The sequence below is a fragment of the Triturus cristatus genome, chromosome 5_1 (genome assembly GCF_964204655.1).
Source record: "Triturus cristatus chromosome 5_1, aTriCri1.1, whole genome shotgun sequence".
NCBI lineage: Eukaryota > Metazoa > Chordata > Amphibia > Caudata > Salamandridae > Triturus > Triturus cristatus.
This window is the reverse complement of record NC_140587.1, coordinates 96257586-96329674: the sequence shown is the minus strand read 5'-3', so window position 1 is coordinate 96329674 and position 72089 is coordinate 96257586. Positions and strand designations below refer to the sequence as shown.

Here is a 72089-nt window from a genome sequence, read left to right as displayed (position 1 = left end):
TCGATTCTCTGTTTACATTGTTGCACTTCTCCTCCATGCCTAAAACAAAAGGCCTTAGTTCTAACTAACAAAGGCGGCTTCTTCCACCTGCAACTGAAAACGTGAGAACAGAACATCCTTGCATACACATGAAATTCGCTGACTACCTCTAAATGCGAGAGATTACCAGGGACATTACATTTCCAGGCCTGCACAATTCGGCCAACATAAGAATAAACGAATAGGCCTTTCACAGCATAATGTGAACATTTTCTCTTTAGGCCTTTACACATTTAATTACACACATGTTAATAGCGCCTTACTTGAAAACATCTACATTTATTACATGTTAAGCATAACTCATTATTTCTTTGTGCAATCTTCATCTTGGTGCACATTTAAATCCAAATGCATTACATTACACATAAGCTTTTCGTTAGACAATTACAGTATACTAAAGGTTACAGTCTCAAATATAAACGTCATTTCATTTCTCTTCTCTATGGCACAAAATACTTTTCTACCATTTCACTTGCACATTTCATTATTACAGCACAATTCTAATGATTACATATTAATACAACACAAGAATATATGTGGGTGCGGACTATCCGTGATTATGATGCACCCCTACAATTTTAGAACACCATCACGCTCTAGTAGAGGCATTACGGGGCACTCTCGAGACAGGCGACAGGACTTGGGCGCCTGGGGGAAGCTCATTGCTGTTGCCCCGCCGAGTCTACATAGTACCACATGGCACTGACCGAATAAAGACTGTGTGGCTTGATCCTTCTCCCAGCAGGGAGCACAGCACCAGTGTGGATAATGCCAGGAACCCTGCATAGACGGCGACGGAAGTGCTGGGTTTCTAACCCAGGGGAAATGCCTGACATCCTCCCGTTGACATGGAGGTGGCCAGGCCTGCTCAGATGGCTCTTTATGAGGTCTGGGCCTGCTGGTGCAAGGGAGGCAGCTTAAAGATCCCAGAAAGGGAAAGTGGCTGGTAGAGATGGATGTGGGTCTCCAACAACCCCAGAGAGGTACAAGGATGGCAGAGATGTGGCTGTGGTGCTCGTGGTGGAGCAGGTAAAGCAAAAATCTGCATTCCTTCTCTATTTGCATGAAAAATACCAATTACGTAATCATTCTAAATATTAAGTTGTATTAACCATTTGGAGTGTTATTATTATTAACCAACCTTTGCACTTTGATAAACACAAGATACATGTGGGACTAAAATGCTAATTGCATGGCTAATAATTCTAAATATTAACTGTGGTACGCAAACTAACCGTAGGATGTGTTGAAGTAGAGAATTGCATGATTTATGTTGCTTTTGTGATGGTTTGTGCTCCTAGTGTTGTGGAATGGTGAGTATTATTGCTTAAGTGTTGCTATAAGCTAGGCAAATACTAATATATATTGGGATTAGTGTGGGTTTAAACATTAGAATCCTCATTTCCGTATATTAATTACTTTTATGTTTATCTTTGCTTGAGTTGGCATTCGGGCCTACTAGGCCGCAGTACTTAAAATGGAGTTCGGAAGTGTCCACCATCCTTTGAGAACGATGCCTACTGCGCAGACTCGGATGGCTCTGAAGATCTCCAGGCGACCTCTAACAACAAGACGATGTGTTCCTTGTCAAGGATAGGATCGTGGAGGATTGCCAGGACCCAGCTAGTGTGAATGACTGAAAAGACAATAGCGACCTGTACCCGGAGGTCTACATGTTGTTACTTCGGAACTTTTCACCTGAGAACTGTACAAAAGAATACAATTTGGGAGATGACATGTTCAATTTCATGGGAACTAAGAAAACGTGGGAATATAAGACCCTATTACAAAATTCAGGGGAATTAGCCAATCAGAACACTTCTACTTCAAAAATTGTTGCACATTTTTCTAGAAGTAAGGGAAAAAAGAGTATATAAAGGGGAATTTAAAAGAGGGAAAAAAAGTCTGTACCATTTTTCCCATTGGTGACTGCTGGTGTGGAGAATCGATTTGCTAGCGCGATCGCCTGGTCCTTTAGCAAAACTTTGGGACTATGTCGTGCTGAGAGAGATTTCCCTGGACTTATTTGGGTTCCTATTTAAGTCTAACGGACTGATTCCATCTAAAGGGATTTGAGTTATGCTGTGGGTTGACGGGTTCTTCTGGAAATGGTCACCAGTATCAAAGCTTAGGTAAATATAATTGCGATGTACATTTGTGTCTAAGATATTCATTGCGATTCTGATTGGATTAAAAACCTGACTATGCTAATGAAAACTTATTAATTAGATAAACTAAGCATTGATTAATAAAATTAGTCCGTGATTCTGTATTAAGGTACTGATAAACCAAAAGGTTCCGAAACTTTAAATGTGTTTTAGCTGGTTCTAAATCACTATCAACCAGTCCAACTAATTGGTCCATCGACCAAGTGGTGGAATGCCTTGATGTTAAAGTTAGGATTCTATAGGTACTGATGTATATAATGTATATAATGTAAAGCATTTTCCTCCGATAGGTAACAAGGTACCCCACATGTCCAGCGCTTCTTTCCTCCTGTGTGCAGATTCGAGTGAGACGTATGAGTGTTGGTGTTATGGGCCCCACCAATGACTGCGTGTATGAATGAGTAAGTATGATGATGGGTCTGTGACATAGGGAGGATATGAAAATTTGCCCTTTCAGCTGGAGCAGTTTTTCTGGTAGTAGAGAATTGTTTTATTGCATTGGTTTCGTGATTGATTATTGAAGATTGATTATTGATTTATATACTAACATTCTATGTTGAGTCGCGTCGCGTCGCATTTTATGTTGTTTTGAAGACTTCCGGGATGTAGGAAGTTGGATGCCCTGTAGGTATAAGGGGAAAACGTGTGGCAAGTGAAGTCGCTCAGTGTATTGTCTGGTTGCCCTGTAGGTACACGGGGAAATGTGTGGCAAGTGAAGTCGCACAACGCATTGTTTGGTTTTGATTTGTTAACATCTTCGTGTGTTATCGTTAGGGACATCTCTGTGTGAATGTGCGTGAGTGCAACAGCAACAGGTTCTCTCGTGAAACTCTGGTCTTAATTCTCAGGAGCAGTGTAGTCTCCACATGTGTTTTATCCCCAGAGAAACAGTTAGCCTTTTTGCTTGTTAGAAGGGTAAGGTAGAGGAAAGTGCTACTTTATCGGCGAAACAGAATAATTCTGTGTTAGGGTAGAGGTATGCGCGGCCTACTGAAAATACAGAATTCTTGTATAAATGAACAAAACTATCTCTATGGTTTAGCGAAACAGGCAATGGTGGTGTTTTATGTTGTTACTAACAGTTTTAACTCAAGAAAACGTAAAGAAAAGTTTGCCGATAAAGTTTGTAAAGGAGGGGTCAGCAGGAGTAGCGAGAAAAGCTGACGTCATAAAGACCGCGCTGGGATTGGCCAGCTGTAGAGAGACGAAGCTTTCACAGATTGGTGCGTTGGTGTGAGACATGCTAGGAGTGGAGAGTTTCAATGGGACCTAGACGCACAGGATTGGTGTGTTAGTGTGAGTCGTGCTGGGATTGGAAAGCATCAGTGTGACGTAGACGCACAGGATTGGTGCATTAGTGTGAGTCGCGCTGGGATTGGAGAGCATACGGAATACTCGCAAGAGAAGTGATTTGAGAAGTCTAGTGATTCAGAACTAGGGAAAATGATGTATTACGATCCACCTGAGAAGGAGAAAAAGTCATGATTTGGGAAAATTAAAAGTCTATTTAAAAAGGATAAGCCAATTGTGACTAGGCAAGGACAGATACTTCCTCCAGTGAAATCGCCTGCATCCTTTATGGTAGCAAAATATGGGTACCATACATGTATTTGGTTAGATAATTGGGCAAAGTATACAAAAGAAAATGGAGTTCTAGCGTTTCCAGAAAGTGGTTCATTTAGTTTAGCTGTATTAAGAAACTTAAGAGAAAGAATGATGAGGTTGGAACCGAAACCTAGACCTACTCAGTTCGAAGCTTTGACGGAGTTGGGAAAGAGGGTGTATGAATGAGTAAGTGTGATGATAGGTCTATGACGCAGGGAGGATATGAAAATTTGCCCTTTCCGCTGGAGCAGTTTTTCTGGTAGCAGAACAAGAGCATGCAAGTTGGGAAAGAAGCTGCGAGTCAGTGTGATTACTGCTAGTCAGTATGGATTTGGAGTGGTGCATGACTTTGGGCAGATTTGGTCCCAAAGAGGGTTCTTGACATCAAGTGGAACTCCTATAAGGAATGCGGAAGTGGTTGGTAAGTTGCTTGAGGCGATACAGCTGCCTAAGCAAATCAAGGTTGTAAAATGCGCAGCCCATTTCAAGGGTACTGACTATGTGTCAGCGGGTAACGAATTTGCAAATGACATAGAGCAGTATTGTGCGCGAAACCAGAACTTAGTAAATCGGAATCGGGAAAAGGAAATGAACTCATGTCCCTTACTTTTTAGTAACACTGTGAGTACCTGGGAGGAAGTGAGACAATTACAGGAAGAGGCAGGAGAAGAGGAAAGGAAACAGTTGATAAAATCTGGATGTGCACCACGTGAGATAGACAAAGTCTGGGTTTATCTTGATGGAAGACCAGTAATTCCTGATAGCATGATCTCTACCATGGCACGGATGTACCATGGACAAGCACATGTAGGTAGGGTTGCCATGATCAGACTTTTCAAACAAGCCTGGTATAATGCAAAATTCCGGCTTATAGCTGAGAGCCTTTGTCAAAGATGCCTTATATGTCAGCAATACAATCCAGGAAGGAAAACAGTGATGAGTTTGGGAACCATAGGCCGGGAGGGAGGTCCTTTCACCAGAATGCAGATTGATTTCATTGGAATGCCCCCATATAATCGGCTAAGGTATGTTCTAGTAGTTTTTTGTCTGTTTTCATGCTGGGTGGAGGCGTACCTGACCAGAAGGAGTGACGGGATTACAGTAGCGAAAATCCTATTGAGAGAATTCATTACTAGGTTTGGTTTTCCAGTGACGATTGAATCAGATAGAGGAAAGCATTTTCAGAATGAAGTAATAAAATTGATTAGTGAAGCATTGAATGTACAACAGAAACTACATTGTGCCTATCGTCCAGAGGCTTCTGGAGTAGTGGAACAGATGAATGGCACCATTAAAAACAGATTGGGAAAAATTTGTTTGGCCACAGGTCTAAAATGGCCTGATGTCTTGCCTCTAGTGCTCATGACTATTAGATTGATTCCTGATAGGAATGCTGGCCTGAGCCCCCATTAAATTGTTATGGGTAGAGCCATGAGACACGTTTTCATTCCTGTCAACAAACTTCTGCCTATATCTGATGACTTCATGTTGGATTATTGTACGGGAATGGCCGATTCCGCTCATTCTGTGTTTCATCAGGTTGGATCGGATGCAACCACCCTTGAAAAGAAGCCAGCTCACGATTTGAGTCCTGGAGACTGGGTGCGGATCAAAGTGCATAGAAGGAGAAATTGTCTGGTCCCACGTTGGGGAAAACCACGTCCAGTGATTCTGACCACGACGACTGCTGTGAAATGTGCCAGGGTAAAGAGTTGGATTCATGCTAGTCACAGTCTCCGAATCCCTAGTCCCATAAACAGACCTGAGGAAGAGTATTTGGGAGAGTCTGATACCAGTTCAGAGTCAGAATCAGAAGAAACAAGAACAAAACAGACTCCAAGAAGGGGAGAATTGGAGCCGAGTCAAGTTGCGGAGCCAGAGAATTTACCATTAAGGAGACGACTGGAAATTTCCGATACTAGCTCCGAATCAGATACTGAACAGGTGGGAATACAAGAAAAGGTAAAAGGAAACATTGAGGAAACTGACAAGGAAATTCTTGATAAAGAAGCCCCACATGCATGCACGAGAGAAATTCCACTTGAGGTCATAGAAATAGAAGGTGAGGAATTAGATACAGAGAGTGAGGGTAAGATTGTTGCGGAAGACCCCCGAGGAGGTGTAGGGACAACACACATCCAGGTAGAAGAAGTGACAGTTAGTCAGCAGGAAGATTGCGTGGAAGAAACACGAGGAGGGAAAACTGTAGATAGGGAACCTGAGGTCTCAAAGGTAAAATCCAAAGAAGGCAAGGGTCACACAGGTACAGAATCTGAAGAGAGTGAAGGAGAAGACCAAGGACGAGTTTTGAGGAAGAGAGCTTGGAAAACTGAACGAGGTGAGAAGGGAAATAGGTTGAAACGACCGTTGAAAGAGGAAATCTGGCCAAATAAAATAAAAAGATTGAGATACCGACTGACGAGAGTAAAATCATCTAAAGCTGAACAAGTGAAGAAAGTGTCTAGTCAAGAAAAATCAGAAGACACTGATCAGACACATTTGAAGAAATAAAAGAGAATCAAGAAACCCAACCAGAAGTACAAGTCACCGGAATGGACGTATGTGGCACTTCCTGATATACAAGAGGAAGCAGACAGCCAAGAAAGTCTAGAAGTGACTGTATCGGAAGTGGTTGAAGAAGAAGAAGATTCGGAAATCCTGAGAGTTATCTTATCTGATATCAGAGAAGAGACGGATGATCAGGAAATTCTGAACGACAACTGTGAAATCAAGGGCAAAGACGATCAAATGCCAGATTGAAGTAACAAAGAAAAGATGCAAAGAGATTCAAATACCGGATGAGACACATAACCGAAAGAACCAAGTAGGTGCCTAGAACCTTGGGTTTAGACAAAAATCTTGTTGTGAATAAAAGAGGCTAAGGCAAAAGACACTGATCATTTCCGAAATTGCAAACACAGAAGGTAGAAAACCTACATGTGGGTTTCTCCGCAGATGGTGCAAGGTGTGTTGTTGTTGTACAGGATTACTAATGCTTCTATGGATCGTATTAGCAATAATAATTTTGTTTAGAGTAACATTCGAAAGAATAGAGAACCACGCTGAGAATAAGACTAATAGAGGAGAGGTTTATGACCCTCATGCGACTAAACTGGTAGATAGAACTGACTTACATAAGGATAGGTCTATAACTGATTTTTCTAATAATGTTTTTTCGAAATTACTATATCAATATGTAAAAACTATGGACGTTAGAGATTGCTATGTTTGTATGCAGTTACCTGCGTCGGTGTCAGAGGGTGTTCCCTATCACCACCTTCCTGTGACATATGGAATAACATGTAGTGTATTAGCAAGTCTGTTCTATAAAACAGGGAAATTAGAATATTATTATTCTGATGTAGATAATGTTTTCGCACAGGTGCCTGTAGTTCCCGCACTAAATAAGGTGATTCCTGGGAAAACTTTATGTGAATTTTTCTTAGAAACTAGAGAATTAACTTTAGAAGAAGTGTTTAAGAACAATCTTACTTGTGGTCTAAGAAAGGAAGAGAAGACCTTCTTGGACATGGTAGAAGAGAGGAGAATTAAAATGCAAAGAAAGGTACCTGGGGAAAAGAGGGAGACAACAGTTTGGGATGTTGAGAAAGAAAACCATTTAAAGGGGGAAACGAATCCCGCAATGGCTTTGGATTGGCCTCAGAGAGGGAAATTGTACATTAGAAGAAATAAAACTGTTTATGATAATTATTTTGTAGGTGCAAGTGAATGCCATGATATATATAGAATCATGGGAGGATGGGGATTTAAAGGAGGAAAAGATGCGGTATTCCCTGGAATATATTTCATCTGTGGAAACAGGGCTTATCAGTTACTGGACCATTGGTGTGATACATGCTACCTAGGCCTGGTCTTCTCGTAGAAGGAGGGAAAGTTGGTCAGAAATTGTAGGGGATATCTTTGGAGTACTGATACCAGCCGTTGGAATATCTCTGAATGCACATAAAATTAGGAAATTGTCGACAGTAGTGGATCGCTTATCGACAAGCACTGCTGGAGGGTTCTTACTAGTAAATACCTAAATGGTTGCTATGAGAGCCATGATAATGCAAAAACGACTTGCCCTTGATACTATTTTGGCAAAAGAGGGAGGAGTCTGTGGAATGCTGAAGGTCTAACACTGTTGAACTTACATTCCTGACGAGAGCCAAAATTTAAAGAAATATATTAAGAATATAACTGATTTGCATGAGGAAATTGTTCCATTGGAGGTTGAAAGTGTTTGGGAAAGGCTTGGTAAAGGATTTTCTACTATAAAAAGTTTATTAACCAAATTAGGTAGTTCATTTGTAGGTAACATTCTGATGCCAGTAACTTGTGTGGTAATACTAATATTGATTTTGAGACTAGGATGTGTATGCATGAAAAGAAGAAAATTACTAAATAAAATAAATAGCGAAGTTACAAGAAGACGAGAAAAGGAGATGAGAGAAAGAGAAGTAGGAGATATAGAATTAGAAGATTGGAAAGAAAGTATGTATAAGAAAACAAGAGAGGATGAAATGGGGGAAACCATGATGTAACAAAATTAAGTTAGAGAACTGAGAAATAATTTCCACAAAAATAACATGAAATTTAGTGGGATTTGTGGTGATATTAAAAATCACCAAAGGGGGGATTGGTGGAGCAGGTAAAGCAAACATTTGTATATCATCTCTATTTGCATGAAAAATACTAATTACGTAATCATTCTAAATATTAACTTGTATTAACCGTTTGGAGTGTTATTATTATTAACCAACCTTTGCACTTTGATAAACACAAGATACATGTGGGACTAAAATGCAAATTGCATGGCTAATAATTCTAAATATTAACTGTGGTACTCAAACTAACCGCAGGATGGGTTGAAGTAGAGAATTGCATGATTTATGTTGCTTTTGTGATGGTTTGTGCTCCTAGTGTTGCGAAATGGTGAGTATTATTGCTTAAGTGTTGCTATAAGCTAGGCAAATACTAATATATGTTGGGATTAGTGTGGGTTTGAACATTAGAATCCTCATTTCCATATATTAATTACTTTTATGTTTATCTTTGCTTAAATTGGCATTCGGGCCTACTAGGCTGCAGTACTTAAAATGGAGTTCGGAAGTGGCCACCGTCCTTTGAGCGCGATGCCTACTGCGCAGACTCGGATGGCTCAGAAGATCTTCAGGCAACCTCTAACAAGACGATGTGTTCCTTGTCAAGGATAGGAACGTGGAGGATTGCCAGGACCCAGCTAGTGTGAATGACTGAAAAGACAATAGCGACCTGTACCCGGAGGTCTGCATGTTGTTACTTCGGAACTTTTCACCTGAGAACTCTACAAAAGAATACAATTTGGGAGACGACATGTTCAATTTCATGTGAACTAAGAAAACGTGGGAATATAAGACCCTATTACAAAATTCAGAACACTTCTACTTCAAAAATTGTTGCACATTGTTCTAGAAGTAAGGGGGAAAAGAGTATATAAAGGGGAATTTAGAAGAGGGAAAAAAAAGTCCGTACCATTTTTCCCGTTGGTGACTGCTGGTGTGGAGAATTGATTTGCTTGCACGATAGCCTGGTCCTTTAGCAAAACTTTGGGACTATGTCGTGCTGAGAGAGATTTCCCTGGACTTATTTGGGTTCTTATTTAAGTCTAACAGACCGATTCCATCTGAAGGGATTTGAGTTATGCTGTGGGTTGACGGGTTCTTCTGGAAATGGTCACCAGTATCAAAGCTTAGATAAATTTATTTGCTATGTACATTTGTGTTTAAGATATTCATTGTGATTCTGATTTGATTAAAAACCTGACTATGCTAATGAAAACTAATTAATTAGATAAACTAAGCATTGATTAATAAAATTAGTCTGTGATTCTTAATTAAGGTACTGATTAACCGAAAGGTTCAGAAACTTTAAATGTGTTTTAGCTGGTTCTAAATCACCATCAACCAGTCCAACTAATTGGTCCATCGACCAAGTGGTGGAGTGCCTTGATGTTAAAGTTAGGATTCTATAGGTACTGGTATATATAATGTATATAATGTAAAGAATTTTCCTCCGATAGGTAACAAGGTAGCCCACATGTCCAGCGCTTCTTTCCTCCTGTGTGCAGATTCGAGTGAGACGTATGAGTGTTGGTGTTATGGGTCCCACCAATGAATGCATGTATGAATGAGTAAGTGTGATGATGGGTCTGTGACGCAGGGAGGATATGAAAATTTGCCCTTTCTGCTGGAGCACTTGTGCGTCCAGAAAGGGGTGTGGTGACCTGCCTTGGGCCGGTTCGTCTTCCCGGCTGGGCTTGCAGGGAGGGAGGTGGAGGGGGATTTGAGTAGCTGATGCCCAGAAAGCAGAGTGTTCCCAGTTCTCGTCTGGGGAGTGGCAGACTTTGCGTGTGGCGGCCCCGGTGTGGCCTGTTGCAAACAAGAAAGTCTTGGACTCACTATGAGACATTGGGCCTTTGGTGATCGCATTGTTATGACGCCTGCCGATCAGAATCTCAAGGTGTCGGATGCAGGGAAAACGATGGGACTTTAATCAACTGCAGTGTTGTGTGGATGGGCGAATGGGCTGTGGATCTGCCCCTGAGGATTCAGGACCAATAATGGTTCGACCCAAAGCTGTGAAACAGGCACACAATAGAGACACCTTCAGCCAAATAGAGGAAAAGGAAAGTCCAATGCAGGAAGCCATTTACCAGAGCCTAGAGACTCACAGAGCTGTGATTTTTGCTGCCATGCAGGGTACTAAGACGGCGCTGAATTTCAAGATTGATAGAGTAGCCTTAGATGTGGGTATTCTCAGGGCAGATCACTATCCTGAAGCAAAGTTGGATGATGGATAAGGGCACTGCTGGTGCAATAACACAAGACAGTGGGGTCCCCCGAAAGGACAGAGGGGCTGAGCATGGAAATGTTTCTTGGGTAAGAGCCTGCTGAACAGATTGAAACGTCCGGGAGTCAGCTGTATTGCGTTGGAAGGACCAGTTGCTGGCTTAATAACACCCAATGAGGAATACGACTTCAATTCCCTAAAGTTAAACAAAAAGTGGTTCCCTGAGCAATGACAAGATGTATATGTCTCTATATGCAATTACATTTCCAATCATAAGTCCATGAAAAATTGATAACATCCAGTGTAAATCCAAAGTCTTTATTTTCAGATTCTGCAGTTTCTCTGGAAGACTTGTTTACACACAAATTCTGTTCTTAGATAGTACAGCCAACACGTGTTTCGTCTATGGTAAGATTTCCAAAAGACTTCCTCAGTGCTTGAACAGCATATACAACATAAGCACTCCTTTATTCATAAATGTCACCATAAAATCATAATCCAAGTATAGTGCATCTTATTCTCATAATTCAAGTTCAGTATTAGCAGTCTTTCAAACGACCAGTTTGCAGCAAATTTCTCCTTATCTAATATCTCCTCCAATGTCGAAGCAAAGACTTTCAGCGCGTACTGCCGAAAAGTATATATGGCGTGTTCCCTAAAGCTGTCTTCGCCATAAACAGAAAATGGCATATGTATGAAATTCGACACATAAGAAGTAAAAAAAAAATAATTCCAAGCAGAGCAGCGCTCCCTCATATGAGGATCCAGTCTCCCTTCCTGGGTTTCCATATTTTGTGAACCCTGGAGACCTTGTATAACTACACAAGGCTAAAAAAATAAAAGAGACAAGTTCTAAAAACTAAACCCCAAACCCAACCGCCATATCATGAGATATCGTATTAGATGGTGCTGAAGAAGGTGGAGTCTTCTACGCACTATCCACTGAAACGATCGTAGACTGGACTATTCCAGATTCCGACCCACAACATTACAACGACAGAGAAAATAGTCACTTCCCCGTTGTTTTAGATAATGATTAAACCTCATGGTTGAAATAAGGAAAAAAATGGCTGAAATGAGGGAATGAATGTGAGTATGAAGAATGAGTGTTGTCTGTGTGGGGTTTAAATATTGTTATAAACTTGTGGCCTATATAAAAAGAGTATACACATGGGAACAGTTCCTTGTGTCACAAAGATCGAGTATTAGAGACTCTATATATGAAACAAATGTATTGGTATTAGTGATTGTATTATATTGTATAGCACTGTACATAATTGCACAATTTTGTATTTACTGTTTCTGTTTATTGGTATATTTTTTCTATCAAGTAAAGTTCAGTATAAAAAAAATATAAAAATATAAAATAAATGACATTGTTGATAATCATAAAAGAAATAAAACAAAATTGCACACAGGACAACAATGATTTAATTTTTATAGATTTATGTATTACTTGGCCAGCTTAGGGAGCCACTTTTGGCTACATAAGGAGGAATACAGGTCAGGTAGCACAATTTATTGTGATCCAGATGCAGCTGTTTCTAAAAAAGTGAGTCAGAGATAGGCTGTACGACTGCAGCCTGTAGGGCATCAGACACTTGATTTACAGCCCAATTGCCCCTACGGGTGGGCCTTTAAAAAATATTGGTCTTTTGCTTTGCTCACTGTCAGTTTCCTTCCTGCATAGATGCCAACATTCTGGTAGAGGAAAGTGGGATATTTTAAAGACATAAATCGGGAGAATGTATTTCTCCCATTTACTTCTATTGTGGCCTGCATCGGGTCTATTGGTGTGTATGGAACTTGCAAGTGTGCTGCTTCAGAATAAGGTATCAAAAATTCAAATATATGTTTTTTCCATAACCTGTCAGGAGCACAGAAGAATCACTATGGCAGGTAGAGATAGCAGGATAAAAGTAGTGTGCACTTGCTTGCAGGAGCAGGTTACTGACAGTGCATAATCTGAGTCACACAAGACCAGCCCCTGCCATTTGAAGCCTGCAGGAATTAGCAGGCGGGAGACTAGCCATGAAATTGGTAGTCTCCCATCTGAAATGGGAGGGTTGGCATGTATGTTCCTTCCAAGGCTTGCAGGAGTCGGATTTCAATCACAGTGCTTCACTTCAATTGTCTTTCTTTTGAATTGATGTGTTCCATCTGTTACTTGGCCTTTCACTTGCCTGGTAGGATTCCATCCTCCAAAACACTAGCCTACCAATCCCGTACGATTTACAGCCCCTTTTTTACTCACATGCATAGTGTTATTTGAGGTTTATGAAACAACTGAAAATATAGTATAAATGAGAAACAATTTTCAATTCCATTAAGGACGCAGATGCACGGATTATGAATCCTCTAATCTGCTTTATTTACCATGGCAGACATGTAAGACATACATGGAAAAATAAGGGTTGCAGTAGTTTATAGACTACAGTACCCAGAATTGAAAGAGAAAAAAACTACAAGTTCCATGAAACACATTCACCAATCACAATGCTGGCATCCATTTAAACCGTTGTAGGCTTATGTAATCAACCTCTTCTTGCTTCAAGGTAACTGTAGTATCCTGTGTTGCTATGCCATGACATACTGAGGGTTCTGACATTTCCGTGGTAATGGAATGTACATGTTTGAACTCTAGTGTGTTATTCTGATCCATTCCCTGGAAGCTGTTTTGATGAGTGGTAATAAACATCATCCTTCTACCCTCAAGCTGTATTGGTGGTCACTTCAATTGGCGACGCAATTGGGATTTTACCGCTCATCACAATACCCATGTGTGCAAAATCTCTTCATCTAAGATTTGGCTCTGTGAATAATTTTTTTTTACTAAAGAATCGACGTTGGATTACAATCTTTTTGGGAACCATTGAAAAGATCTGACGATCCTTTTGCTGCCGATGGGACACTCGGTCTCGGCTATCACGATCATTATTCAAAATCGGTGACAATTACTCACTTCAGTGCGGAACGGGAAGAATCAGTTCACAGCGTCAACCGGCGTTTTTACTCAGTATTAACATATTCGGGAACTGGGTCTTACCATCGGTATCGAGATCGGTATCTGACCTGCATTTGCTGGGGTTTTGTTGGTGAATCGATGCAGGAACTGTGCCAGATCTGAGGAAGCCGTTGGTCATCACTCATCGATGCCGGATGAGCAAATGATGACGTGGTAAGCGTCTGGGTGATGACGTTGGCACGCTCTTCACGTCGATCGAGAGTTCTTCCTGTTTTGTCAGTCAACTTGCGAGGTCAAGACGTTCTGGTCTGCGGTAACGCTTTTCAATAGCCAGGTGTTCCGAACATTGATATAACCAGCGAGTTATTCACAACGAAGGCTACAATTAGACGTTGGTCACTGATCAAGGTACTGTTGTATGGTTCTACAAGTTGTTCTTCATCCAGCCATTTGAACAAAGAGTGTCTATGTTCCAGCAAACACAGTAATAACGTTGGAGCGCCATCTGGTGGATATTTGTATAAACGCAAAAAAAAGACTCACTCAGTGTATTGGGTACATGGTGACATTTAATATTGTTGTTTACTTTGCAGGGGTGATTTCATCAAATACTTCTACATTAGAGCAAATTTTACAATGAATAAGAGTTATACATAAAAGAAAAGAAAATAATAAGAGAGTAGTAGTTGGGAAAAGGAGAATATTTGTTGTTCAATTTATAATTGTGTAGCTTGTTCTATTTGCATCTTTTAACTATGCAGAACGTACAAGCACCTTCTCCCTTCCTACAGCTTCCAGGAGACCCACCAGTGGAGTGGAAAGTGTGGTATAGGGCATTCACTAAATATCTAGGAGCCATTGGTGGTCTTAGGTTCAGTGCTGAACGCAAGAGGTTCATCCTTGAACACAACCTAGGTTTTGAGGGTCAGGCTGTGTTAGAGCATTTACCATTACCTGTAGTAGCTGAAGGTGATGAACCATTGAATGATTTTGATCAAGCAATATCAATGTTAGAAAAACAATTTGATGTTGAGAAGAGTCTGGTAGTAGCTAGGCACAAGTTTTTTACGAGGGAACAACAAGCTTCGGAAAGCATTGTGTCATATGTAGCTTCATTACGTATATTGGCTTCTGAATGTGAGTTTGAAAATTTTACGTCTCAACTTATCAGGGACCAAATTGTTGTACGATGTAGAGATAAAAAAGTTCAACAGAAGTTATTAACTTTAAAAAATCCTTCTCTTGAAGAAACAATCTCTATAGTCAAGAGCATTGAGTTATCCCATACTTCTTCCAATGAGCTTAGATCAGACAAACCAATGATTGGTGTTGTGAATGAAGGGAAAAATGCGGCTGAGAAGAATAGTGTGTCTGAGAAAAATAGTAATGAAACCAAAGGGAAATTGCTTACAGTTAAACAGGATAAGAAACAATTTTATGTTCAAAGGAAAAATGTTTGTCCCAAATGTGGATTTTCTTCGCATTTCCCCAATTCACGGGTTTGTCCTGCCAGGAATGCTTCTTGTAGAAACTGTGGTAAGCAAGGTTATTTTGCAAAAGTGTGCACCGCCAGGAGGAATATTAATGTCGTGTGGGAGGAGAATGACAAAGTGGAAAGTGACACGGAAGTTGTAAGTTCTATGAGTGATTTAATGTTAGTGGTCAAAGATGATTGTGAGGAGTGTGCAGATCCCATTGTTGATATTACAGTTGATGGGAAAAATTTGAAATTACGTGCTGATTCAGGAGCACGTATGACGATGATTACGGAAGAGTTGTTTGGATCCGTGTGGGGTGATAAGCACCTTGAACCTCCTGACAGAAGTCCTGTATCATATGAAGGAAGGAAGATTCAACTAAAGGTTTTTTTTTTAAAGTACTTTAGTCTTCAAAGAAAGATCTATAACTGGGAAGATTTATGTAGCCATAAAAGGGTTAAACATCTTAGGGTGGTACCATCAGGGTTTATTCGGGATGACCCTTAGACCTGGCACAAAGGAACCAGTCTCCATTGTTAATGAATTTACAGGGGATGATGAACCTTTTAATTGGGGAAGAAAATTTCCAAATGTTTTTTGTGACACACTAGGTTTAATTAATGGTTTTAAACACCTCATCAAAGTAAAAGAGGGAGCTATTCCAGTTAAACATAAATTGCGAAACATACCCTTGAGTGTTAGGGAGGATTTAACGAAAGAGTTGGAGAAGATGTGTGAATCAGGCGTGATTGAGCCCATCGAGTCATCTCTTTGGTTAAGTCCATTGGTGGTCACAAGGAAAAAAAATGGGAATCTCAGAGTTTGTATTGATTTGCGCTGTCTTAATAAAAATATATGGGTAGACTCACACCCTCTACCCCGTATTGATGATATAGTAGCTAAGTTCCAAGGTTTCAAATGGTTCTCGAAGATAGACCTATCTTCGGCTTATCACCAGGTTGAACTGGATGTATCGTCTAAACATTTGACAGCTTTTGTTTCTCCATCTGGGACCTTCCAGTTCAGGAGGATGCCTTTTGGGTTAGCTTCGGCGGCTTCCGTGTTCCAGCGCATTATGGAAAAAGTCCTGGCGGGAGTTAATAACACTGTTGTTTTCCAAGATGACATACTAGTGGCAGGAGTTTGCAGATCATCACATGATAAAAGCTTGCAAGAAGTCTTAAATAGATTACAAGAAAAGGGGATAGTAGGCAATTTGAGCAAATGTGTTTTTTGTGTGGAGTCCATTGATTATCTAGGACACTGCATATCTGGAAAGGGGATTCTGCCTAGAGTAGGTCTGATAGAGTCCATTGTCAAGGTTCCCTCTCCAAAAACCAGAGAGCAGGTTTCCCCTTATTTTAGGGATGTGGGAGTTTTATTCTAAATTCATTTCCAATTTTTCAGCCAGAACTGCTCACTTCCGTGAACTTTTGAAGAGAGGAACTGTTTTTGTATGGGATCAAATTAAGAGGGAACTTGGTTCTTGCAAAATTTTGACTCCATTTGATCCTTCTTTAGAATCTATTGTATCGGTGGATGCAAGTCTTGATGGTCTCGGTGGTATGTTGACTCAAATGGATGGTAATGTTGAACATACGGTTGGTTTCATCTCTCGATCACTACGTCCCAGTGAAAAAAACTACTCTGTTATCGAGAGAGAGCTGTTGGCTTGTTGCTGGGCAATTAAGAGGTTTAAAAGTTTTCTCTGGGGTAGATCGTTCAAGCTTTTGACGGACCACAAACCTCTTATTCCTATTCTCAATGGTGTTGTAGTGAAAGACCATACTCCCAGGATCACTAGATTGAGTTCCAAACTTCTTCAATATAATTTTGCGGTTGAACACATTCCTGGAGGAAAAAACATAAGACCTGATCTACTCTCTAGACTACCGTTACCGGAGGTGAGGAGTGATGTTACTGGAGATGAAGATGAGGGATGTTTAATTGCAAGTATTGATGTGTGTCAAGAGGGATGTTTCAAGGAGGAAGAGTGGTTTGATGCTATGCACTCCGATTCTGTTCTCAAAGAAGTGAGAAAATGTATTATTAAAGGTTGGCCAAAAGAAAAACATCTGGATAGTGAACTGCAACCTTTTTCAAAAGTGGCTGATGAATTGTCTCTAGAATGGGGGGAGATGATTTTACGTGGTGATAGATTTGTACCTCCTGCAAGTTTGAGAGATCGTATAATTATGGCCGGACATGAAGGTCATCTGGGGCAAACATGCACCAAACGTAGAATTCGGTCAATTTACTGGTGGCCTTCAATGGATCGCCATATAGAGGACATGGTAGAGAGGTGTTTTACTTGTTGTGCTAGTGACAAGGTAATCAAAACTGTTATTCCTCCCAAAGTGAAAGGTGATTTACCATCTGGGCCTTGGATGAAATTGTCGCTGGATATTATTGGGCCGTTTAATGCTTTGCCCAACAAATATAAGTTTGCTTTGGTCATTGCAGATTACTACAGCAAATGGTGGGAGGTTTGTTTTATGACTGATCCCAATACGAATGAAGTTATTAAGTTTTTAGAAAGCCTTTTTGCAAGAGAAGGTTTTCCAAAGGAGTTAGTGTCAGACAATGGAGTACAGTTTGTCTCCAAAGAAATGTCCAGTTTTGTAAATCAATCGGGTATCAACCATCGGCGAATGGCTCTTTACCACCCACAAGGGAATGGTTTCATTGAGCGCATGAATCGCATATTGATGGATTGTGTGCAATGGGCGATTTCCGGAAACATTGATATTAAAGGAGAGGTTCAGAGTATGCTGTGGGCTCATCGCACTACACCGGGCACTGAGTTTGGGAAAAGTCCTTTTGAGCTATTGAGAGGGAGAGTTGCTACGTTCAGTATGTGTCCAGCTTGGATGAGGCAGTGGGGACTATTGTCAAGGTCGTTGTTGTCATCTTCTCAGGAAAGAGTTGAGAGAGAGACACATCCTCTTGAAAGTGTTGTAGGAGAGACACATCTTCTTGCACATAAAAACACTGTTGTAAAAGAACACACTGCATACCATTCAGGACAAAGTGGTCACAAAGAAGGATGGTCTCACAAAATCAAGGCGGGAGATTGGGTTAAAATAAAGAATCCTCATAATGTTCCCAAAGGTCTCTCAAGATACAGTCAACCGATGTGTGTTGATTCAGTTTCACGGTATGCTGTGAGAGTCAATGGGAAGAATTGGTGGAATGTTTCCAGGATTTATAGAATACCGGATAAAGTTGTACATCAAAGGGGTTTGAAAATCAATTCCGCTGGTCCTTCTATGGGTTTGAAAATGAATCCCGCTAGTCCTTCTATTAAACCCCCTCTTGAGAGTGTGGAGGTTGATTTGAGTAGGAAAAGCAATGGTATATCTCAAGATATGTCTACTTCCGTAGTGAGAAAGAGTAGTCGTAGGAGATTTATTCCCAAACGGATGGATTTATGAAGTGCATTAGGTGGTATAAGTTAATTGTAGTGTTGTTATCAATAGTTATCTATTTTTTCCTCTTATCTATTTTCTTTATTTTTGGTCTGCTTATTAGTGTATTTTTTATTTTGTTTAGTTGTTTTTCTTTTTCTTTTTTGCTCATTCAATCCTAATGTTTCTGTGAGAAAGGGGGATAGTGTAGTATTCTGTGTTGCTATGCCATGACATACTGAGGGTTCTGACATTTCCGTGGTAATGGAATGTACATGTTTGAACTCTAGTGTGTTATTCTGATCCATTCCCTGGAAGCTGTTTTGATGAGTGGTAATAAACATCATCCTTCTACCCTCAAGCTGTATTGGTGGTCACTTCAGTAACCTTCCATACTATGAACCAGCTGAGGAAGTTACTCTTGCTTTTGCTCTAAAACTGAAGAAAACACAATGATCTAAGTGACCATTCATTAAAAAACTGCCAGCTCAGTAATCTTGGGACAGGCAAACAGACAATTCAGTTATATAAAATAGCAGTGGCGGCTCCAAAGGCGGAGGAGAGTTGCCTCACTGCTCGCTGAGCAGTGCAAAAGAAAAAGAAAATGATAATAACAAAAAGTTATTGTCATTTTATTTTTCTTGGCAGAACTCCGACTCCAGCCAGGTCGGGCGGGGCTGGGCTGGGCTCACTCACATCAGAGGGAGCAGGAGTGGTTTACATCCCCTCCCTAAGTGTGCATGACAGCTTGGTCGGCCCTCTGCGGCCGTCCAAATAGTCATGCGCACTTGGCATGTTCCCCACTGGGCTATGTTGCACAGCACAGTGGAGAACATACCCAGCCTCCCAGTTACTGCACGAGCATTCATTTTTGCTGCTAAGACCAATCACAACGCTGCTCCTTCTACGTTGTTATTGGCTGGTAGAGTCCAGGAGAATGGGTGCTTCCGGTGCTATGCAGGACTACGTGAGAGACGTGCAGTGGCGGCGAAGAAGGTAAGTCTATTTTTAATTTTTAATCATGCCTGTCACCCCCCCCCATCCCCGGAGAGGCAGTCACCACTGTAAAAAAGGATAAATCAGTTTAGCTCAATGGGTTGGATAGTCCTCTTTTCAGAGCCCTAAATAGAATTGAAACTTCTTGTTCACAAATGCTACAATATCTTCGAATCTGTGCCAGATTCAAAGCTTATCAACAATCATGGAGAACAAATTACTAGTTTGTAATAGAATTCCTTAAACATGGAGTCCGATGACCAATCCACATGCGGATGATGTCCTGCAATCGAGATATCGAGGCCATTGCTCCTCTGACAGAATAGGCATCATACACAGAAGCGTCAATGCCCATTTCAGATCAAATCCATTCAATCCATTGAGCAAGAGCTGGTTAACTGTCATAAGTGTAGTGAGGACTCTTCCAAAAAGGAAGCAATTCAGTCTAAAGACCCATGGAATAGTATATATTTAGAGACATGAAACCTTAGTGTGCCCCACGCATATTAAATGGTTTAAAAATCTGAAGGTAACAACTCTATGACTGCTCATTTCTATTTATTACACACACTTAGTGTCATCTTGGGCACATCAGCAAAGAATGGTAAACCCAGCTGTCAGTCATCGCACAACAGTAATGACTGCCCCAGTGCATGAACCTACCCAGAGCATGAGTAGATGTTGCAGTGTTCTGTCCGAGGTGTCTGACTCCATACCAGCAGAAAGCAGTGATCAGTCAGAGACCAGAACAGACACTAGATCGGGGACAACACGAATCAGTCACTGACTGATGAACATGTGACTGTTCCTCAGCGGCTGAGCCTTAGGGGAGCTCCTTCAGCTGGGATTCCCCTGCATCACCATAAGAGGCAGACACTGCTTTCAATGAAGATCTCTTCCAGCACCTTTGAAATGCATTTGGGAGCAGTCAAGCACTTTCAAAGTGGTGCTTTGGGGGAAGCTAAGTCCCACAGGGGCTGTGTCCTGCAAGATGTCTGAGTCCCACCAGTTCTGTCTCCTATGAGAGCTGTCCTGTTAGAGCAACTGAGGCTCTTAAATCCTGTGTCCTGTGAGAGCAGCCAAGGTCTACAAAGCAGTCCTGTGATACCTCTATGGGTGCTTTTATTTTCATGAATTGATTGGTGATCATAAGATGTAGTGTAGTTACACAACTTGTGTCCTCTACAACACTTCTTCGATGTATCACACTTTATTGCCTTTATGACTTTTGCTCATCTGCTCGTGCAGCTGAGAAATCCACAGTGGTAGCAATTTCAATAGCTATCTAAGTCCACATCCACGCATACCAAGAGCACGAATAAGGCCCCTTCTGCCCCCTCCGTCAAGACCCCTTTATTCCACGATCCAAATGGGCTAATTTATTAACATATTCTCATTAGATTGTTTTAATAAATTTTTCATGTCTTGTGAATAGTATCATTTCAAAATGTCACACACAAAGCGGTGAAGTGAGGAAATATGAATTTTGTGATCAGTTATGTCCCCTATCGTAGACCCCAACGGCTCCATGTGCATGCTATAAGTACATGTATGTTCCCTCCAGTTCCAGTTTTGAAGACGCAAATACATGTGCGTCCACCGTCAACATGTCCTCTTTCAGATCCGCCATGAATGGGTCAGATATTCCATTCCTAAGTATGAAAGGCCACCGACTTATATAGTTCACTTTCCACATTTTACAGATCCAGGCGAGTAGGCCCAGAATTCTGTCATCAAGTCTTTTCCTGCCTTCTGCCTCTGAAAGCTCCAGTCTGAGCCTGCATCTGTATCCATGAACTTTGTCCTACTCCCTGCGCGGCTAACGGTGCCTGATCCAGCCTGTTGCCTGCCAAAAACTGTATTTCACCTTCAAGATTATCTACTCCACTCCTCATCCGATGCATTCCTGTCTAGTAGTTTAGGTAAACATTCCTCCAGCTACCGTGCAAAGGGCCAGGCCTCGCTGTCCACATGCAAGTAATTCATAGCCCCCGTTACCATGGAATATTCCTACCCCCTCGCATTTCATGTAGACATTTAGACGCTTGTACACGTACTAACAGTCAGTATAGAATAGATTCTATCCTAGAGACCTTTCCTTTTGGATAACACAGTTCTTTAAACATAGGATATTAGATATGATTTGGGATTAGGTTGACATGACCCCCAGACTTCTGTCTCCACATGTAGAGCTAAATGTCAAGTCCCCTTCACCCTCTAGTTGCACGTCAATCACACGTCATGCGGCTGCGCGCACATCTCTGCCAAATATTTCTGCTGACATTGCAGGATTCTTTTATGGATCCACCCACTTGTGACATCATGTATAATGACGTTTATTAAATTACGCCCATATGTCCGCCTCTATTAGTTACGTATGCACAGTTTATCTGTATTATCAGCTGTTACGCCTCTTGCATCTGTTTCACTGTAATGCATTTTCCTATAAAACTGATTATCTGTCAATAATGTATGCCCTTCCTTCCTGAACTTTCGTGGTGATGGAATAGAAGCCTACAATTCGAATTGTATTTCCTTTGTCAAGGAATAAAGCCTTTTAGAACCTCTAATACCACGGATTCTGCCTCTTATATTTACTGAGTTATTCTTACTAGATTTTACCGCATAAAAAATAGTACCGGTAATGAAATATTTACCACATAAATTGGCGCCCGAACAGGGACACTTTCTCATCTCACGCGCCGGAGGTGCGTTGCAGGCCCGGTCTCCTGCCACAGCTGAACGGACAAAAACGCGTACCTGCAGGATTTCCTGTATCTCCCTCCGGCCAAGCGGGGGCGACTGAGGCTGCGATCAACACCCAGACGAGGCGGTGAGAAGTGCGAAGTATCCCGACCAGAGCCTAGCTGAGAGAGCAAGATCCGAGGTATACAGAGGCCCACCAGGTTCCGAAGCTCCGAGTCGAGTCGAGTCGAGTCGAGTCCGGTCCAGTTTCAGTTCCGTTCCGAGGCCTTCCGTTCCGAGCTACCCGGTGAGTACCATTACTGGGGAGGCATTTAACGTGCACATAGTCTGTGCCGGTCAAGACGGGTTTGGGTACACAAATCCGGTCTGCACTGTTTCAGCAGTGTATCTGTACTGTTTAGCAGTATATATAGTATGTCTTGCATATAAACAAGTATTATCTAGTGTCAGTATTATGTCAGTAACTAGTTTTCTATTAGTTATCATCGTTCGTTAAACTGTTAAGTGTTAAATGTTTTGATACGTTCTATATATTGTGGTGTGAATGACTGTTCATTATTGTGTTTATTGTATAAAGTGTGTTCTAGTAATAAGGTCCAAAAATGCCGCTCTTCTCGAAACTAAGACAGATCAAAACCAGAAAAGGGGTACTCGAAGAAGCTGTTCCCATCCCACCTAGGGACACTCCCGGGTATTTTATGTATCATAAGCATGGCCTAGATGCCGTATTATTTCTTGATTTATGGGTGGACTACACCAAGGATTTGCCAGAAAATCAGAGATGGCCCGCAGCTGGGACCTGGGATGCAGATTGCATCATGAGAGTAGAAGAAGAATTATGGAAAAAGAAAGCCAGACAGTCACAGAAAGATGCCATTGAATTATGGCGTAAAGAATCATATAGACGTACAGAAAAAGCGCTCAGACAGGAAGAGAAAGGTAGAGAGAATTTAAATAAAACCCGAGAAAATCTATTAATTGAGGAAGGTACCCGAGTAAAATCAGAACAAGTAGATAGACAAAGAAACACTCTTATGAATGGTATGTATCCTCTTCTGGCCGAAGGGTTACCTAAGGCTTCCCCGGAAATACCAAAAGACTTAACTCCTCCATTGCTCCCGATAAAAGCACATCCCAAAACAGCAAAGGACGTTTTCCTTTCCTCCTATTTAGATGACGTAGCTCCCGAGTATGCTAATGCCATACCACACATACCGCTTGCCGATGGTGTTCAACACCAAGAGCATCCGTCTGTATCCCCGCAACTACAACCTCCTACACAAGTTCCCACAGGTCCGTCCGTTTCTACAGTTTTTCCCGCATCTACAATCTCTATCCTACGTCCAACGAATCCTTTCGTGCCTAGCGCCTCAGATGGTGCTACAAGAGGTACGACAGACATGTTTGCCACCCCGCCGCGAAATAAACAGACCCTTAGAGATTTAGCACTCCAACGTACACCCCAATTAGCGACATCCGACATGTTTAAAGAACAGCTTGTGGATTGTAGATACGATCCAGTGCCAGGTAGACAGGACAAACTGCTCATATCATCACTACGTATACGACGAGCTACATTATATTTAATGACAATACCAGGAATGGTTGAACACCTAGACAATATATATCGCTTTGTCCAAACAGGGCGAGGTTCAGAAAGTATTAACGAAGCTATGGAATACCAGAAAGTGGATGTACAAAGACAACTACTACGTTTTTTCATAAATTGTGTAATTAGGAATCAAGACAGGCCCGGGGCAGATCATGATACCATGCAAAAACTCGCCAAATGGGGTCAGAACATATCAGAAGAGAAACATGATAAACAGGCGTGTATAATCGCCATGTGTCGAAAGATCCGCAAGGAAGTAGAACGAATACATAAAGAAAGACAAGAAACAGACAGAGTAGAATCAGAAGAAGAGCAAGAATCAGAACAATTAGAAACGATAGCTTATGTAGGTAGAGGAAGACCCCATAATAATACTAGAGGCTTTAATGACGCGATACGTCCAATACGTCCAGAATATAATAGGCATTTTCCAAATCCTATGTTAAATACAAGATCCCCTGAACACCTATTCCAAGCCGTTGATAAATTACTCCGAGATCGAAGGGGGTATCATATGCTCGATTCCATGGACGAACAAGAATTAGCCAGGTCAGCAGTACAATGGGCTGATAGTCCCAGCGAATATAATGATGATGCACTAGCGCACACGTTTCTGAATCTTGACCCCTACGAACAGCGTTTAGCTAGTATATACATGATTCAACACCTCCTTATATTATATAAAAGCCAACATTCCGATCCAGGACCCTTACCTGACATATTGACAGAACTACTCACGAATAAATGGAGAGGGTCAGGTACTGATTTAATTAATGAAATTCTAGAATTTCGAAACCAGTATATAGTTTTCGTATGCCCAGAACACGTTCCAGTTCCCATTATGGGAAGAAAAATGTATCACATAGATAGACAGAACCCGCTACGCGAAGTACACCCAATCAGAGGTGACGGTAATAACTTTACACGCGTGTTTGTGTACACGCCTATAACTAAACTGGAATTATTAGAAATGAAGAAAGTAGTACCCAGTCATGACAAGGACCCAGCAGGTTTCCATCGCGAGATAAAAGACATGTTACTCATGGGAGAGTATACCTACCCCGACATTATGAAAATATTAAAAGTCTTATTACCCGCCGGTGTTTACGAGAAACTCAAAGAAAAGGAATGGGAGGTGGGAGACCAAAAGATAGATTGGACAGCATTAGAAAACGAAGAAAGGGCCCGAGCTGCAGGAGCAGGACTTGGGGAAAAGACTACAGCACTAGCAGGACTACTAGTACAGGTACTGCCACGTTTATTAACTACGAAAAAGGAAGACTGGGGTGCAATATCAGCCTGTAAACAAAAGCCAGATGAAGACACTAGTGATTTCTATTCCCGATTTGAAAAATGTTTTGGTATAAATAGTGGCATAAAAGCCAGTAGTGAGTCATATCCACATCTGTTTGTGACAAAATTAGTTGAAAATTCTCTGCTGCAAATCAAGAATAGAGTATTAAAATTCGAAAGTACCTGGCAAGGTAATACCCCATCACAGATGTTACAGATGTTACAATATCACCACAATAGAATTAGAGAAGAACAAGAACACGAACAAAGACGTATGAAAGATACAAAAATGAAAATGCTTGTTGCTCAGTCAGTCCCAGTTGATGGTCATCAAAAGGGTGATTCCGCAGGTCCTACGAAAGGGACATGCAACTATTGTAAACAACAAGGTCATTATATACACGATTGTCCAGTCCTGAAACATAATATTGCTACAGGTAGAACCCAGGAGAGGCCACGTCCACCTAGACAGGATCAGAATCAACAACAAATCCCTCAGCATGCACAACCCAGGTTAGCTCCGCAACAACTGGCTACGCAACAGGCAGCTCCTCAACAGACCGTAGCACCACCACAAACACAGCCTATTGCTGCAACACAAGCGACAACACAACAGATGTATCAGTATGCACAAGCAGATTATCCCGATTATCAGCGATATACATGAAATAGCCTAGAGAGGGAAGTTGGCTTACCCCTTATTGAGGTTCCTGTAGACCAGGAGGGACCTTATGTACATAGTGAACTATTAGGGGAAGACAGAAAGTTTTTACTTGATACAGGGGCAAGCAGAACAACTATAAGACGCAGTGAAGTTCCAGGGGCACCCCTCTCAGGCTCACAGAATATTTCCCTTGGATTCTCAGGAAAACCCATAATTAATGACGTAACACAACCTCTTCCACTCACGATTGGTCCATTGACACGTACTACAGATTTATTGCTTACTAAATCATGTCCAGAAAACTTGTTAGGTATAAAAACATTGAAAGCTCTAGGAGCTATAATATGTTGTTCTCCGGAAGGAGTACGACTATTTCTACGTGACTTCAAAGGTCACTACGTGTCAAGAGATATGGATCACCGATTACAGAATTTACCTACACATTTATGGGCACAAGGCCCCACTGATGTTGGTTGCATGAACATTACACCATATCGAGTTACACTAAAAACAGGAGTAGTACTACCACGAATGCGACAATACAAGTTACCACCAGATGCTGTTGTGGCTTTGCTGCAAATCATTGACGAGCTCATTGCACAAGGAGTGGTTGTCGAAACCGACTCCAATGTATGTAATTCACCGATAATTCCGATTCTTAAAAGAACGGATCCAAAAGCACCACCAGTATATCGATTAGTTATTGATCTGCGCGAATTAAATAAATGTATTGTACCACAATACCCTGTGGTCCCAGATATCTCTTCATTACTAACAGCTATTGACTCGGAAGCAACGTTCTTCACTGTAATTGATCTCAAGAATGCCTTTTTTAGCGTCCCAATAGATCCGGAAAGTCAATATCTGTTCGGATTCAGTTTAAATGGACGAAGTTTTAAATTCACACGCGCACCTCAAGGATTTACAGAAAGCCCCAGCATCTATAGCCAAGCACTGAAACGAGAAATTGACAGTATCCACATGCCAGTTAACACTGCCTTGCTTCAATATGTCGATGATCTGCTGATCACCGCCCGAAGCGAACCTGAATGTGAAAAAGCGTCACTGACGGTTTTAAAATTTCTGGCCGACAAGGGGCACAAGGTGTCCCCTTCTAAGCTGCAATTCTGTGTCCAGCGAGTTGTTTACCTTGGGCACTCACTGTCCAAGGAGGGAAGGCAGCTTACACCCGACCGCATCCAGTTAATTGCTAACATGTCAGCACCCAAGACACAAAAGGAGGTGCGGGCTTTTATAGGCCTCACTTCATACTGTAGGCAGTGGATCCCTCAATATGCATTTCTAGCAAAACCACTCATCCAGTTGACAACACAGGAGGCAGCCACATCGACTGTCCTCCCTTGGACTCAAGAACATACACACTCCTTTGAAAGCTTAAAGAAAGCTTTATGCCGAGCACCTGTTTTAGCAACACCATGTTACAGTAAACAGTTTACACTCTTTGTTACAGAACGCGAAGGTACTGCCTTGTCAGTACTCACTCAGGAACAAGCAGGATCACACAAACCATGTGCTTATTTCTCTAGTACATTAGATCCAGTAGCTCAGGCTCTTCCTGCGTGCCTAAAATCGGTGGCAGCAACAGCTTTAGCAATCAGACAAAGCGATGCCATAGTGTTAGGACACCAATTGACAGTACAAGTACCACACGCAGTAGAGGTTCTCTTGAACCGCACACAAACACAACACTTGACTATAGCGAGACTTACCGGTTACGAATTGACATTATTTCAGCCACACATAGAAATCAGACGTTGTAATACGTTAATTCCTGCCACACTGTTACCAGTGGGCGGAACAGATCCATTGGCACATGATTGTGTCGAAGTCATTGCTATCACGACGAAACCCAGACAAGACTTGACAGATATCCCTTTGTCGGATCCAGACTTGACATTGTATGTAGATGGGTCATGTATGAGAACAAGTACAGGAGAGTTAGTGGCCGCTTACGCAGTCACAACGGACACTGAAATCATTGAAACAAATTGTATTAACACTTTGTCAGCTCAAGCAGCAGAGCTCATCGCTTTGACGCAAGCCTGTATTCAAGCCAAAGATAAGAAAGTCAACATATACACAGATTCACGTTATGCATTCGGAGTCGTCCATGACTTCGGCGTACTGTGGCGAGAGAGAGGTTATTTAACTTCTCACGGTGCCCACATCCAACACGGACCCCTCATTCAAGCCCTATTGGACGCGATTCATCTACCCACTGCAATATCGATTATGAAATGCAAAGCCCATACAAAAGTTACCGACATCATTTCTCAGGGTAATGACCTAGCTGACAGAACAGCTAAACAGACTGCTCAGAATCAGACTCACACAACTGACATGACAAAGACAATAGTTCCGACACCAACACATTGCATGACAGTTAAGGATCCCGCCCTTGATGTAATTGACATACAGACACATGCTACACCAGAAGAAATAAAGAAATGGACTGAATTAGGAGGGATCCAAACGGATCAAGGATGGATGACGAAGGAAAAATCTATATGGTTTCTTCCCGACTCCATGGTTCAAGTCATCATTAACACAATACATAGTCCAGCGCACCTAGGAGAAAAAGCTATGCTAGACAGCATTCAACACATTTGGTTCAACAAACACTTGCGAGCAGCAGCTAAACAAAAAGTTCGTACCTGTATGATATGTTGTCAGTTTAATCCAGGTAAAAGCATCCCCGTAGAGCAGGGTGGATTTCAACCTCCCGATCATGCTTTTGAAGTTCTCCAGATGGATTATATCCAGATGGAACGATGTCGAGGATTCAAATATGTTCTCGTAGTTGTCTGTGCTCTTTCCCGTTGGACGGAAGCCTACCCGGTTTCAGATTACACTGCCCCGACTACTGCCAAACAGTTAGTTCGAGAATTCTTCCCACGGTACGGTTTACCACGTGTTGTCTACTCAGATAACGGCCAGCCGTTCTCATCCGAACTAATGAAACACGTTTCCCTTTTGTTAGGCTACCAATGGAAATTTCACTGTGTCCGACATCCCGAGGCAGCAGGTCTCGTGGAACGCCATAATCAAACTCTGAAAATTAGATTGTCCAAAATATGTAGAGAAAAAGGTGTCGATTGGATAGTAGCCTTACCAGTTGCGCTCTTTTACATGAGAATGGTAGCACATTCTCGAACAGGGCTATCCCCGTACGAGGTGATCTTCGGTAGACCACCAAATATGTGGGGGACGCCTATACCTCGCAAAATCACTGATGTTGACTGTAATATGCTGACAGATTACCTGGCTTCCTTGATGTCTGCACTACAATCTTGTCGTTCACAGGTAGCCGCAGCTGTTCCCGATAATACTGAGGGGAAGCCCCATGACGTGGTTCCTGGTGACCTGGTTCTGGTCCGGAATTTCGACCGGAAGACCCAACTGGAGCCTAGGTGGAAGTCGCCGAAGCTAGTTCTACTAACTACAAGGACAGCCGTAAAGATCGAGGGACGAAAAGGGTGGTTGCACTCGAGTCATATCAAGAAATTTTATGGACTACCATCCAGTGTGAATACTCAACCTTGTATTCCCTCACAGACGGACTCAAAGCTCCCCTTGGTTGAGCAGTCAAAACCAGAACTTTACAAACTAAAATTAAGGTCTAGCAAGTCAGACAATTTGATTGTTTAAGTCCTCTCCAAGGTGAATCGGTTGAATTTGTCTCTGACATGTATCCTCTAGACCGGAATAGAGAAAGAAATCAACAGATGCAGCTTAAAAAGCATGCGTATTGTAAATCACTTCGTAGTCACTGCACAGTAACATTATTAATTTTGTTTTTTCTAAGTCTTCTGATCATCTTTTCCAGCATACTATTGCACATGTATTACCCTATTCTTAAGCGTGCTTACAATGTAACTGCAGAACATTCTTTTAGCGAATTACCTTCGCATGAGTTGTCCTATAGATTTGCGCTGCGCAACAACACATTCATTAGTATGTTACATCATTCCCATCAGACCAGCAATGCCACAAATTGTTGGATATGTGGCCGACTCCCTCCCTATCAGAACTATAAGGGAGTTTTGCCCCTCTTTCCCTATCCGTTCACACACAATGGCTCCTGTGGAGCATGGTTTAGTTTGATTAATTCCCTAGATTCAAATTCCGCAGTTTATCAAGACAACTGGGTATGGGGAAACCTGAACATAGTTTTGCTTAAAGTCTGCTACCCTAACAAGGAGGGACTTCCCAAGAGAACAGGAACTGATCTAGAAAATGAAGTATATGGATTAGGTAATTTTACACTTAACCTCATGATCCTGAACGTTGAATCCGAAGCTACACCAATCTTGCCCGCCATGTCAGTATTCCCAGTAACAGGGGAATTATGTGTAAGAAAGAATGGTTCCATACACATGGGCCATAGTAAATGCACCACTGTAATACAATTCAGTGATCAAGGCAAGTCTACATTTAGAGCTTCCCATCATTCCTACTTCATATGTGGCCAGACCGCATATATATGTCTACCTTTAGATTGGGATGGTACCTGTTACATAGCATTCCTTCTACCACCTGTTTTCCTAGCTCCTCCTGATTATCACAGGAATACCCATTTAGTACACAATAGACAACAGAGAGATCTCCCAATTGTCGATTACACTGAAACAGCATGGGAAAAATACACAGATTTCAATAAAGGTTTCTTTCCCTATATAGGTACAGTCACTAATAGTAAGCTGATACGTAGATTAACCAGAACCCTTGAAGCAGTAGTGAACGAGACTATTTCCGCCTTAGGCAATTTAACAGAAGAGCAGTCTGCTATGCGGATTGTTGTGCTTCAAAATCGTCTTGTCCTTGACGTCATCCTGGCCGATAGGGGCGGAGCTTGTAGGGTCATCGGATCAAGTTGCTGCATTTTCATACCAGAAAATTCGCCGTCGGTATATAAGGCCATAACCCGCCTTCATAAGATTATAAGCCAGATACACCAGAGTCCAGGCACCTGGACTTGGTCCGGTTGGTTTTGGAGCGTGTTGTCAGCCTGGGGATGGAGAATGCTATCCTTCCTAGGTATTGGCTTTCTCATACTATTCAGTTGCTGCTTATGTCTACAATGTGGGCCAGCGATTTGTGGTCTGTGTGCCACATCGTGTATCCCACATCCAAGTTTTCGTTCAAGATCCCGGAAGAAGAAAGAAGAACAAATGATGCTATATGAACAGATCGATGGATTAATGAAGATCGATATCTCCTGAGGGTCCGTAGGGGACAAGGAGGGAATGAGGAAATATGAATTTTGTGATCAGTTATGTCCCCTATCGTAGACCCCAACGGCTCCATGTGCATGCTATAAGTACATGTATGTTCCCTCCAGTTCCAGTTTTGAAGACGCAAATACATGTGCGTCCACCGTCAACATGTCCTATTTCAGATCCGCCATGAATGGGTCAGATATTCCATTCCTAAGTATGAAAGGCCACCGACTTATATAGTTCACTTTCCACATTTTACAGATCCAGGCGAGTAGGCCCAGAATTCTGTCATCAAGTCTTTTCCTGCCTTCTGCCTCTGAAAGCTCCAGTCTGAGCCTGCATCTGTATCCATGAACTTTGTCCTACTCCCTGCGCGGCTAACGGTGCCTGATCCAGCCTGTTGCCTGCCAAAAACTTCATTTCACCTTCAAGATTATCTACTCCACTCCTCATCCGATGCATTCCTGTCTAGTAGTTTAGGTAAACATTCCTCCAGCTACCGTGCAAAGGGCCAGGCCTCGCTGTCCACATGCAAGTAATTCATAGCCCCCGTTACCATGGAATATTCCTACCCCCTCGCATTTCATGTAGACATTTAGACGCTTGTACACGTACTAACAGTCAGTATAGAATAGATTCTATCCTAGAGACCTTTCCTTTTGGATAACACAGTTCTTTAAACAGAGGATATTAGATATGATTTGGGATTAGGTTGACATGACCCCCAGACTTCTGTCTCCACATGTAGAGCTAAATGTCAAGTCCCCTTCACCCTCTAGTTGCACGTCAATCACACGTCATGCGGCTGCGCGCACATCTCTGCCAAATATTTCTGCTGACATTGCAGGATTCTTTTATGGATCCACCCACTTGTGACATCATGTATAATGACGTTTATTAAATTACGCCCATATGTCCGCCTCTATTAGTTACGTATGCACAGTTTATCTGTATTATCAGCTGTTACGCCTCTTGCATCTGTTTCACTGTAATGCATTTTCCTATAAAACTGATTATCTGTCAATAATGTATGCCCTTCCTTCCTGAACTTTCGTGGTGATGGAATAGAAGCCTACAATTCGAATTGTATTTCCTTTGTCAAGGAATAAAGCCTTTTAGAACCTCTAATACCACGGATTCTGCCTCTTATATTTACTGAGTTATTCTTACTAGATTTTACCGCATAAAAAATAGTACCGGTAATGAAATATTTACCACAGAAGAGTCACCCTTCCTGTGATGTATCTCGAGGTAACCGTCGAGGCACTCCTCAGTGTTTTGATTTGTATGTTCACACATGCATGGAGCATACACTAGCGGGGATTCAACCTGCAACCAAGCAGTTGCAGTCGGACTCCATGCTTGGTGGATGTGACATGCTATGGGTGACAAAAATAGACACAATAAACGTTGTAAGCCTGCTTGTGTCCTCCTGAATTACTTACTTAATTTGGCCACAAACGGACATCACCAACCAGCATATCCACGCTGCGGCACCTTTCTTGAAGCATTTTCCTGCAATATTGGAACAAGCCGAATCGGGAGTGCATAGTGGCCATATTTGGTGTTTGCCACCTATTTTTACTCATTTAAGCCACATTGCATGCGCTGCTCTGCACCAGCGTTTATTTTTTAGGTGCAGCGATTCCGATAACAGCCTACTGACTTTTCTGGACACTGAGGTAAAGAAAACGAGCCTCTGGTTTGCTGCATTTCATTAATTTTTATATTGAACTTTACAGCATTATGTTTTGGTTGTGGAGCACACATTGTGACAGCTGGTCAGCCTTATAATTTCAACTGTCAGCTATATCCATAATTTATTATTTACTTTCCGGCATTTATTTGTATTCTTCATCATGGCCAATGCTCATCAAATTACTCAACCACCACCATTCCTTGGCAAATCAGGTAAACCAGCCATTAAAAGGGTGCAATGGTTTAGGCATTTTGAGAAACCATTTCATGGCCATTGATGTAAATGGATATACTCCTATATGCAAATTTGCACCTTTGTTTGGAAGTATGGGGCAAGCAGCTCAGCATATTTTTGATAGTTTGCCGCCAATACTTCCCCTCAGGCTCATGCACAGTGGAATGTGTATTTATCAGATGAGAATGTGAAGAAGTATATTTCAGCTCCCAGAGTATTGGCGACTACTTGTGAATTTGGCCCGAATCTGAATAATTATATTCTGGACCCATTTGTTTTCAACTGTGTGCCAAGGAGGATCAAAGAGAGATTACTTAGTTGTAAAAATCTGTCACTACCTAAAGTTATTGATTTAGCTTTTAGTATTGAAAGGTCTGCAATTGCAACCAAGATCATGCATGCAGAATCCGCCACTGGCGTCAACGTTGTGTCATCTACAGACACGGAGCAAGAGGAGTCATTATGTATGGTCAACACTAAAGAGAAAACGTCTAGTCATGATGTCCTCCTGAATTACTTACTTCACTTATGCACACTATATACACAGAAATGTCACACGTATTTTAATGGGAGGCTTGACAGCTATGCTTGGCTTTAGTATGAAAGCAATCTGCTGCTCAAAATTCTGTTTTTGGTTTGAAAAACACACAACTCTGGTATCATGAGATCACTTTTATCAATACAGTTGAGCAAGAAGAGTTAAACTAAATTGGAGTGTGATTTAAAGGCACTAATTGAGCCTGACCTAATTTAGGATTGCTGTTACATTGAGTAGCCATTTCTTCAACCAAGGTACTTTATTTTTGTTCATTTAACAATTTGTAGAATATTTATTTTTACTTGGTTCTGGTGAATTAGGATGTGTGGAACGCCAAAGGATCTAGGGATGTATGCATAAGTTGCATCCGTGCTAAATTCATTAGGTAAATACCACAAGAAGCGACAGTAAAGCACGAAGCCTGTATTAACGTCTGCAAAACAGTTTGTCGTGACTAAAAGACCCAAAGCAACGGCTCTAACGGTCGCGGGAAACGAGTATTTTGTGGCTCGGCTTGGTACGTGGGGCTCACCTCTGCGTGTGACCTGCACCTTTCTATGATGGACGCCGCATAAGAGAAATTGGTTTCAGCGATCCATCCGCCATCTTGAAATGGGGTAGTCACTTTCATTAGGTAACAAAGAGTCCTCCCTCTGTGTCCATGACTATCTGTTTCCCATCAGTTGCTTCAGCCAGACAGACACACAGGAGAGAGTTGAGGACGAACTTTGCGGCCGCCGGCTCTGGTCAGTCTGTCTTTCAGCCTATATTGACCCCCCCACCCCCGTGTGCCGGTATGTACTTTCTCTGCAAGAGCTACATTGGCGCTCCGAGTCTGTAGCAGCCTTGGTATGCCTCTCACACCGCTATGAACCGGCAGCACCAGGGTCCAACCTCCCTGCAGCCCCCACCCAGCTTCAAGGATCCCCAACCTCACCCCTGAAGCCTCTGCACCCCCGCGCCCTATCAGCGCTCCACGGACCCACCCAGGATCAATGCTGTTTTGAAACCGCTTTTTCAGCCTCAGTCATCTCAATGTTGACTCCTTCAAGCCTCGGCTATTCCCCGAGCCCCTCTGCTGGTCTCGGTACACCTTTCATTCTTCTGTAGCCTCCGGGCTCCCTTGAGACCGCCACCCACAAGCCTCCCGTAGCCCCAGTGCTGCTCTGAGACCCCTGCAGGATCAGAGGTGTCAATTGCGTCATGCAGCATTTTGCTGCCATTTCGGAAATGCTTCATTCTGCATCACGTCCCACTTGTTAACTCTTGGTATCCCTTCACATTGCTCCCTGCTGTTCTATGCAGTTATATTTTTTGTTTGACTGCTACTTCTGAATTGCTTTTAGAGTGCACTGTGGCGCTGCCCTTGATTGTGTTACTCTGCACACGCTGCTCTTTATTACTTGTACTAATTATCCATGTGGGTGATATCTCTGAATCGATTTACCGTTAACCCTACTTGCTACCCATGAATTGTTCTCGTTTACTTAATGCTACAACGAGAGATTGGTTAACCTGGGAACTAGTTGCTCTTCATCTTCCTGCACACTGTGACTTCTTTAGTTTTCATCCACCGGCTGGCTTCTTGTTTCTTCCAACTTTTAAGGATTGTTAAAACTAATGGTGCACTTTTCTTCCTCAGTGTGTTATTTGTACTCGAGAGCAGTGCTAACTGGGCCCACTCAGACTATGTACCATAATAACATTACTCCTCACCCTTAAAATCCACTTAGTTGCAGTACATCTTTGTCTCTCAGGAATTGCCCTTGCACATTCATCCAGCTTCCATCACTACTATTGCAAACTCCTCTGTTGCCAGCTCCCTCATAGATATCCTTGCTTTACTTGCCTGCCGCTGGCTTGTGTCTCTATCTTAAGTCCTTTATTCAACACTGGTTTCCAACCACTCTGCATGTTACGCTGTGTCAAATCCTGACTGTAGCACCTTTTTAAGTCTCGCCTGAGACAGCTCATGTGCTGTTGATTGCGAGATCTCATGTAAATAAAAACACTAAAGGGCTTAGGGCCCTACCGTTACCTACCATTGGTTGGCTTCGACATAACCCTAATTTCCTTGCTTCTCATTGGTCTGCACCCCCTGCTTTCTCTTTCTGTTCCTGTGTTTGTCTGCGCATGGCCCAAGTACAGCTTCCTATTTGGAACCAGTGTCCTTCCACTGGCTGAGCGTTTCTGAAGGTACTTAAAAAATAAATAAATAAATAAAATAGGAAAAAGTCGCACTCATTAAGAGTGCGTGTGTTTTCAATCTGTTTCCCTTGCTCCAGGTCCCTAACCCCATCCACCCTCCTCCCACTCTCCCTGGTGTTGCTTACTCCTTTTGCACCCCTCCCACCGTCCATGCTGTGGCTTGCTTGCGCCATCTTGCCACTTGTTGCTTGCTCGTCCTGTTCTCTTCCAGCTGTCAGTAGTTTTGTGCACCCCAAACCAGCCTGGCTGAAGACGGCTGAAATGCCAGAAACCGGTCCTAGGAAGCTTGATTCCGGTCTAGGGATGGCATGTCTTGGCAGTTCGGGCTGCACTGTTCCCATGAGGCACAGGGTCAGACTGATTTGCATATGGCCATGTCTGAACTGGGGTGGCAGAGTGGGCTAAAGAACGGTGATGGATCAAACCCAGATCTGTTGACTGGGTGTGAGTGTTTGATTGGTTCTGATGCTCCGTCCATCACCACCCCCTTTTGTACTGCTTTGTTCGCCACAAGTTGGCAGGGTATGCTCAGACGTTGAGTCCCTTGCTCACTTTGCCACTGGATTCAAGCAAGCCTGGCTGAAGACGGCTGAAATGCCAGAAACCGGTCCTAGGAAGCTTGATTCCGGTCCAGGGATGGCATGTCTTGGCAGTTCGGGCTGGACTGTTCCCATGAGGCACAGGGTCAGACTGATTTGCATATGGCCATGTCTGAACTGGGGTGGCAGAGTGGGCTAAAGAACGGTGATGGATCAAACCCAGATCTGTTGACTGGGTGTGAGTGTTTGATTGGTTCTGATGCTCCGTCCATCACCACCCCCTTTTGTACTGCTTTGTTCGCCACAAGTTGGCAGGGTATGCTCAGACGTTGAGTCCCTTGCTCACTTTGCCACTGGATTCAAGCAAGCCTGGCTGAAGACAGCTGAAATGCCAGAAACCGGTCCTAGGAAGCTTGATTCCGGTCCAGGGATGGCATGTCTTGGCAGTTCGGGCTGGACTGTTCCCATGAGGCACAGGGTCAGACTGATTTGCATATGGCCATGTCTGAACTGGGGTGGCAGAGTGGGCTAAAGAACGGTGATGGATCAAACCCAGATCTGTTGACTGGGTGTGAGTGTTTGATTGGTTCTGATGCTCCGTCCATCACCACCCCCTTTTGTACTGCTTTGAGCCTCAGGGGCTATCGTTCCCAGACTTCAAATCTGGTTGAAAGTGGGTACAGAGAGCGATGGCGATAAGCATGCTTTCTTTTCACTGTTGCTAAAGCTGTAAACATGTAAAAATAAATTTTGGGCTATAGTCTGGACTCAGCGGATTTCTTCAGGATAAATAAAAACGCACACTATTTCTTCATATTAACAACAGATTTAGAAAGGTGTAACATATTGGGTCGAACAAATACAGCAGTCACGTCCCTGCTGCACTATTTGGGATCTCAATGAAATGTTAAAGAAAAAAACAGTGAGGAAAAAAGTGACACCATCATTTGCCATGTGACAGGCCTGCGCAACGCTGCTTAAGTCCTCTGGAAAAACAAACAGACTCTGGTTTGCTGGCCACCATCCCTTGCTGAGGTGCAGTCTCACTCCAAGGTATGTAGAAGAAAGTCTCTCTCTTGCACACACACCTTTATATCCCAAGCACACTATTATCCTCTCTCTCACTCACACACTGCCTCCTAGCAGTATACAGCCCACTGCCAGTTACTTCTTCTTAATCGCTCTGATGTGCAAATTGTCTCTCAACATCAAAAGCCTGGCTCTTTCTTTCCGAGATGCATGGCCAGAATCCCTCTTTGAGCTGCAGGTCATCCCTTAGGAGCAGAGAGCATGCTCTTTCTTGCCGAGGTGCAAGTCACACGTTCCCTCTCATCTCTCTGAAATGCTGTATAGCCAATTAGAGCCAGTTGCTCAGCGAAACAATAGGGGTTTTCCAATCATTTCTATATTCATTTATCAGAATCATATATTTGGCTAGATATGGGCATTGATTTATGAAATTAGCAAATGAAGCTTAGGCACGATTTGTCACATACACTTGTGACTTTACCATTTCTCAAGACCTTCAATCAATGAGAATTTATAATGCACGGCAAATCACCCATGAGTGTCTGAAGGTGCGCTAGCTGCTTTGCGGAGCTCTGCTCATTCGAATGATCATGTCCTTTTCTGAATTCCCGGAGCAATGCGGTGTGCCTGAGTACAGGAGGTCGTTCCAGGATTTGGCTGCCAGGTGAGAGAAGGAGAGTCCTCCACTATTCGATCGGCGGATCCAGGGGGTGTCAGCGAGTAAAAAGGAGGCATATCGCAGGTGTTTGGTTGGTTGGTGGAAGGTCATTTGTTTGTTGATGTATGCTGGTCCTTCGTCGTACAGGGCTTTGTGTGCGTGGGTCAGCATCTTGAACTGCCATCTCTTCTGGATCGGGAGCCAGTGTAGCTGCTTGAGGTGCGGGGTGATGTGAGTCCGTCTGTGAAGGTCAAGGATGAGTCTTGCTGCTGCATTTTGCATAGTCTGTAGTCTCTGCAGGAGGCTTGCAGTGATTCCTACGTAAAGAGTGGTACAGTAGTCCAGCCTGCTGGTGACAAGGGCTTGAGTGACGGCCCTTCTTGTGTTGATTGGTAGCCACCTGAAAATCCTACAAAGCATGCGTAGGGTATGGAAGCAGGCGTATAAGACTGCATTTACCTGTTTCTGCATAGATAACTTGCTGTCCAAGATGATGCAGAGGTTGCAGGCATGGTCTGTCGAGCGGGAGAGGGGAGAGTTCAGCAGGCCACCAAGGTACGTCCCATGGCAAGGTTTAGTTCCCAAAGATGAGTGCTTTCGTTTTGTGCGAGTGAAGCTTGAGACAGTGGTCCTTCATCCAGTCGGTGACGTTCATCATACATCTGTGGAAGTTGGTTCTGGTGGTGGAGGATTATTGGTACATCGAGAAGCTTGGTGTCATTGGTATGGATATGATGTTGAGTCAGTGCGATTTGACGGTGTTGGCCGGTGGGAGTCATGAACGTTTTGAAAACCTTGAGGTTATAGCAACGACATAGCCAGTTCAACTACATGTCAGCAGGCCTTCATACTCTCTTCTGTTTCCTTTTACGTATCACAAAAATGGAACCTGAATCATAATGGATTCCACAAGTCCACCAAAATATTTCTATGTCCCCCCTTCACAGTAAAGACAAATTAAAGAAATTGTGATTCACCTCCAGCGGGACAAAAGTGCTTACAGATGGGTCTACCTGTCTTGCCTACACATCTTGCTGAAAGGCAAGCGCCTTATCGTCAAGGATCTACATGAAGCACAAGAGCAACTGGGCTTACCTGGACCATGACCACCAGATACAGCAGCCAGCCTACCCGAAGAAGAGGAGCGGATGATCAGTGGCACCAACCGAGGACTGCAGTGATGTGGAAGAAAGAACTCTGCCGCAAACGAGATAAAGAGACCCATTCTCAGTCAAACACTGACATTTATTCACGTTCCTCAAAACCACTACTTCTCCAATTCAGCAACACTGGGTGATACGCTTGGACAACCAAAACTATGGCTCGATTGAAACAAGAGGCTTTTTGGGCTGGTGGCAAACCATCCCAAACCGTTGAGCTACCCCCACCATCAACTTGTAGACTCAACTTAACACATTGTTGAAGGCCCTTCATTTTGGGGGGGGATCCACTTGGGCTGCCGTTGTTAGCTTCAGTTTTTCTGTACATTAGTTTGTTCAGCACGGAACAGGGTTTCTAACATGTAAGTAGCAGGTGCCTCCATTCTGGGAGAGCAGGGGGTTGGGGGTAAGCAGCAATATCAGGCTGCTGGGGGCTTACTTGGGGATTATCAATGACTGTGTTCTTTGGGGAATCCAAATCTACTATGGCATGGGGTATCAACCAGAGCTCTCAAGGGATAAATCTGTAGGGAATGCTCCCTTCAAGAATCTGTTCTTCAACAGGATCAGGAAAAAGGGCATTAGTTGCCTTTATAAAACCTTCCAAAATCTTACTATTATTTCCAAACACAAGTACATTCTGTAGTGGGAGAGACTTGGATTAAAAGCCGAGAGGGCACGTGGTCAGCATTATGTTGAAGGGCGATCAAGTTGTCAAGCGGTGTTCAGTATGATAAAACACCTATAAAATCATGACCCTATGGTATCTCCCACCCGTTAGACTAAAAGCAATGTTTGAGGGCTCGATGTCTATTGAATGGGCTTTTCGGAAAAGGGCACATTAATTCATGTATGGTGGTCATGCATACATAGGCATTTTGGAGCAAGATCCTATCCCATTTTATATCCATAACAGCAATGGTCTTACTACTCCAGCCACAGGTCCTATTGGCAGGAGACCTGGGTGAGGATAGCTTTTCCCCCCTCTCCCCAGACCCCATGCAAAAATAATTGAACATTTTGCTTGCCACATGATTGTCAGTGGCCCAGTTGTGAAAACAACCAATGACTTCGCCAGTGGAGTTAGAGCTGGCCAATTTTATGCAATGGAGAACATATCTTCTGTAGTCCGGCACAGGGTGTATACATTTGATAGGGTGTGGATTCTATTTATTACACACATGAAGCCGTCGCAAATCTTAGGCGGTGACCCGGCAGTCATGTCCAATGTACTTAAAACAGTGATACCCAAAGTCCGGCCCTCCTGACTTTTACAGTTGCCCACCTGGTCAACACCACTGGGTTGCTGTTTACTTGATTCAGCACTAAGATTAAAAAGATGTGAAATAAACGACCAAACATGTATTTAAAGCTTAATTGGAGATAAAAAAGGAAGTTGCTAGTGTTTGTTGCACCTCTTTACTGAATGAACACCTTCATTTTTAAAGACATCTTACAGCAAATGTGTAAAAAGATGCTAAATTCTATTCAAAATTTTAAAAAAGTATTTCATTAACATGTGGAACCGTTTCACAGTAGTATATAAGATTATATCAGTGCATTGAGAAGTATTTTTTTTTTTAAGTGATAGTTTTCAAATATGAATTTAGAGAAAAACATGCCCCCTGCCAGACAACAATGCAATAGTGAACTAAGAGGCAAATCAGTTATGTGCACCCTTTGGGTGGTCTCAGTTGCAATTATACATGAACAATATTACAGTTCATTAATTCAAGTACAGGCGAAGGTTTTTACAGTGCTCATCCAGAAGTGTATTTCAAGGTCCTATTGTAGGTGATAACGAAGACAAAGGAGCAAAAGAGAAATAAAACAATTGTTTAGGATCACAAAATTTGGTAAAGTGGGGAAGCTAGGATTGATCCCAGGTTTTCTGGTTTCACATTGGCAAATCCAGGTACTAGACACGCATGCTTTATTTTCCCCACCTTACCAGCCCTACCATCCCTGCCCCCCCTCTCCACCAGCTGCCACCTTGCTGGCATCAGTGCGGCCTTTGGTCACACCACAGACCAAGCTATTTGGCCCCTGGGAAAATGCAAGTTCCCATGACTCAAAAGATCCCAATTGTGTGAACTGTACTCACCTCAGAGAACAGTGGTGAATCATCAACTTGACTTCCAGTGATGCGGTCACTTAGGGGTTCAAGCCTGTATCACTCTAACAAACTTGATACACTCTTTCTAACTGAAGGAGAGATTGTATGCTGGGGGCCCAGGACTCCCATGGGACCACATGCCTGCTGTAATTCCAATATACTTCCTATATTAAACTAAAACATGTTGTGAGCTGTAAAATGAATAAAAACTTTTTTTTAAAATGAAGTCATTAGAATTTTGTATCGTGGCCCATTGCACTGAACGCACGTGTAGTGCACATAAGTAGGTATACCTGCTTAGTTTGCTGCTTCTGAGGAAGATAAACTACAGTAATTTGCTTTCTCTGCACAAAAGGGCATTCTTTCAAAATGTCTGTCTGGAAAGTCATGAGAATTTTCTCTGAAGTAAAAACGTAATCTGAAATTGAATGCAAATATGATGAGCTCATCTGTCCCTCGTTATAACCACATATGTGTAGTATGAAGTGCTAGGAACCACCCTAGTGACCAGGTTTTTCTTCATATGCTGCATTTGGAGACGTTTCTTCTCTAACATGTCTACTTTCAGTCCAAGTATGTATGTATAGATTTCCAATTCTTTTCAGAAGCTGTAGGCATCACTAAATCATATTTGGGCTTCACTCGCTCATCATATGTTGCAGGTACATCATAATGTGGCAGGTAAGCGTATACAAAGTTAAAAACTATATCAGATCTTGCAATTTTCTCAGTGTATTTGTAAGTTGTAAGGTAGCACACCTCTGTAGGAAGTCTGATGCTAAATCTTTACTCTCACTGGATGATGAATATCCAAGGGATATCACATTAAAATGTGCAATTTTTGATTAGTCAAAGTTCATTCTATACTAGTGTCGAACTAGCAACGTCACAATTCGGTTCATCCCTCTCCAGGTGATCTTTTAAGTCATCATAACATCTGTAATATAAATGTCATCAGTGTATTATGCAAGGCACGATTTTATTGAAAGTTCTCTATAATTCATGCTGCAGAGAGCCCCGGGCTATTTTATACCCTTGTTATGTCGACTTATTGCACACTGCTCACCTCCGAGGGTAACTAGGCGCTTCAGCAGGTGTGTAAGTGAGTGGTCCCTATAGAGTTATTCGAAGAGCCATGTTTTCTCTTTTTGCGGAACTTAAGAAGTGAGGATGGGGGCCTAATGTCTTGAGGTAGGTAGTTCCATATTTTTGGAGTGATGTATGAGAACAAATTACCTTCTGCTCTTCTTTTGTGAATGTGGGGTATGTGTGCAAGTGAGAATGAGGCTGAGTGTAGGTGTCTTGCAGTCTGGCGAAAGTGTTTGTGGTTATTCAGGTATGCCGGACCCGTGTTGTGTTAGTCTTAGAATCTGTACATGAGGAGCCAGTGGAGCTCTCTGTGGTGGAGTGAGATGTGGGTGCGACTTGGGAGAGTCTTGCTGCAGCATTCTGAATGGTCTGAAGTTTATCTAGGAACTTCTTGGGAATTCTGATGTAGAGTGCACTGCTGTAGTCTGGCTTGCTTGTGATGAGCGATTGCGTTACAGTCTAGTATTCAGTGGTAGTCACTGGAAGATTTACTGTTGGATATATTATATATATATAGGACGTGAAAGCAGGTGGTGCTCACTGTGTTCACTTATGCCGTCATGCTGAGCTTGTCGTCCAGATTGATTCCTGGCACTGTTGGTGGTTATTGGCCCTAGCTCTGTCAGCCACCGGGTGCGTCCCATGGGGAGGTCTTGTTACTGAAGACCAGTACATTTGTTTTGGCGGAGCTGAGCTCCAAGCAGTAGGTTTCATCCATTCTGCTACCATGGTCATGCAGTTGGTGAAGATGGCTCTGGGAGTGGGTGGCTTGTCCATTAGAGAGAGTATGCATTGTGTGTCGTCTGCATAGGAGATGATAGTGATGCCGTAGGATTGGATGATGATGGCGAGTGGTGTCATGTAGATGTGGAACAGGGTTGGGCTGAGAGACAATTGCGGAGAAACTCCATAGATCAAGTTCTTGATTGCTGATTTGAAGGCTTGTCATCTGACTCTTTGGGTTCTTCTCATGAGGAAGAAGCAGACCCAGTTGAGTGCGGGCCCTTGGATGCTGACCTTGTGGTGTCATTTGATGAGTGTGCAGTGGGAGACCGTGTTCAATGTCATGGAGAGGTCTAGCAGGATGAGGGCCGCTGTTTCTCCTCAGCCCATGATGGTCTGGATGTCATCAGTGGCTGAGATGAGTGTTCTAGTGCTGTGGTTCTTTCTGACCCCTGCTTGAGTGGGATCCAGTTGGTAGTGTAGCTCAAGGTGGGCTGTGAATAGCTTTTAGATGGCTTTCTCTATCACTTTGGCTGGGTAGGGTAGGAAAGAGATAGGTCGGAAGTTCGACTGCTTGAGGAGGCCCGTCACCGCTGCATGCTTGCATGCTTCCAGGCTTCTGTGAGTGTGGCACATGTAATGGAGTAGTTGATGATGTGAGTGAGGGTGGTGCTGATTTATGATGCTCCCAGGTGGGAGACGTGGTAGGTACATGGATCCTTTTGGGCTGCTAAGTGGATGGTCAGCATGATCGTTGTTGTATTGTCTCTGGTGAGGGTTGTCCATTCAGTCAGGTCACTGATTTTGTCGATGTTGGGTAGGTTGGCAAGTTGCTGTAGATGTTTGTGAGTTTTCTGTGGAAGACGTTTGATAGGTTGTCGCAGAGTTCTTGGGGAGGAGTGATGCTGCAGGAGACCGAGGGGGTGGTAAAGTCTTTGACAAACGAGGAAATCTCCTTGCAGCTGTTGGATCTACCCTTCAATGTGTTCAGCTAGCGCTCTTATTGTCTTTCAGTTGTTGGTGGTAGCGTCTTAGTGCCGCCTTATAGATGGTTCTATATGTGGTATCGTGTTTTTTTTCCTAGCAGTTTGTAGTGCTGTTTGGCATTTTGAAGATCCTCAGTGTACCAGATGGCTTGTTTGTTGGCTCTACTTGTTAGACTTGATGGGTAGGAGGGAGTTTGCACAGTTCTTGGTCTAGTTTTGAAGTTGGTGATGTCCTTGTTGAGATTGTCTGTGGTCTTGGGTTGATTTGTGCTGAGGGTGTTGAGCTAAACTGTTTCTGAGATTTTGCTCCAGCTGCTGTTCGGTAGGCCGATACTGATGGGTGCTTTGACTAGCAGTTTGTTGATTTGGAAGTGGATGATGGAGTGGTCAGGCCAAGTGAGTTGGGATGCAGAAATCTATTTGATGCTGTTCCTGGAGGTAAAGATGGAATCCAATGTTTGCCCTTCGGCGTCTGTTAGTCCTGTGACTAGCTGGGTAAGTCCAATGTAGTTCAGGCTTTCGAGGAGAGCTGTGGGGCAGGGGTTGGTTCTGTCTTTCAGGCGGAACTTGAGGTCACTGAGCAATACGTAGGCTCTGAAGTCGATGGTGAGGGGGTGATGAAATCTGATGAGGCTGGTGAAGGTGGCTTGAGGTCCAGGCCATCGGCAGACGGGGGTCCATTCAGGGTGAATTTCTCTGAGATTTGCTGCTTGAAGTGCAGATGTTCTTTGAATGGGGTGGCACTCTCGGTGGATGTTGAGCACTTGAGAGGAAGAGGAGGTATGGTTTGTTGCTGCTCAGCAGGTCACAGATTTAGGTTCTTGTTTGCCAAAAGATCGTGTGTTGAGTAGTATGCATGCGAGGGAGTGTTGGTGTGAGGGAGTTTTGTGATGTGTGGTGTTGGCTGGGGGTATTCTTGGTGCTTGATTGGGGTGTGTGGGTAGGTGATTGCAGGTGAACTGGCAGTAGGCGCAGGTGAAGGCTCCTACTTTGGTGTGTGGTGCGGCGCAGGGGTAGCAGTATTGAGCAACCAGAGGTACGCAGCTGAGTTTCACTGGGGAGTGATCGGTCCAGGTTTTCTGGTTCTGGGCACGGTCCAGATGCGGGATTGCCTTTCACACAGTGGCCGCCATTAAGTAAGTCCCGGGACGGTGAGGAGCGTGTGGGCGGTAGGGAGGGCTGCTGAAGTGCGGGTAGGAGATCCATCCGGAAACAGGTAAGGAGTAGTTGAGGTGGTAGGCAGGAACAAGGCACGGGATGCATGGGGACTGATGCCACTGCATTGTACACCACTCTACCTTGCACTACTCCACTCTATCCTACCCCATTGCAGTCTACTCTGCACCACTCTACTCTTTGCCACTCTACTCTACATCACTGCACTCTATGCCAATGCATTCTACACCACTTTACTCAAAGCCAGTGCACTCTATGCTGCTTCACTTTGCACTACACTACACTACTCTACTCCATTCTACGCAACACCCTCTTTGCCTCTCTACTCTACACCACTCCATAATACTCTATTCCATACCACTCTACGACATTCTACTCCACTCTACGCCAAGGTATTTGTACAGTTATTTAGTGAGTTTTGCGTTGTCTGAAGTGCCTGTCGTGTTATGGATTTTAGCAGCTTTATTGATGTGCGCATCTCTTAAATATTTGGCAATGCAGGTAGTGAGAGCCCTTGACTTTTTTGATGGATGCTTTGTAGGTTCTGTACTGCATTTCGAAGCCCCTTTTTTGTGGTCTTGCTTCAGACACCCTCCAGATGTCTGTCCAGGAGACAGAATTGTATACAGTACTCCACAGAGCAAATCCTTGCTCAAGATTGAATACCTTTCATGTTAGTATCAGTTAATTACCTTGTAACTATTTAATGCTTTATTCGCTTTCTGTATTTGACCCACCAACAGGAGCATTTCAGGTCGAGCCTGGACAGCTCTTGCGCTGCTCTGCAAAGCATGCTGCATTCAGTCTATGGGCTTTCAACATAACCAGCCCTTTTGGTTGGTTGGCCTGTCTTTCAAAATTGATTTACTGTGGTTGGTCCATAGTGCAAATCTCTCCCACCTTTGGGTGCTTGGTTCCCTCCCAGGGGGACATCACCAATTGTTTCTTTTGGTTGGCCAGCTCTGACCATCTGTTGCCTCTTTGCTCGCACCCACTCTCTCCCAACATTGCTGCCATCCTTCGTGCACCACTGCTTGTTTTCAAATGGAGTTTCCATGCCCAGCTTTTTGATGGCCATCTGTTTCCTCCTCACTTGCACCGCCTCCTTCCCATCACGGTATTTGCTAAAGAAAGCCAATGCAGGGCTCGTTATTTACCGGGAGCCTGCCTCTGGCTAAGATACTGGAAACTTCTGAGAGGCATTGGGGGCAGTTCTGAGACTAGGGGCCCCAAAAAAACAGAGAAGAGGCAGTGTCTGGTACACTTAGAATTTCAGTTTTTCATCTGTTAAGCCGAATGACACTTTTCCCCATTCAGTGTTGGGTGTGGTATAGGTGGTTTCGAAGGAGGATTCTATAAGCTAGCCCAGTTCATACTATTACGGGCCGCAGCTGCTTTGTTTTGTCAACAGTATGCAAGTCTTTTCTTTGCACGAATGCTTGGTGGTGTGTGTTTTCATCAAGCCTGTTTATACTGTGCTGCAATAAAAATGTGGTTTGCTTATGCTTGTTACTCCTAGTGTTTACTCGACCTGCAGAAATGACAAATGCAATCCCCTCTCAAGCATCCAAAATATAATCTAGATTCAAGCTCTTTTTCTAGAAATACAAGCTTTAATTTGCCAAGAGCAGCTTCAAGGAAGCCTTGCACGCTGTTATTTTTTAAACACTATAACGTTTTTATTACCACTTCTGTGGAACAGTGGTTAAACAGCCAGAGACTCATCATACCATAAGCGCCTTGGAGGACAATAAAATGTGAGAGTGGTTTGTAAATTCGCTCAGAGAGGAAGGAACAGCTGAGGTTGGAGTGTTCGATTTGCTTCACAGAAGTGAAAGTGCTCCGTCGTAAGGTAGACACATATTGACAGTATTTTTCATTCATAAACATTGTTATAATGCTGCATCCAGAGTTGTGATTGCATTTACAATAACTGTTGTGCTATTTTCAGAGCACACTTTGCTGATTGTCATCAGAAGTACTTTAAAAAACGATTTTGAAACTTTCATTGAAAGTCTCTGCTTTTAAAAGTTTTACTATGCCCCATCATAATCCGTTGCTGAGTGACACGTTTGTATTCTTGCAGCTGTAAATTACAAAGAATTCCCACAGCATGAAGTATGGGGAAATTAGAAGAAACACCGAAAACAGCAATAGGTGCTGTGCAGTTGACAAATAATACGGTACAAAATGTCGTTCCTTTGAGTGGACCCATTCGCGAATGGGTTACCACCAACTTAAAGTTGGTGGTAGGATGTGATTGTTTTGCAACCACATTCACGGTCACGAAACATTCATACATACCACTGCAAATTAGTATTTGTAAATGCGCCCCTTCTAAATACTGAATCGCAAACCTATTTTGCAATTCGGCAACAGGTTACCAAATTGCAAAATAGGGTTTGACACATAGGAAAAGCCTTTTTTTTGAATTTGCAAACAGGCAGATTCAGGAAATTGGCCTGTTTGCGAATGCAAAATGGGTTCATACATGTGGCCCGTAGTGTACTCTTCTTCTTGAGTCTACCTATCCATCGTCTCCCTTTCATGTACATGTAAATGTTGATGAACAACTTGTAAAAACTAAGCTGCAACAATGACCTTGAATTCTCTAAAAGTGCCTCCATCTGCATTCATATACGACACAGTACATCAGCATTTATTAAACATGTTGCTTACATCTCCTTCCGTACCAGGAGGTAAAAACAAACACAAGTCTCAGCACTCCCAACCAATGCTGATTTGTATACTTGTACACTCTTTTAAAGAAATTGCAGATATTAATGTTTTTGGTTCATAATAAGTGAACACCAGATGTCTTTTAACTACTCCTTTACAATTGCTTTTCTTCTCTTTCACAGCCTAAATGTTTGCTGATGAACGGATCTGCTGTACAGTATGATACGCGAACACAGCAGCATTTCTTTCCTCAACAATAGTAGTAAAATAATCATACCACAGCCAGGAGTGAGAGGAAACACTAGAAGATTGGACCTTTCAACACATCTGGTCTGTTTTGGCGAAATTCCCTGCAAGTGTACAGAGTGCCAGTCCCAACGTTTACCACCAGGTTCAATAAGTTACATATTGGAGAATTATCTTTAAACCTCACTGATGATGGCTTTGTTATATCAAAACCTTTATGCTGGTGAGAAAACGCATATGGATTGCATGGAGAGTTTCACTCAAAGTACAAATATATTCAAGCACCAGAACATTCAGGCACCTAAGAGACTGTACCTGTGTACAGTGTGTGAGAAAAACTTCACCCACAAGTCATCTTTATTAAATCACCAAAGAATCCACTCTGGTGAGAAACCTTACCAGTGTACAGACTGTGGGAAAAGCTACACTGAAAAGTCATACCTGAAGAAGCATCAAAGAATCCATACTGGGGTAAAACCATACCAGTGCACAGAGTGCCAAAAAAGCTTCACTTACCGAAAAGCTTTGTTATATCATCAAAGAATCCATTCTGGGGAGAAACCATACCAATGTAAAATGTGTGAGAAGAGCTTCAGTGATAGCGCACTTCTTTCCCGCCATCGTAAAATCCATACTGGAGAAAAACCATTCAAATGTACAGTGTGTGAAAGAAACTTCAGTCAAAGGGGTAATCTTTACTCTCATCAGAGGATTCATACGGGGGAAAAACCATATCAGTGCCCAGAGTGCCAGAAAAGCTTCTCTTTTCTGTCATCTCTCGTACTGCATCATAGAATCCATACTGGGGAGAAACCGTACCAATGTACTGAGTGTGACAAATGCTTCACTGATAACTCTGGCTTATTAAATCATTGGAAAATTCATACTGGGGTGAAATCACACAAGTGTAGTGAGTGTGACAAAAGTTTCAGTCTACTCTCTCAACTACAGTCACATAAGAAGATTCATACCGGGGAACACCCATACCAATGTACAGTGTGCCAAAAAAGCTTCAGTCTAAACTCTGAACTCTACACGCATCAGATGATCCATACTAGGGAGAAGCCTTATCAGTGTTCAGAGTGTGAGAGAACTTTTGTTCAAAGTTCACAACTGGTTTGTCATCAGAGAATCCATACTGGGGAGAAACCATACCAGTGTACTGAGTGCAAGAAAAGCTTCAGTCGATGCTCAAGTCTTTATAGGCATCAGAGAATCCATACTCGGGAGAAACCACCCCAGTGTAGTGGGTGCGAGAAAAGCTTCTCTCCCACATCAGCTCCAGTTAGTCATCAGACAATCCATTCTGGGGAGAAGCCATACTTGTGTACCGATTGCAAAAACACTTGAAGTCAATCCTTACAGATTTTTACAGGCATCAAATGATCCATAATGGAGAAAAATCACACTGGTACAGATTGCAAGATCAGCTTTAGTAGGAGGACAGTTTTATTAAAACATCGATGCATTCATACTTCTGGGAATCACCCTATTCAAAATTTGAGAAGGGCTTATGCAGTAGTCAGTGTTGAGATAAGGTAGGAGAATCTAACTGGGGCACGATTAACAGTTTTTATAAAGACCAGCTGCAACTTGCAATTGGCCTCAGAGATTGGTAGTGCAAATGTGAACACAACAGGGCCCTACTAAGAGAAATCTTCTTATGGGTTGGAGGCAATTTCCTATCAACTTACAAGACCTTTATTACTTTGAAGAAGGTGCCGGAATTATGATTGATGCGTTTACAAATACTACTTCGACAAAGAACTATAACTGCTATTTTTGTAGGTGGGCAGGAGGAGGCTTGGACTCTGGGGAACTCCTCAAGCCAGATTGGCATAACCAGTTCACTTGCAACTTACCTTTATTTCCTTTTGATTCTTTTGTTTTAACAAAGTTAGAAAGGAGACCTTGATACCTGAAGAACATACTCTAATTGGGTAAACAAGCCGAACCAATTCTCAATACAGATAATTTAAGCAAACCATAATTTACTCAATTGCTCTTTATCTTAACATTCTCGCTTAAATTAATAGTTCTTTGAGTGTTTCCTGGGTGATTACCCAGTATATCTCCCAAATGCTCACTGTTTGTCTGGCTGTAGGTCTCTTATTCCAGACAATTCTAGAAGAGCTTTCTCAAGTCTCTGTGCAGAAGACGCAAGATAAGTTCTGCTAGTTGTGGATTAGAGTTCAAACAATCGCTTATTTAAGTGTCAAACTAAAGTTGCCCTTTGTCCGACGGAGACAACCAACTGGGAAACAGCATTACCAATTCTGCACAACCAGCCCAGTATATGACTAACAAGTTGTTTTGATCATCCACCACATATTGCAGTTCTCTGTGTGAACATGTTTACTCCTTGGTGCCGGAGCCACAGACCATTAGCAAAGAACCTCCAACTCAGTGCAAGATCAAATCCAATTCTTCTACTGAGAACAACATTGAAACTAATCAATGTTGCCATTCAACCTATGTCATTTGTGTTCATTCCAATTCTGTGATTAGGATGCTTTAAATGATCGCTCGCTTAATTAATGTATGTTAATTTTTGGAAAAACTAAAATTGAGAAACTGCATTGTAGGAAACCAAATCATGGAAAACCAATTTTAAGGAAAGACAATTGTAAGGCATTACACATAAATCAAAAGTAAAAGAAAAACTTTTAAAGGAGATAATTTTGAGATAAAATCCAACATTACATTAAACGTGGGTGGAATTTAAGGGTAGTGAGGTTTTTGGGTTCAGGGATGGGTGATGTTTAAGGGTGATAAGGAGTTTGTGAAGGGTCAAGAATGAGTGGAGTTTAGCTGTGGTGAGGGTTTACTGTTAGGAATCAAGAATGGGTGGAGTTTAGTGGTGGTGAGGGCCTTTTTGGTTTCACAGATGAGTGGAGTTTAGGGGATGGGCAGGGATTTTTAGGGTTCATGGATGTGTTGAATTTAGGGGTGTTGACTGCTTTTTAGAGTTTACCGATTGGCGAAGTTTGTCTGGTGTAGGTTTTTAAGGTTCAGTAATGGGTAGAGTTTAATGGTACAGAAGGGTTTTTAGGGTTCAGGAATGGGTGGAATTTATGGTGATGAGGGATTTTATGGTTCAGAGGTGAGTGTAGTTTAGGTGTGGTGAGGGGTTTTGAGTGTCCAGGTATGGGTGGTGTTTAGGGGTTTTAAAAGGGGGTAAAGTTGTTAAGGGGTCAGCAAATTAAAAGCAAACAATTATTTGACAATGTAAAAGATATGATTCTAAAATTATGCCCCTTAAAGTAAAGCACTGAAGTAAATTCCTCCTACAAAAATGTTTCTAAAAGTAAGACCTGCAACCATTGCTTTAAAATTTTTAAATAAGCATGCAAAGGCCAACTTTGGAAAAAAAAGACATTATATGAATTGGTTTCTATGAAAGGGTAAATATCATTAATTCTGGAAATTTCTATGAAACAGTTTAGATTAAATGGCTTCTTATTAAAGGTATTCCATGAAATTATTTTTTTAATGAACTTTTCTAACATATAATTTAAAAACTCTCCTTTTATATATGCCTAATGCTGATTATCAATCTGGTCACTATGTATCTATGGATAGCTTAACTGTTAATCAGACATAAGGCAACCCATGTGCACAAACTGCACTTACACTTTACCTTGATTTGCCTGTTCATGCTAAAAGGAAACTTGATACTTGTGGTGCTAGTATATATTGGGTGATTGACATTCATGCTAGAAATAAACTGCACCTATCAAAAGTAACTCTGTCTGTTTTTGTTTAGCATTGGCCATTGTTTATAACGTTCAAATTGTCTCATACTGCCTATGATCCTATATCATTGATCCCTAGCTTGGGGCAGGTCCATCTGTACACCTCTGCTGCTGTAGACACAGGCACTAGTACACCAGTTGGGTGCTGCAACTTCTCCCAAATTCAGTGTGACAATGCTAACCTTGCGCTACACCTGTGTTTACCCTGCCAACTGCAATGGATGCTACTTTGACCCCTATGGGCAGCTGCATTGAGCAGTAGGCAGTAATACTCTAGTGCACCTTTTGTGTTGCACCAGTTCTGCCTATTCAATGTTGACATGGCGCTAAACCTGCTTTCTTCACCCCACTTGCTATATGGAATATGACAGACTGCTGAGGGGTGAGATGTGTCTGGTTCCCCTCCTTCCCTGTCGCAACACATTGCTGGTACTGAGGGCACTAAGCATTAGTTCCGTAGTATTCCTTTTGGATTCTGCTGCCTCTTACTGTTTACAGCAGCAGTTCTGATGCAGCAGCTGTAAAGCCCATGGGCCATCAAAGTGCAGGGCGAAGACCAGTGGGGGCTGGTGACATTTCAGTGAGGCGTAAAAGTTGGGGAGTAATGTTTGCGTAGCGAGAGAGTCCGGATGACATAATTTACTGAATCATCCTCCCAGTAATTCATCCATGTTTCCATCATCCACTACATACATCTGTTCATACATACATACATCCTTCTAGAGACTTTCCCATTCACTCATCCATCCATGTATCAATTCAGTAGAAAATCATCGATTCATTTGTCCATCAGATGGCGCATTCATGTATACATCCACTCATCCTTCTGGACATACTCTCCTGTAACCCTAAGCCCACTCGTCCATCCATCTATCTATGTATACTTTCATGACAAGTTTTCTTTTCTTCAGGTGCTTAATATCTGAATCATACAGCCCATTAAAAACCTGCTCCCTCTAGACAGGGACCCCATGCTTTTAGGGGGCCCCTTTATAAAGGTAGCTCGGTTCTGCATAGAGTCTTACCCTGATGACCTTCAATAATTATTAGTTTTGGTCTAAATAACGTTTTTATTTAATTTATTTTAATGTGGGTGATGTACGGAGAGGCTGCTGCAGACAGTTTGCAGAAAATTTTGTGTTTCATGCAACATCCATAAAACAATTTTCTTTGTGATCAAAAAAGGACCTCACATATGAGAAATGTGAGGAAGTCACATAATTTTTCACAGTAATTGTTTGCTATAATAGTAGTGAACTGCTGCTGTATCCCTGAATATTAGATGTAAATGCATTGAAAATTTGAACGCGTGTGATTGTGCACTGTCTGTGACCTGGCCAGAGAGGGTACGAAAGAGCTGAAATTGTTTCGTAAATTCAAACCTAATCCAAAACAGGGGTCTCCAAAATACGTTTGGCCCATGTCCTTCAAAATCCTTAAGAGGTCGCTGCCAAACTAGTGACAATCAACAATTTACGATATTTTTGCCGGACATGGACGCTTGTTCCCACCCTACCCTGTGACGAGTTAGGAAATTGGTGGGCTGTAGCAGTACACAACCTCGCTGATTGACAAACAGAATCTGAAACCCAGGGCTTATGCTTAAAGTGCCCAGGCTGTTTTCAATCAGGGAGGCTGCAGTGCGTCATCAGAGGGCAGTGCCTTACAATGTTGTAGGCTGCCGAAGGCCAGGGCTGAGATCAGGTAAGCCGTGTAAATCCTGCGACAGCCAGCACATGTGCTTCTTGCAAGTACCTGCTTTTGCCTGAGCTGCGCGAGGATCACCCTCTTTCAAATTATAATGATTTAAACATTTGTAACCCGACAAAAATTGATGCAGAAATCGAAGTGGGGGTGGAGCCCTGCTGCCCTATTCAAGAAACCCCCCCCTGGCGAAGAACCCATTATGCTGCCTAAAATTCTTGCAGAGTGCCCCTACAAGGTATTATCTATTTGTGGCAGACGGCAGCGAGAGGTCTGCATAATGATTATAATTTGCAAAACCATGTGCAAATATTGTGTTTGATGCTGTAGGACAGATAAAGGTTAGAGCTCCCCTCCACCTCAACTCAGCCATTGATTAGCTCTTTTCCTAGGAATGGTTTGGAGAGTACCAAAAACCTGAACAATTCAAGAGTGCCCTGTAAGGCAATGCAATCCGTATATGAAAGTAAGAATATCTCGAAGAAGGTGCCTGACTGCTACAACCCCAGCTCTTCCAAAATGTAATGCTATGTTATTAAAATTTATAGAGCGCACGATTACCATTCCGGTGTCCTGGCGCTAGGCATTAACTACCCAAAAAAGAAACAAGACTAAAACTGAGAAAAGAAACAAGTTTTAAGACCCTTCCTGAACGTACTAATGTCAGGGGAGTTTCTTAAAAAGAAAGGAAGTTCATTCCAGATTCTGGAAGCACTGGTAACAAAGCTTCTGCCTCCCCAATTGACTTTTTTAAAACTGGGGGTTTTCACTAGTTTTGCACCCATTGATCTGAGAGATCTAGTAGGGGTGTACCAGAAAAACTTATTTCTTAGGAACTGAGGCCCTGTTCCGGCCAGGGCTCTGAACACAATGCATAGAGCCTTAAATCTAGATCTCAAATGCGTAGGGAGCCAGTGTAGCTTTTTCAGTTCTCCCTTAACTGAGACCGTCCTCGGGGTCTCCGTCAAAAGTCTGGCTGCTGCATTCTGAATCGTTTGGAGCCTGTTTTGGTGCTGTACTTGAATATTGACATAAAGACTATTACAATAGTCTAGACGAGATAGTATCAATGCAGTCACCACAGTTCTAAGGTTCCCCTCGGAGAGAAAGAGCTTAATTTTCCTGATCATTCTCAGTATCAGCGAGCATCCAGATATCACCTTGCTGACCTGGTCACCCATATTGAGTTTTTCGTCTACCACCACACCCAAGTTTCTCGCTTTACTGCAGGGTGTAGGGCAGAGACCAAGATCCGCAGGCCACCAATCTGGTGTCCACATCAGGGGGTTATTGCCAAACCTAAGAACCTCAGTTTTAGCTGAGTTCAGTTTGAGGCAATTAGCTGACATCCATCTGGAGATCGCACCCATGCAGTCTGAAAACCGTGCTCCTGTTTCTTTTTCAAGTCCCTCCTTCACCGACAACACGATTTGAGTGTCGTCTGCGTAGGAGGTAAGCTGAAATCCGAAAGCTCTAATAATGCCAGCCAGGGGTGCCACGTATATATTAAAGAGAGTGGGACTAAGAGATGATCCCTGCGGCACCCCACACGGCAGTGAAAAGGGCTCGGAGATGTTACCATTAAGTTCAACGGTTTGTAACCTATCCTTGAGAAAGGAGTTGAGCAGATTCCATGCTATCCCTGTGATTCCGATCTCTGATAGCCGGTTAAGAAGTACCGTGTGGTGCACGGTATCAAAGGCCGCGGATAAATCTAGGAGAATCAACATCGCGTTGCCTCCGTTATCCATTACCTCTCTGATCTCCTCTGTAGACTTTAAGAGCGCAAGCTCAGTACTGTGGAGCGCTCTGAAGCCAAATTGCGAGGAGTCCAACAGGTTGTTAAGCTGGAGGAAGTCGCTAAGTTGTCTGTTTATGGCCTTTTCCAGAATTTTAGCTGGAAGTGGAAGTCTGGAGATGGGACGATAGTTAGACGGGTCCTTGGGATCGAGAGACTGCTTTTTCAATAGCGGAAGCACTGAGGCTTTTTTCCAGGATTTTGGAAAGAGACCAGATTGAATTATGCCATTTAATAGGGGAGTCAGGACCCTACAAGTGGTATCGGCAATTTGTTTGATGATCCATGTGGGACAGGGATCACTCGGGGCACCCGATTTAATGCTGTTCATAAGCTTCACAGTGTCTTCGATTTTCAAAGGGGAGAAGCAGTCCAAGGTGGTAACAGGGTGATAGAAGACTTCAGTTTTTGCACCATTTAACTCAATTGAATCTGACAGCGAGTGAAAAATTGACTCAACTTTAGATTGAAAAAAAGCCCCAATGGTATTGCAAAAATCCGGATCAACGGGAACAATTGGCATCCTGGGATTTGAAAGTTTGATGACCGTATTGAACAGCTCTTTGGAGTCAGATTTAGCATTCATAATTTGGGTGCCAAAGTATTCTTTTTTAGCCGCCGTCAGAGCTTGTTTATAATTGGAGATGGTAAATTTATACTCTGATTTATCCGACATGGCATAGTTCTTTCGCCAAATCCTTTCAGCTTGTTTACATAAGTTTTTTCTCCCTAAGTTCTCCTGTATACCAAGGGGCAGTAGGAGTGGCCCTTTTAGGAATCCATTTTTTCGGGGGTGCCGTTTTGGAGCAGGCATCGATGAGCCAGTTGTTATAGGTATGCGTGGCCTCTTCGATGTCAAGTGGGGCAGTGTACATAGTATCAATGAGAGATGATTCAAGAGTTTTAATATCTAGTTTGCCCCAAGCTCTCGTGATGATTTCTTTTTTTGATTTAGAATCGACGGGAGGTCTTGTGGAACATTTTATCTCAAAGTTCACTATAAAATGATCAGACCAAGTAATAGGGAGGGTGGAAATATAATCCAGATCCCTATTGTTGGAGAAAATCCCATCTAAGGTATGGCCTTTGTTGTGAGTCGGCGATGAGACCAGTTGATCCAGACCTCCTATGGCCATGATGTTGTTAAGCCTGACAGTGTCTGGATCTTCAGATTTTTCTAAATGAAAATTAAAATCTCCAAGCAATACGAAAGATTTTAAGCTCAGACCTTCTTCTAGAATCCCATCAAGGGAATCCATAAATCCCTTCCTCTCTCCTGGTGGACGGTAGATTAGGATACCAGAGAAGGGTTTATAATGGGCAGAGAAGATTTTAAAAGATAGTGCTTCGCTACCCTGAATGCAGACAGCTGAAAAGTGTGGGGAGAGAGATTCATGGTAGATTACCGCAAGCCCTCCTCCTCTTTTTTGTGTGCGATCCAGGGAGTGACAATAAAAACCCAATGGGGTGGCTTTTACCAAGTCAGGCCCCGAGGTACTATCGAACCAAGTTTCTGTAACAAACGCCAACTTGATGTCGTTTTCCTCCACAAACAGGGCACACTCAGATGAGTGCTTCACCAGTGACCTAGCGTTCAATAAAGCGCATTTCAAGTTGACATCTCTACCAATTTCCCTGTCCCGACCATGCTTAAAAGAAACAGGTTGAACAGGTGAGTTTAATAATTTAGGGAGGGGGATGAGACATTCTCTACAAACGGAGCTCGCTCTGGCTATAGCTGCTGCAATATTCTTGTTATAAAGGAGACAGGGGGACAGTCTATGACAATAAAAGGCTTTGTCCACCTTATTTAGGCTGTGCAGTTCCTCGCCAGAGTAGTATCTTCTGTCCAACGGAGATGGACACGGACCAGGGGAACAGGCCCTGCGCCCGGCCTGAGCGCGGACGGGCGCAGACGGGCTTGCCTTAGGCGATACTAGTAGATCATTCTACTCATTCCCAATGATTCATACTGTGGAGAATCAGCAAGTTGCAACTGCTTTGGTCCCGTGTTCAAGCAACATTTTAAATGGACATAAATGCCTTGATCAAGATAATAGGAGACAAGCAGCTAAATACTCTTTTGGATCACATTTAACAGGAAGATTTACTATGAATGAAAGCCATACTATGGAAAATGGGTCAGCCACACTCACAGCCAAGAATTTGCTTCATTAATGGTGTATATCTGTTAGTGATAATAGCGACCAGGCCACTCAGCACCTTACTCTTGAAGAGCTAGGCGAGCTTTTTAGGTCTAGCCTAGGCAGCACATGCACGGTCTCTTCAAGACATGCTGTATTCACTCTATGCGCTTACAGCCTGCCCATTGCTTTTTTATTCTTCATTTCGAATGTCCTTCGAAAAATCTTCCTCGCTAGTGGTGAATCCTTCTTCTTTGTGCGTCCTTGTCATTTGTATCCTCCCACATATCAGCACCTAACTTCCCATATCTTTATGCTTTTGTGTTGTTTTTCAGGAACTCTCTTTCAGTTGCTCCATTTTGAGCTGCGTTGTGACATGTTGTTCCTGGCCAGGTGCTGCACCGTCTCTAACCAGAGTTTTTTTTTTTTTTACAATGCGTTGCAAACATATGCTTTTGATTGTGCTTAAGATCAATACATAAAAAGAAAAGTTAAATAACGCATTTCTCAATAATTTAAACATCCTGCCTTAGCGCAGCACCATCTCTAACCAGAGTTTTTTTTTTAAATTGCTTTGTAAACACTTTTGTTATTGAGCTTAAGATAAATAAAAGTGAAGCACGATGCGTCTCAATAATTAAAGAAAGGCATTCTAAACAAGCACACACCCTTTATCAATCAAACAAATCTTTTTTAAAACGCTTCGGGAAGCGTGTGTGCGCTGTAGGAAGAGAAGTTTCCAAAGTGCGGGCACACGCTTCCTGGAGAGTTAAAAAAAAATCTTTGTTTTCTAGTGATAATGTAGTGTGTGTGCGTATTTAAAATGTCTGTTTTTATTTTCTGTACTTCTGTGCGATAACAAGTGGTCCTCTTTTGTGCACACTGCTTTTGCTGCCCTTTCATTAGCTGCTTTACTACCATAAGTTGGTCATTTTCCAGAGATTTCAGAAACAGCTGTTGGCAAAATGCAACGTCCTTGCCAAGTGTCGGATGCCAGTTCTAGATTTCATTCTTTTGTGTTACTGGTAGTTTTGTACTGATAGTTTAGACTACAGATAAAGAATTGAAAGTTTGAAAACAGATTTTCCTCCAAATTGATACTCTGGGCTCTGTACAGCTCCCAGTGCAAAACACATGCTCTCAACACCCTCTCCAGCCTAGGCGGCGCATACGCTGTCTTTAGAAGACATGCTGTGATCACTCCGTGGGCTAACAGCCCGCCCATTGCCTTTGTATTTGTTTTTCTGCATCGTGCTGTTTCTCTTCTATCTTCTACCTCTATATTTTCAGTCTCAGCCTTTCTAACAGTTACTCTCCTCTTTCACTTCTTCACATAAATACTCACTTTGTATGTTTTTTTACTGTGTGTATATATATATATATTTTTTATTTATTTACACATACTATATATATATATATTTTCTTTTTTTTTTTACACATACAGCTTTCTTTTCATCCATTGACGTTTCACAAATTTACACACGCTCTGGGGAAGCCATTGTCTCACACTCCATGGTATATATGAGCATTTATAACTCTGTTGTTATATATTAATAATCAGTGTATGTTAGCACATTTTTAAGTGTCTGTGAGTGTGTATCTGTGAAAGTTGTAACTATGTTAAATATTAATGCGTGCACTAATATGTTGCTATGTATCTATCTGTATTAATTGTCTGTATGTCTGTGTTCTTGTGTTATGTTGATATCACAGGGTATATCTGTAGGTTTATTCGGATTCATAGGCGTGTGTGTATAAATTAACAACCAGTCAGAGAGGGGGGTGTGTGTATGTGTTTATATCTGTGTTCCTCTGTTAGAAATGCTTTCATGTTATCTAAAATGCACTGTGGCATAACTTTCCAAGTTTTATTTACAGATGAAGGGACTAAAATATATCGGGAACAGCCTATTGGCACATTATTTACAGGACTTACTTCTGCATGCAACAATGTAGCAGTGGTTCTTTTTTTGAGTCACCCTTTTGCACACACATATTGTATTTTGTTAATTAAACATTGTCATTTGTGTGCTTATGTTTACTATAAAAGGCAAGCCTCAGTCTACTTTAGACATTTACATTTGGAAAAATGCTTTACTCGCATCTGTCAAGCAGGGTGGCTATTTATTTCATATATTTGAATAAATATAACCGGGTTTATTTAATCCCCAAAATGGAGCATGTAGGCATATTGTTCCTTTGTTAATTTGACAATAAAAATGTCACTGGAATGTGCCACATTCAACGTTATTACTCCAGCCCAATTCAATCCACCGTAATCCACCATAATCGTCTCTTTCGTCTAAGTTCCGCTGTTCCTGCCTTTAGTGCCTTCCCTGTTTATTTGCATATAATCACAAATACTAAACCCACAATATGGTCACATTTTTGCCATTTTACTTATGCCCACAGATAATTAATAAATCTTTTCTAGCTTTGCACATATGTTTTCTTCTGTTTTTGTTAGTTTGTGCTGTGTAAAAAAAAAAATGCATTAACTTGTTATCAGTAATGCAAAGCAACATTTTCTTTCTTATCTGTATAATTTGCTTTAAGACGTAATCGTGCAGCACACCCCAATCTACCCCACTTCAATCTACGCCAAACCACCTCACCCCTTACCAATCCAGTTCACCTCAGACCAATCCACCCCACTCACCTCAAAAGCACTCATCCCAATACACTCCAGTCCACCTGACGCCAATACTCCCAACCCACCCCACTCCAAGCCACGCTAATTCAAAACCATGTGCCTCACTTCAATCCACAGCAATATCTCAGTCTCCAAACTATCTACCCCATTCCAATCCAAAACAATCTATCCCACTCAAATCTAAAACAATCTGCTAAGCTCTAATCCAAAACAATATGCCACACTCCAATCTACCCCACTCCATTACACAACAATCTGCAATACTTCAAAGCAATCTGTCCCATGTCTATCGGCCCCACCCCAATTCAGAAAAATGTGCCCAATCTTCCCCACTCCCATCCAAAACTATCTGCACACTCCAATCAGCCAAATTAGTCTGCCTACTCCAGTCCAAAACAATTGGTTCAACTCCAATTCTCCCACTCCAGTCCAAAACAATGTGCCGCAATACAATCTGCCTCACTCCAGTCCACCACACTCAAATACAAAACAATTGACACCACACCACACCAGTCCGCACCACTCCAATCCACAAAGTTCCAATACTGTCTATCCCTCTCCAGTCCTCCCCACTTTATTCCTGGCCACCCTGCTCCAGTACTCTCCAACCGCTCCATTCCAATTCACCCCACTCAAATATAATCTACCCCACTCTAATGCACACTGCCTCTCCCCACACCAATCCACCCAACTCAATCCAATTCCCCCTAGACCAATCTAGTACGATCCACCCCACTCATATCTAAACCCCTCCAATCCACCACACTCCAATCTGCCCCACTCCAACTCAAGCCACCCCAATACAAAACAATTTGCCACACTCCAATACAAAAGAATACCCCCTCTCTGAAACAATCTACCCTGTTTCAATAGAAAAAGCAATCTGCCCCTCTCCAATCTAAAACAATCTGCCCCTCTCCAATCTAAAACAATCTGCCCCACTCCAAACTGAAACAATCTGCCCCACTACAAACTGAAACAATCTGCCCCACTCAAATATAAAAATATGCCCCACTCCAATATAAAAATATGCCCCACTCCAATGTAACGGAATATTCCACACTCCAATCTGCACCACTCCAATCAAAAACATTCTGCCCCACTCTAATATAAAAATATGCCCCACGCCAATGTAAAACAATATGCCCCACTCCAATCTGCTCCAATCTAAAACAGCCTAACCCACTCCAATCTGCCCCACAAATACAAAATAATCTGCAACACTTCAATCATCCCCACTTCAATCAAAAACAATCTAACCCACTCCAATCTGCTCCAATGCAAAAGTCTAACCCACTCCAGTCTGCTCCACTAATACAAAACAATCTGCCCCACTTCAATCAGCCCCACTCCAATCCAAATCAATCTGCACACTCCAATCAACCACACTGCAATGTGTCCCACTCCGATCGAAAGCAAGCAGCCTTGCATCATTCCATCCTACTCTTGACACACCATCAATCCATGCCACTCCAATCTGCCCCACTCCAGTCTAAAACAATCTGCCGCACTCCAATCTACCTCACTCCAATCCACCACTTGAATACAACACAATTTACCCCACTCCTGTCCACCTCACTCACTCCAGTCCACCCCACTCCAATACAATCAACCCCACTCCAATCCACACCACCTGGCCCCATCCCATCAAATCCAATTCACTCCAATCTGATCCACTTCACTCAAATCAAAACCACTCACCCCAAACCAATACACTCCAATCCACCAGACACCAAACCTTCTAACAGAACACACTTCAATCTTCACCACTCCAATCCAAAACAATCAGCTCAACTTCAATCCATCCCACTCCAATCTGCCTCACTCCAAAATGTATCACTTGAATCCAGTCTACCTCTCCCCCATCCAAACCACTTCATTCCAATCCACTCCAGCACAATACACTTGATCCAAACAAAGGCAATCTACCTCACTCCAATGTTCCCCACCCCAATCCACATCGTCCCAAGCCACTTCACCCCACACCTGTACAATACAACCCACCCCAAACTAATCCACCTCCCTACAAATTATCCCACTCAAATCAATCCAACTCACTGCACTCCATCTACCACACAAATACAATTAACTCCATTCCGATCCACCGACTCCATTCAAATACACCTCACACCATTCCACACCAGTTTACTTCACCCCACCAAACTCCAATCCAACCCACTAATTACATTTGACATCTCTACATTCCACCCCACCATAATACAATCCACTCACTCCAATATGCTCCACTCCACACCAATCCAACGTAACACACCACAATCCAAAACAATCCAGTCACCCCACTCCATACACCCCACTGCAAACCAATCCATTCCACTTTCTCATTTCAATCCACCCCATCAACCCCACCCCACTCCTATACGTCTGCTCCAATCCACCGTACTCCAATCCACCTCACTCCAAAACAATCCACCCCTCCCCAGTGTAATCCAATCCACCCCCTCCAATCCAGTACAATCCACCCTACTCCTCCTTTTCACCCCACTCCAAACCACCCTACTCTAATCCAGTACACTCCACAACAATCCATCTTACACCAGTTCTATCACTCCAATCCACCCATCTCAAACCAATTTAATCCACCTTACCCACACATCCCAATACAATTCTCCTCACCTCACCTCATTCCAATCAACCCACTCCTATCCAATTAACCCCATCCAATCCATCCCACTCAACACAAACCACCCCTATGTACTCCAATGTAATCCACCCCACTACCTAAATACACTCCATACTATTCCACCCCACTCCATCCTATTCCACCCAACACCACTCCACAACACGGTCACCCACTAAACTACTCAACTCTACTCCCCTCTGCCAAACTCCTGATCCATTGTCCAAAGGTAAGCCTTTTTACACCCGTGACCAGCTACTTGCTTACAGACATAGCCCACAATCTCTTTGCCTCCATTTAATGTCACCTACAAATTTTGTTAACAAATGTCCCCAGTGCCCGAATTGATCCCCGCTTCGACTATCATCAACTCGAGCCCCTTGTTGACATCGACTTTTAACTTGGCCTTTCTGAACGGTCGTTCTCTACCTAATCACACCACAGAACTGTACTTACTGCTGGATGAGCATGATTTTGATGCTTTGCTGCTCACCGAAACTTGTCTCACTGACATATCAGACCCGACTGTAGTACAAGCTCTTCCTGCTGGCTATCTTATCCAAAGACTAGACCGGGAACACAACAGGGGTGGGGGTTTAGCCATCATCTATAAAGAAAAATTCAATTGCCGCATGGCTGCTAATAATATTCTTGACTGTGAAAGCTGCCTATTCTCCCTTGGTATCTCCCCCACGTGTACCTTCACTAGCATCCTTATCCATCGCCCCCCTGGATACAGCGGCCATTTCATTAGGGATCTCCCGGATAATATTGCTAGATCGGTCAGCTCTTTTTCCAATATTTCTGTCTTAGGAGATCTTAATCTCCACTTTGATAAGGAATCCGCTACGGATGCGGAAGCCGTTATTGAAAGCTTGGGTGCGTTAGCTCTTAAGCTCAAAGTCTCTAGTCCCACTCACCAGAAAGGTCACCTTCTTGACCCACTTTTTAAAAAAATATTAATCATCTGATAGTAGGAAAGCATATCCCCCTACCGTGGACTGATCATTTTCGGATTCCCTTTGCTTGGACACACCAGGATGGTGTGCAACCACGGGGTAGAACAAAAAGGTGGAATAGGAACTGGTCCAAATTGGACATTAACGGCTGGGCATTGACTCTGGAAAAATCTAGACCTATTCTAGGTAACGACCCTGAACTAGCCAATAACATAGTGACTCGATGGCTGGAAATGTCGTTGGGTTTGCTAATCCTGAAAAAATTGATAACCAACAAAAAAGATGGTCACCGCTTAGAATGATACAATTCCAAACTCAGAGAGCAGAAACAAACGTGTAAGCGCCTGGAAAGAAGGTGGAGACAGAATTTCTCAGCAATCGAGAAATCAAAGTATAGAGAAGCCATTAATATCTACAAGGCTTAAATTAGGCTGGCACAAGTAGAATTTTATGGTAAAAAGATCTGTTCTGCCCATAATTCCCCCCAGGAAATTTTTAGAATTGCCAAACACCTTCTCAAGCCACCTGAGCCCCCTCTTCCTTCAGATGACCCCTTACGGAGATGTAATAAGTTGGCGCACTTCTTTAAAAAAAATAAAATCAATGATATCTATTCTACCTTTCGTCCCTCGCCAGGACTGATAGATATCCCCTGGTCAGAAGGCTTAGCCAAATCTCCGGTTCCAGTTATTGAGACCATCCCCTCCCCATGGACCTGGAATCTTTAAAAGCCTATACTTATCAGCTGAAATCTGGTTCTCCCAGTGATGTGATAACTCCGGTTTTTATAAACCAGGTTTTCGATTCTATCAGCTCAGTTGTTCTTGATCTCATTAACCTTTCACTGTCCACTGGGATTGTCCCATCCCCATGGAAACGGGCCATGGTCAGAGCCCTCTTAAAGAAACCTACCCTGGATCCGTAAATCTTCGCTAACTATCGGCCAATCTCATTGCTGCCAGGATTTGCAAAGATTTGCGAAAGATATGTTAATTCGATTCTCTCTGCCTTTTTGGAAGAAAACGATCACTTGCACCCCTCCCAAACTGGCTTCCGACCTCTGCAGGGTACTGAAACAGCCTTGCTAGTAGTGGTTGAGGAATCAAGGAAAACTTTAGATATCGGGGGGTCCGCAGCCATTATACTACTCGATCTCAGTGCGGCCTTCGACACAGTCAATAACCAGCTTCTGATTGATAGACTTAGGGAGTCTGGGGTTTCAGGAGCCCTACGTAATGGCTTGAGTCATTCCTTAAAGATAGATCTTTTCAAGTCTTTGAGGACCATTTCATCTCGGACAGAATGTCGGCGCACTGCGGGGTTCCTCACGGATCATCCCTAAGCCCCACGCTTTTCAATGTGTATATGCGACCTTTGGCAGAAGTGGCCAAGCCTTTTGGGGTCAAGATCATCTCATATGCAGACGATACACAGTTAATTGTGTCCCTTAATCAGCTGAATGATAAGCAGTTCTGCCTGGCCAACTGCCTGGAGAAAGTGTCCGCCTGGATTGATAACTCCTTTCTAAAATTAAATGCTGCAAAAACTGAACTGATGTTTCTGGGAAAACCAACTAACATCAACCCTGGTGTTTTCTGGCCTAAATGTCTAGGTACTATGCCCACACCCAAAGAAAACAAAGAGTCTTGGGTTTTGGTTTGATCGCAAACTAGAGTTTAAGGAGCAGGCACGTAAGGTAGCTGCTACCTGTTTTGGAATCCTCAAAATGATTAGGACAATCCTACCCTTGCTCCCTTTTAGTGCAGGCAAACTGTTTGTGCAGGCCCTGATTTTATCACGGCTCGACTACGCTAATGTGCTCTATCTTGGCTCCTCGGGCGCCACCATTAAAAAACTTCAAGTGGTGCAAAATTGTGCTGCACGCTCCTTTATGCAGGCCCCTTATCAAGCATCGGTGAAGCCCTTGCTTATCTCTCTGCACTGGTTGCCAGTGGCAGAGAGAATCCAGTTCAAGGCCCTGTGCATCGCTCACAGGGTTTTGTCCTCCATGGCACTTCCAATTCTCAGCACTATCATTACCCCGTACGTCCCAAATAGAACTCTACGCTCAGGAAAGAAATGTCTTGCGACAGTTCTGAGAGTTAATAGAGTACGGAGTGGTGGTAGGATGTTCTCCATTATATCACCGAAAAGCTGGAATCGGCTTCCAGGTCATGTTCAGCTTGAGACTTATCACCTTTCCTTTCGCAAATCTCTGAAGACTCTACTGTTCCCCTGATGCTCCTTACTGTCGGTAATTGGTTTTGTTGTTAGCGCTGGGAGGCCTTTGGTAGGCATGCGCTTTACAAGTACCTATTCATTCATTCTACTCCCCCTGCGACACTCTACTCCAACAAATCCAATATGACATTACTATACAACATAACAAAAACACTTTACCAAACCTATAGCTCTTGAATAGGAACTTTAAAGCAACAACAAACCACTGCTTAATTCAACTTATTCAGTAACAGCTGCTACAAATGTCATAAAAAAACTAATTGATGTAAAAATCTTTTATTGCAAAAAATCTCTCTCTCAATGCCTCTTTATTTTTGTTGTCCTCTCTATTTCTCATCACATTTGCTTCTCTTTCTATCTTTCCACATGTTGCTCTTCTTCTCTCTTCTATCACTTTAATTTTAGGCACAGCATTTCTAAAAAAAAATATATATATATAAAAAAAATATATTAAAAAAACAGTTTCCTCCATCACTTACTCTCATAAATAAACTCAGTTTAATTTTTTCTTACTAGCTGTATCTGTCACCTTCCAATCTCAAAATGGGAAAAAAACAGCCAAACTGCAATATACCCCATTCAGATCTACCCTTCTCCTATCTCTCCACTGGAATATATAACAGCCCCACTCCAATATAAACAACTTGCATTTGCCCCACTGAAATCCCCACAATCAAAACAAAACCACCAAATCCCAATACATCCCAATTCAACCAACTCTAATCCGAAACAATCCAAACACCAAAATAAAATAAATCACAGTCTAACAAAAACTATTCTTATCTACTGCAAATCACATATATAACACTCTTCTACAATATACCCCACTACACTCGAACCTACTTAACTAATCCTCCACACACACCACTCCAATCTAACCTACTCCACTCCTATCTTCACCACCCTACTGTAATCAATCCTAACCCATTCCAGCCTACCCTGTTCCACTCCAAACTGCACCACTACACTGCACACTCCCTTACAATAAAAAACAAGCTTGGTTTAAACTTTACCATCACACATTCATTACCATTCCAATTTACCCCAATAAACCTCACTCCATTCAAAGCCAATCTACACCCATCTGCAAAACTCCTATATACCATATTCCCCAAAGAAACAATTCTTATCTACGCCGCTCTACACAAAAGTAATCCATTCCACTATAAGATATCCCACAACACACTATTATACTCCACTCAAATCTACCCCACTCCACTACAATTTATAACATCCCTCTCCAATAAATCCCACCCACTCCAATCAACCCTAACCCATAACACTACAGTCTACTCAATACCACTGCAATATACCAACCCAAGTCCAATTTACTCTACCCTTCTTCAATCTACTCACCCTGCTAAACTACAATCAATCTCACTGCACCCCAATCTATCCTACTCCACTTAATATACCCCACTATACACAACTACAATCTACCCCAATCTATCACACTCCAATCAATGTCAGTTTACTCTAATATACCCCACTAAAACACGTTACAAAGGAAAAAAAAAATCAAAATAATTATATTCATTCCATAAAACAAACAAATCTAATTTTTTTATTTTACAGGAAGAAAAAAACTCCAAAAAGTAAATAACACATTTATTAGAATTTTTAAGGAAAAAAAACAATTGGGTAACTAGCGTACATAAACACAACATACAAAAACAGATCACAGTCACAATCCACACTACAACATATACTACCAAACCCTTTTAACCATCATCAGCAAACACAACAATAATATACAACATAGCTAAAACACATTACAAAAACCAATAGCTATTCAGAATAAAAACATACTCCAAAACATTTTTAAATTATAAAAAAGTTATTTTGAATAAAATTCTACAAGCTAGTTATCATCAAGGCCACAAAATATTTAATATTAATTCAAGGGACAAACCATGCCTACCAAATAGTACTTTTGCAAAGCTACTTTAAACCTGCAAAAACTTGGAATCACAATGATTTACACTATATTATGGACCTGCGAGATAATTTATATACTAAAATGCATTCAATGAATAAATGTATATGCATCCAGATGAGTTGCCTAATTATATACAACACAATGTATTCACTTAAACTAGGAACACATTATGATGACATACAATATTGTATTCATCCTTTATATCCTGATTTTAAAAGTCCATTAAATTTAACAATACATTGCATTCAGGCATGTATATATATTTTTCACTATTGCACATACTTACTTCATTTTTGATTCACATTGCCGAGATAACAAAGGGATTCCTTATCCAAAAGGAAAATGTAATACTATTCAACTAATGAGCTTCAAAGGAGTACTACAATATATTTATCAACTTAGTCTTAAAGTTCCAAATGAAAATTGTGTAGCTTTTGAACAAACTTTCATAACTATACAAACTATTTTAAAATGCCACTTCAAGCTGCCAACCTAAGATATAAAAGAAAAAATGAAAATACTAGTATAAAAAACTTTGTGCATGAAAAGCAAACATATATAGATACGGTTAACAATACAGCCAGTCTTAATACACGGCCAGAAAATACTTACATACAAATATTGGCTTTAATAGGATTGCAGACTCAAATTAATTTGCTAATTAAGAAACTAACACTATTTGCACATTCACAAAAAATAAATATTTCACCATCATGACTACTAAGATCCCAAAAAAGTACATATGCACAATGACAGCATATACAACAACAATTAGTCAAACATACACACAAGCAATAAATAACATAATAAGCAACTTGCATAAAAAACTATTTCATGGTCCAGAATACATTTGTAATCAATTATGGGATAAACAATCATTAACAAATGTCAATAATAGTACACACACACACCACATTCATACAATGTAGCATAACCCCAAATCCAAAGGACTATATATGCACACGTGCTATACACACATTAGCAACAATACAATACCACCCTGTTCATTTATTAATGGAATGAAATGTCTAAATATCCCCATGCAATTACATTTGCATAACATGGAAGAAAGATTAGTTTCACCAAGATTCCAGGTCTACAAATTAGAACATTGCCACGTGGTTTTCAGAAATCATGATCAGGTGTTGTATTCAACGTGCCTGCAGATGTTATGACAACCGTTACAATATTACCAAGGCAAATTAATGATGAGATGACAATTCCTAAAAAATGTAAAGGAAATTAGCAATAAATAGTAAAATGTTCAAAGAATATGGAATCACTGTTAATCCAGATTGGAAGTGTATATACCACAACAAATAGACTTTTGCAATCAGCCATAAGAAACAAATGATTCATCAGATTCTTCAGACAACATAGCAGGAAATCTAGATACCATGTTAACCAATGAAACTATTACCACTGACATTGTTATTTACTTAAGTTTAGCACCTGCAGAACATAAAACACCCTGAGGTTTATATGAAGACAAACATTCTAAATTTGAGCTTTTCCAACAATTTTTCATAGAGAACGAAGACCTAATATTTAAGCTAGACACCTGTATAATACCATACAATATGTCAATGGGAATTAAGGAGCTTTAACAGAAGGGTGGCAACATCTATCACTAATATTTTCTTTAAGGTAAAAAAATTATACATAAAACAAATTCTAGGTAAACTTAACATTAAGCTCTGAAACAGATTAAAAATGGCAAACGTATTCCTGCAAAAGACAGCAAACAAGGCCAACCTCAAACCAGTACCCATCACAGAGAAAACCCCTTTCGAACACCAAACCCCACTTGAAATGTATACTCCTAAATTGCAGATCGGCCTGTAAACACGCAACTGGCATTGCAGACTTTATCCTTACCCATGACCATGACCTACTCCTTCTAACTGAAGCATGGCTAAAGTTGGACTCTGCACCAATCCTTCACATTTGAATCCCTCCAGGCTACGACATCATTAGAGCAGATAGACTGAAAAGATCTGGGGGTGGCAAAACTTTTTGAAATGATCAAACTTCAGTCCGCTCAACATCCCAACAAATTCTCAGTAGGTCCCAACCTCCAACCTAATTGCAACACATTTGCTGCCCACTTCTTGGAAAATCCCAAAATGATAGAAAAAGAGCTCCATACAGCAAATGAACAACTCACATTCTCGCCCCCACATAACCCCTATGCACCACAATCTGCACAAACACCTATCTAACATGATCTTACACTCAAAAACAATGCATCCTGGAACACTTTTAAAAACCTTGATGAAAATGACATCCTCAAGTTAGTAACAACACTCAAACCATCAAATAACTTCTGTGATCCGCTTCCAGCCAACATCTTCAGCGAGATCAAAACTGCTCTTATAACCATCTGGACAAAGATAGTGAATGCATCTCTATTGCAAGAAACCCTTCCAAGCTGCCTAAAAGGAGGACAGGTAACCCTCAGTCTAAAAAGCCTACAGCCGACCACCCAATTCCAGATAACTACCATCCAATATCCACTATTCCTTCCCTAGCAAAACTACTGGAGAAGTGCGTCCATTCCCAACTATGCAACTATATAGCCCAATTCCACCTCATCAACCAGTTCCAATCAGGCTTCCGACAGAATCACAGCACGGAAACTGTCCTGACTCACATGGTCTATGACGCACTCGGAATACTAGATCAGAACGAATCCTGCGTCCTAATCCTCCTAGACCTATCATCAGCCTTCGATACAGTCAAACATAAGTCTCCTAGACCTACTTGAACACAGAATGGGTTTATCAGGAGCTGTCCTAAAGTGGTTCGCCTCCTTCTTAGACAACCAAACTCAAAGAATCATGATTGACCAATTGCTGTCCTCGATTACACTGGTCACCCTGGGAGTCCCTCAAGGTTCGGTCTTATCTCCCACCCTCTTCAAACCATTCATGGAACCCTTAACCAAAATTCTGAAACTTTCCAATATCCATTACCACATGCATGCGGATGATACCGAACTATACCTACAAATATAATTGCCGGATGACATCTGCCTACTCAACACAACTTTACAAAAAACCCACATCTGGCTGACAAAAAAACACCTCAAACGCAATGTGCTCAAAACAGACTTTCTCCTATTTCCCCACCACGTGGACAAGGTGACATAGTAAACTGGATGAAACACTTAACAGCCTGAAAACCTCACATTATGGATTCCACAAGATCACTGGGAATAATACTCAACAAGAATCTCAACATGAAGGAACACATCAGCACAGCCACCAGAGGATCCAACTTTCATATGAGCATTCTCAGAAAACTAAAACCCTTTCTCAAGGACAACGACCTAAATACATCCGTTCAAGCTCTAGTTATACCCAGAACAGACTATGGGAATACAACCCTATGTGGCTTGCCGAGATCCAGTCTGGCACCTGTAAGAGCCTCACTCAAAGTGGCTGTAAGACTCGTCTCAGGCTCCAAAAAACAACCACATCGCCCCTGATCTAAAGGAACTGAATTGGCTCCCTCATGAGGCAACAGCACAGCTAAAAATTGCATGCATGATACACAAGGCCCTGCACTTCAACACACCATACTATCTAGCCAATAAACTGGAATTATCAGGCAATAGCAGAACTTTGAGAAGCACCAACACCCTGCTATTAAAACCGCAAAAATGTAGGAAAAAGAAAACCTACACATGCACCTTCTCTGGCCTAGCACCTATGATCTGGAACGCCCTGCCCTCGGCAATCTGAAAGAATCCCCCCACCACCTCTTTCAAAAAAGAAGTCAAACTACTTCGAATGAATGAAACTCTCTTCTGATCCCAGCCCTGTTGCGAGTTGATACCATCAGAAGCTGCTCAACTACCAGGATGCATGATGAACTCTAAGTGAGAATGACTAAAACACTCCTGACCTTCAACGAGAACCTACAACATATACCATCTCATGCTAGCTACTGATTTCTATGTGACTAGCTCTCAACATTTCTTTAGATGTAACTTTTGTAAAGCGCTCTGATACCCTCATCGGGTCTAGTCTGCACTATTTAAAACTTTATAAATAAAAATAAATCAAATATAATTTAGAAACCATCTTACAATACAATGAAGGATACAAAATACTAAAAAAACTATTCACAGTTCCTACCATATTGGGAACATTGCAAAAAAGATAATTTT

General features: G+C 42.3%; 1 protein-coding gene across 2 annotated transcripts; it reads left to right on the top strand.

The window, feature by feature from the left end:
• Window positions 1–34146: 34146 nt before the first annotated feature.
• LOC146830303 (uncharacterized) lies at window positions 34147–51830 on the top strand. 2 transcript variants are annotated; one of them, XM_085604499.1, is made up of 2 exons: window positions 34147–34221; window positions 48021–51830. In XM_085604499.1, exon 2 carries the CDS (start codon window positions 48274–48276, stop codon window positions 49432–49434), a length of 1161 nt encoding a protein of 386 aa, XP_085460625.1. In that variant the 5' UTR covers window positions 34147–34221; window positions 48021–48273; the 3' UTR covers window positions 49435–51830. The 2 variants fall into 2 exon arrangements, with proteins under 2 accessions (XP_085460625.1, XP_085460626.1); XM_085604500.1 differs by having other exon boundaries at window positions 34147–34269.
• The last annotated feature ends 20259 nt before the right edge of the window (window positions 51831–72089 follow it).

What these genes read in the sequence shown, in the direction of transcription:
- LOC146830303 (XM_085604499.1), top strand. Translation starts at nt 48,274, where the DNA reads ATGATGGCTTTGTTATATCAAAACCTTTATGCTGGTGAGAAAACGCAT.